This window comes from Panicum hallii, chromosome 5, assembly GCF_002211085.1.
Source record: "Panicum hallii strain FIL2 chromosome 5, PHallii_v3.1, whole genome shotgun sequence".
Lineage (NCBI taxonomy): Eukaryota > Viridiplantae > Streptophyta > Magnoliopsida > Poales > Poaceae > Panicum > Panicum hallii.
Window position 1 is genome coordinate 32,667,821 of NC_038046.1, and position 71,870 is coordinate 32,739,690.

At 48.5% G+C, this 71,870-nt stretch overlaps 3 protein-coding genes and 1 pseudogene across 3 annotated transcripts; 3 read left to right on the plus strand and 1 right to left on the minus strand.

The window, feature by feature from the left end:
• Positions 1-10,933: 10,933 nt before the first annotated feature.
• Positions 10,934-11,515, plus strand: LOC112892607. Its single transcript, XM_025959740.1, has one exon. It carries the CDS (start codon positions 10,934-10,936, stop codon positions 11,513-11,515), a length of 582 nt encoding a protein of 193 aa, XP_025815525.1.
• Positions 11,516-15,138: 3,623 nt separating this feature from the next.
• Positions 15,139-16,206, plus strand: LOC112892608 (fibrinogen-binding protein-like). The gene is made up of 3 exons (XM_025959742.1): positions 15,139-15,406; positions 15,525-15,745; positions 16,012-16,206. The coding sequence occupies exons 1-3, from the start codon at positions 15,139-15,141 to the stop codon at positions 16,204-16,206; spliced, it is 684 nt and encodes a 227-aa protein (XP_025815527.1).
• Positions 16,207-31,949: 15,743 nt separating this feature from the next.
• LOC112894782 lies at positions 31,950-32,997 on the minus strand (annotated as a pseudogene).
• Positions 32,998-34,240: 1,243 nt separating this feature from the next.
• LOC112895339 (probable LRR receptor-like serine/threonine-protein kinase RKF3) lies at positions 34,241-37,110 on the plus strand. Its single transcript, XM_025963294.1, has one exon. It carries the CDS (start codon positions 34,251-34,253, stop codon positions 36,159-36,161), a length of 1,911 nt encoding a protein of 636 aa, XP_025819079.1. The 5' UTR covers positions 34,241-34,250; the 3' UTR covers positions 36,162-37,110.
• The last annotated feature ends 34,760 nt before the right edge of the window (positions 37,111-71,870 follow it).

Genomic DNA, 71,870 nt, shown 5'->3' on the forward strand with positions numbered 1-71,870 from the left:
ATAGGGCCATAGCATAAGCAGAGTGGAGTCCTCAAGGGAAATACCTGAAAACAAGTTACAAGGCAAGGCTGAGTATACTAATACTCAGCAAGTCTTACCCGATTCATGATATACTTAGCCATGTAATTAGACTTATGAAGGCTTATAATGGTTCTGGGTTTAATTTCAGCTGAAAAGCAACAAAGAATAGATCCTTAATTTTTAATTTTAGCTTTCAGATTCTAGTTGATTATTCATTCTAAGTAAGCAACTATAGCTACTCAAACATGGTAGAACTTTCTCAACAAACATCATCTTTGATAACCATCAAGTTGCTCTTATTACTCTATGTGGCAAAGGGATTAAGCAGTCTCAATCTCCACGAGAAACGGACGATTCCTGAATCGAATTTCAGCCTTGCAAGGGTAAACCTAACTCACACGCTTTAAATATCCAGAGATTGTTCCGAAGCAACCATTTGCCTTTCATTCTGACTCGTGGATCACATCCACCACAAGCGACTGCATGACCATACGCACATCCAATGTGCAGGACGTACGTTTGTAGAGCGACTACACGACCGTACTCCTGGTTGCCCGGCAACACGTATTCCTACACGTCGAATCAAGTAACAGGAAAAACCAAATACGAGTGGTGGGAGGTATGTCAACTCCTCGGGCCGATTGGTTACTAGGATTACCGCTTACCATATTTCGCGGCATGTGGCTAGTACTTTCAAACGCTTAACCACCGCTACCACACACTGCGACCTTATCAAATTCATCAACACAGACGGGGTATCATCTCAACCATGATACTTCACATAAATCCCGTCCGTCATCCTTATAGTGATTGCAGGGATGTAAATATTGCAACTCCTATATCGCGCGAGTGACAGGAAATCATCCGACTTCTACCGGTCCTATTAGCAGAGCATCTATTCGATATGGACTCAGGTGCAATACATAGGTTCCTAGGATTCATGCATCTAGGGTTCCATTTCATCTCATAGACTTAATGCAAGATATAATATGTAAGTATAAGATTGCATAATGTAGTAATTTGAAATACTAAGTTATGCACTGGGGCTTGCCTTTACTAATGGGGTTATGCACCGGGGCTTGCCTTTACTGATGGTGTTAGTATTATTATCTTCCGAACTTTAGTTCGGGGCTTCAGATAATCCCTTGGTGACGTTCATTTGGTCTTCAGAAATATCCTCTGCAGACTTTTGGGAGATCTTGTAGGTATCGTTTGCGGAAGTACTCGTATCTACATGCAATGCAACATTGCATTCAAAGTGTGCACATAAAACTATCTTAACTCATGATAAAGTTGCAATCCAACACTCATTTAACATATTACTCATATAACAATAAAAAGATCAGAAACTAACTTGGGTAGAGCTTTAGTTGGACAACTGATTAAAAATTGACTTTTTGTTGAGGATTACAACAAAGCTGATTGAAAAAAGCAGGGTTTTAGCCGATAGAATTTGTAAAGGAGGGAGCTATCTACACAGTTTTAGGAAATCTGTTGATTTCTGTTTGGAAGAGAAATCGGCAGGAGCGGTCTCTGTACATGAGCAGAAGAGATTAGCCGATTTGAGTTCACCTGGGGTCAAATTAGCTGATATGGATAGGAACGTTAAAGGTACAGTACTTTAAGGATAAAAAAGGAAGGATCTTGCCGATTGGATTATCAGCATGTTTTTGGCCTATCCGATTGGATGGTGCATTGGCCTTGGCCTTAGCCGATTCATGTGCATCAGGTCTAGCCGATTGGATGTCTACTGGTGCTAGCCGATTGGCCAAAGCTGTATCAGCTGTGCCTAACAGAGACTCTTATTGTGTTAACTTGCCGATCTGTGGTGGTGCGTTTCGGCAGGTGCAGCCGATATGCCATCTACCTCGGATGTCTAGCTGATCACTGTGCGCATCGGCATAGCCAATTTGTGTGTTTAGCAAACTAGTCGATCTGTGAACATCGGTACGCTAGCCGATCAGGGTATGTAACTATTCAATATTGGAAGTAGCCGACTGTGCAACAACTACTCGACTCGTGTAGCATGTAACTATTTAATTGCGCATTGGTAAACTAGTCGAGAGTGTGAACATCGGCCAAGCTGATATGTGCGCATGTACTAGATTTGTGAATCGATACAAGTAGTCGATCAGTGCATTTGCAAACTAGTTGATTAGTGAACATCGGCTGAGCCGATTTGTGTACGTGTACTAGTCGATCGTTGAATCGGCCTACTAGCCGATTTAGTGCATCGGCACATTAGCCGATTTACACATCGGATAGAACTAGTCGAGTGATGTATCGGCATAGCTAGTTGACTAGTGCGAGTAACTAGCCGATGGTGCAGTGGTAGACTAGTCGAACTATGCATCCGTATGGTCTGTGTCTTGGCGTATTCAGCCGATTGGTGGGTCGGCTGTGTAGCTGGTTTTCACCTTTAATATTTTCCTATATTTACTGGGTCATATCAGCCGTGTAGCTGATTGTCCTACTCTGTAATAACTATACCTAACTAAGATGTGCTTAAGTGTTATTCTAGGTAACTAGGTGTGGTTGTATCGACTTGATTACGTCAGTACAATAACCAATTGACGTATAGCCGATGGGACTAATATCGGACTAGGCTAATGAGATCACAATCGCGGAACTAGACTAACGAGAATGTGGCCGATGGGCTTGTGCCGAGGAGGATATGTTTTACAGATGTGCAGCCGATTGTAGTGTGGTTGAGGGTATGTGGCCGATAGGTGTGTGTCCTATGGGTATATAGCTAAAGGGGTGTGTGGCCAACATCTCAGTTAATAAATCGGCTGATATAAGTGTGCTGACAGAGAAGGTTAACCAAACATCACAAAAGTCTGCCATAGGGGCAGCAAGCACATCAGGCATGGTGCACAATTTAACTTCAGTCAATCTATCGCAAGGACTTTGGCTACCAAGAGCTAATTAAGTTTAGCGTCACACAACCAGCAGGTTAAATATAAATCAAATGTTTCACTTTCAGATTAGACATCTCATATGTTTTAGAGTTGCACAACAAGTCTAATTAAGATTCGAATAAGTGGAACAAGAATCATATTGTAACAACAAGAACACATGACTAAATATAGCTTTAAGTGGTTCATAATTTATTCCCAGTCGTACATTATAACTCAAGTGTCACAAGGTCTCAGGTATGTTAGCTAAGTTGTACTGGGGTTACGAGCTAGTTTTAGCAAGCATACAAACAATACCACGCGTAAGCAATCAACTTTAAAGCACATGTTCAGAATCTGAGCAGCCGTACAGAGACACTTATTGTAACCATAACTCATGTTATAAGTATCCAACAAGGGTAACATGACTTACTCAGGAACAAGAATTAGCTACTGAAATTAACAGGTACGAAAGCACCTCTTAGTAACACTCAAAAAGAAAACTATATCTTGAAACCAAATAAATGCAAAAACTTGACATGCAGCAAGGATCTGGTAGCACAGATTAACTTGCATGATAACACACTGATAAGGAGTGTAAAAAACAATTTACCAGCATTTATTGCCAACCTAAAGTATTTATTTTAGCCTCAACAAGATAAACTGAACAAACATAGATTTACAAACATGCCCATAGTTTCTGGGCATGAAATTTTTATAGTGAACTAAACATGCAAAGAGTAAGCTACTGCATAAATTTTATAAATTGTTGACTTCAGAACTGCAGATATTAAATAAGCAAGCTAAAACAAGCATTACTCATAATTAAATCAAAACATCATAAAAGCATTAAACAAACAGCAGAGTAAATATTTTTCCTAAGTTCTTCATGCTAAAATAAAACTAACCCAACTGGTTTTACATTTTTACCATTTTTCTACTATTTACTATGCATTTTCAAAGCTTGCAACCACTTAAAATAACATTTAAACTAGAGCGAAAAATATTTAGAAATTGAAGATCAACCTGTAAGAAAAGTTGTAGATCTTAGAACAGAGGATCCAACAAAGTTTAGTTTGTATTTTTATGATTTTTCTATGATTTACTATGATATTTCAAAGTTTCAGCTAAAGATTTCAAAAAGGTCCAGCGCGATACTATTCATCTGAGTCATGGTCTGTACAGATAGGCCCCTGAAATTATTCCTATTGTTGTATGGGGTCCCTGGTCGCGATTTTTGGAATAGAGAAAGCTCAGGGAGCTCGATTCCGGTGATGGGGTACTTCCCGGAGGCGAGGGAGAGGTGGGGAAGCATGAGGGACACGAGGGCTACCTTTGGATGGGCTCGGTTGACGCCGGGGTGGCCGGAGGAGGGCCGACGACGGTGACAGTAAATCGCCAATGGTGGCAGTGGTGCTCCGGTGAGCTCCGGCAAGCGGGGTCGATGGGGAACAGGTGGAGGAGCTTCAAGGGGCTGGGGGCAAGCGATTTTGGGGGTCAGCTCGAGGGAAGAGAGGCCGGAGGGGCGAGCTCGGCGTGGGATGGTTGAGCAGCAACGATGGAGGGCAACGGTGGTTTCTGGTAGTGCGACCGTGAGCTAGAACCGGCCTTTTATAGGCCGTAGAGATAGAGGAGAGTGGAAAGGGCGCAATGCCGCGGCCCTGGGTGGCTGCGTTGACGCGGTGGGCGGCGAGCAGAAGTGCCGGCGAGACCGGGCGGTGTTGGCAGTGCCACAGGCAACGTGGCACTCGGCGAGGGGGCCAGCAAGAAGAGCTAGGGCAGTAGCTGGGCTAAGGAGCGACGCGTGGAGGAGCTAGGCCGCAGGGAGTGACAAGGGGGTGGCTGGATTCAATGGCGGCAGTGCAGCAGAGGCAGAACAGAGGAACGGGAGCGAGGGGAGAGGTACCTGTGGAAGAAGAACAGGGAAGGGGGTTCAGGGGCTTATTTGCAAATTACAGAAAATACAGGAACTTTTCTATAACCAACAATAACTTTTAATCTAGGGCTCAAAAGAAAAAGTGTTCAAAACGAAAGTTGTAAAACTTTTCAAGCTCTACAACTTTGTTTTAGGGTTTGAACTCAAAAACTCAAAGTATGAAGCTTTATTTTAAGACTTTGGACTAAATTTGAACTTTATAAAGTTTTTGTCCTTGTTAGTGTAAATTACATATAACCTTGGGCCTATTTGCAAGTTGCTATGTAAGTCATGATTACTTGCATTATTACCCTTTGGCCCCTAGTAATTTTGAAAGTTACTTTTGTAAATCACCTATTTTGCATAAAAGGACTTATGTTTTTTGTAAAATTGCACATCAGCCCTTTTTCTTCACAAAAACACCCAATTCAACACATCCATTTCCACACAACCATTGCAAATGAAATATTTGAGTAAATACATTTTTATATTATAAGGGTTAAAGTAAGAAAAATATGTTTTGCAAAACAACCCTTCACCTATTTTGAAATTACTTTCCATCTAATACATTTGCGAGAACAACCCAAATTTTCTTTTCCGTAATCATAAAAAAAATACCCTTTTGACTTGCATCCAAGTTTTTAAAAGCTTCATATAAGCACACACAAACTTTATACTATAAACACATACTTCATACAAACAAATAAAGTACCTAGTTTACAAGTTCTGGAACTGTCACAAAACACGTCCACCTCGCCCAACCATAAGGGAAAGGGGTCGGGCACATCCGTCGTAGGCCGTGGGGCCCTTGGAGACCCCACGAAGCGACGGGCCACGCCGGGGGACATACCTCTAGCGTAAGGGTAGGTAAGGACATGCAACGACTTCACCCCCAGAGAAGACAGGCAACTACGGCATGCCTCGGACGTCCGCGGGCTGGGGGTCAAGCTGTAAAACGCGCTGGGGGCTCGCGCCGCCCATCTCGGCAGGGCGCACGTCGCTCGTCCTACGGCCAGACGGTGCACATCGCACTAGGGCACGGTATGGGAGTGCCTCCATCGATATCTACAGGGCCATTAGGGCCCACACGAAGGGGAGAAGCAACACGGTCCCAGCGATCTCTCTCTCTATAACAACTCCCTTCCCTTTGACTTATAAAAGGGGAAGGAAGCCCCCCGCCAGGGAGGAAGAAGCATTTGGACTCACACTCGCACACGCACACCCTACCAGAGACTTGGGAGCCCTATCCCTCTCTCGCCCATTTGTAACCCCTATTGCAAACCTAGTGCAAGAGCATAAGTGGCTCAAACTGGATGTAGGAACATTCTGCCCGAACCAGTATAAACCCTCGTGTCTTTCTTGCTCACCATTCGGGCCAGATGCGCAAACAAGATTTACTAGTCAGCGGTTCAAAACACCGACAGTTGGTGCGCCAGGTAGGGGCCTTTGCACATCTCGATTACCTTTTCAGGTTGCGGATGGCCAACCATGCCGGAGGATGGGCCCTAGGCGCGCTCGTGCGTTTTGGGATCCTGGACTTCATCGTCACCATGGAGGAAGGACTAGAGCAGATCCACGTTCCAACCCGACCCATTCGCGCCTCCGTCCTCAACTCCATCATTGAGGACTTCGGAGGACTGCAGTTGCACGCCCCGAAGGATCGCAACCCCGGGGATAGCCCGCCTCTCGATTTCGACTACGAGGACTTGCACCTCACTCTCTCCTCGCTCGCCAACATCACGGCGCAGCTCTTCGGGGGAGAACCACTCTCCCTGGAGATCTCGGCCAGGGGCATCCCGACGAGGTTTCCTTTTGGCCTGCGCAATGGGGCGAGGGATGCGCATCGCCTCACCGCAGCGTTTTTTGGTTCGACCCCCATGGACGGCAAGTTCGTGGGGATGATGGACTACATCTCGGAATCCTTCCATGATCCCGGAGACGCGGACAAGAGGACGAGCAAGCGGCAGCGAGCTGAGGATATCACCCTCGTCATGGCGGGCGCCACGACAACAGCAAGGACAGAAGCCCGAGCCCCAACCCGCCGGTTCCCAAGGTCTTCTGCGCGCGCATCCGCAGTGCGCCGTTCCCACCGTAGTACCACCCCTCGAAAAACATCATGAGGTACGCTGGGGAAATGAACCTTGCCTTGTGGCTCGAGGACTACCGGCTCGCTTGCCTGGAGAGGAGGGGCGGTTGATGATGACTTCATCATCCGAAACTTGCCATTGTCCCTGACCGACTCGGCCCGGACATGGCTCGAGCACCTGCCAGCCGATCGGATCCACAGCTGGTTGGACTTGAGGGAAATCTTCGTGGGAAACTTCCAGGGCACTTACGGACGCCCCAGGAACCCATGAGACCTCAAGAATTGCCGGCAAAGGCCAGGGCAAACTCTCCGCGAGTACATCCAGCACTTCTCGAAGGAGTGCAACATGTTGCCCAATGTCTCCTACGCCGATATGACTAAGGCATTCTTGACCGAGACTACCTGCGAGTCCTTTGTTCACAAACTAGGGCGCAAGAGCCCGCGAACCACCAAGGAGCTCCTTGACATCGCAACGAACCATGACTTAGGTGAAGAGGCAGTTGGGGCAATCTTTGACCATGCCAAGGGCAAGGCAAAGCACGATGAGAACATCGGCGAGGGTGGTCCGAACCGCCTAGGGAAAAAGAAGAACAAGAGGAGCAACGGTGGCTCCCTCGTAGCCGCCGCCGACCGAAAGGGAGGTAGGGCGGCCACCAGGGAGACCCCCAATCATTTCGAGAAGTTGCTGGAGAAGCTATCCTCATGAAGAAGTACGTGACAGGAGGTACCAGGAAGGGGGAGCAGAAGAAGAGGCTTGAGCCGGCGGACATCGACGTCGAGGGGAAGGATATTCGAGGCCCCAGTTGCCTACGAGTCTAGGCGCCGCCAGAGGCCTCTCATGCCGGGAGGTCTATGCAACCGAACCGGTGACGCTTGAGTTTCTCGGATGGTCGGATTCGGCCATCACCTTCGACCGATCTGACCATCCAAGCAGCGTCCTGCAACCAGGGAGGTCTCCGCTCATGGTCGACCCAATCATCGGCCCAAAACACCTCACCAAGGTATTGATGGACGGGGGCAGCAGCCTCAACATCATGTACACAGAGACCCTAGATGCTATGGGCATCGACCGGTCGCGCATCTGGCCATCCGGGGTGCCGTTCGACGGCATCGTGCCTGGAAAGCAGGTGATACCGCTCGGTAGATCGACCTACCCATGATGTTCGGGGGTCAGACCAACGATAGGACGGAGACCCTCACCTTCGAGGTGGTCAGGTTTCACGGATCCTACCACGCCCTATTGGGGTGACCATGCTACGCGAAGTTCATGGCTGTCCCCATTATACCTATCTGAAGCTCAAGATGCCGGGCCCGCGTGGGGTCATCACCATCGGCTCTTCCTTCCAGCATGCTTACCAGTGCGAGGTAGAAAGCAGCGAGCTTGCCTCGGCGGTCATCGCCTCCGAGGAACTAGCAGCCATCAAAGAGGAAACCGAGGTGGGGGCGCCCGACTCCAATCGGGCTGCGGGATCCTTCGAGCTTGTGGAGGGCGTGAAGGCGGTTCTCATCTACCCTGAGAACTCTGCAGACAAGAAGGTGTGAGTCGGCACTGCGCTCTCCCCCAAATAGGAAAGCGTGCTCATCGACTTCCTCCGTGCCAATAAGGATATCTTCGGGTGGAAACCCTCGGATATGCCGGGCATATTGAGGGAATTCGCCGAGCATGCCCTAAAGATCATGCCAGACTCCAGACCGATCAAGCAATGTCTGCGCCACTTCGACAAGGAGAAGTGGAGGGCCATCGGCGAGGAGATCGCAAAACTTTTGGCGGCCGGATTCATCAAGTAAGTGTCTCACCCTGAGTGGTTGGCCAATCCTGTTCTTGTACGGAAAAAGAGTGGGAAATGGAGAATGTGTGTTGACTACACGAGTCTCAACAAGGCGTGCCCAAAGGATCCATTTCCTTTGCCTCACATAGACCAGGTAGTCGACTTGACCTCAGGGTGCAAAACCCTCTGCTTCCTCGACATGTACTCCGGGTACCACCAGATCAAGATGAAGGAGTCTGACCAGCTCGTGACATCCTTCATCACCCCCTTCAGATTGTATTGCTATGTCACCATGCCATTCGGTCTGAAGAACACAGGGGCCACCTACCAACGGTGCATGCTCTGATGTATCGGGGACCTCATCGGGTGAACCGTTGAGGCTTATGTGGACGACATCGTAGTCAAGTCCAAACAGGCCGACCTAGAGCAAACCTTCGCTAGACTCCGGGCGAACGGCGTTAGGCTCAACCCCGAGAAATGCGTTTTTGAGGTTCCGAGGGGCATGTTGCTAGGTTTCATCATTTTCGAGAGCGGCATCGAAGCCAACCCAGAAAAGATCGCAGCCATCACCAAAATGGGCCCAATCCACAACCTCAAGGGGGTTCAACGCATTATAGGATGCCTCACAGCCCTTAGCCGCTTCATCTCGCACCTTGGTGAACGAGGTCTCCCTCTCTATCGGATTATGAGGAAGACTGATCGCTTCGCATGGACCCCCAAGGCTCAGGAGGCACTTGACAAGCTCAAAGCGCTCCTATCGAAAGCCCTAATCTTGGTCCCACTGTCTGATGGAGAGCCGCTCTTGCTCTACATCACGGCAATGACTCAAGTGGTTAGCGCAATACTTGTCATGGAACAGGAAGAAGAGGGGCATGCCCTCAAGGTGCAACGTCCCGTGTACTTTGTAAGTGAAATCCTGGCCGATGCCAAGACTCGCTACCCCCAGATCCAGAAACTCATGTACGCTGGATTGATCACCAAATGGAAACTGCGCCACTACTTCGAGTCGCACCCCGGATGGTGGTCATGTCTTTCACCCTCAGCGAGGTCGTGCGTAACTCGGATGCCACCGGGAGGCTAGCAAAATGGGCCCTCGAGCTTATGGGACAGGGGATCTCATACGCCCCTCAGATAGCCATTAAGTCTCAGGTGCTCGCCAATTTCATCGCGGAATGGACTAAAACCCAGCTACCCCCAGCAGCCATCGATGAGGAGTACTGGACGATGCATTTTGATGGATCTCTAATGAAGTGAGGAGCTGGCCTAGGCCTGGTTTTTGCCTCCCCTCTTGGCGTGCGCATGAGGTACGTGATTCGCATTCATTTCCCTACCTCAAATAACATGGTTGAATACGAGGCGCTCATCAATGGCCTACGCATCACCATCGAGCTGGGCATCCGACAACCCGACGTTCGGGGTGACTCTCGGCTCGTAGTCGACCAAGTCATGAAGGAGTCGAGCTGCCTAAACCCCAAGATGGCCGCGTAGTGCCAGGAGGTCAGGCAATTGGAGTATAATTTTGATAGCCTTGAGCTCAGCCACATCCCGCGGCGACTCAACGAGGCAGCCGACACACCAGCAAAAATGGCATCGTGCTGCTAGTTCATCCCGCGTGGTGTTTTCACCATCGACCAGTACAAACCCTCGGTCCGCTATGAGGAGCCGGAGCGGTCCGAGGGCGAGCTACCCGCCTCGAGCTTAAGGGATGATCAGCCGCCGACTCCGCCCAACCTCGAGGTCATGGAGCTTGACGAGGAGCTAGCGGTGGAGCCCGACATTCCGGCCAACTGGAGATAGCCTTACCTCAATTACCTCCTCCGTGAGGTGTTCCCTACCGACCGAACAGAGGCTTGATGGCTCGCGTGCCGCGCTAAGTCCTTTAACATTATCGAAGGGGAGCTTAACAAGCGAAGCCACACTGGGATCCTTCAGCGCTGCATTCCAATTGAGCAAGGCCACCAGTTGCTCAAGGACATCCACGGCGGGGTCTGCGGGCACCACGCTGCTGTAAGAACCCTGGTTGGGAACGATTTCCGCCAGGGGTTCTACTGGCCAGCGATGGTCGCCGACACCGAGCGGATCGTGGTCGCCGGCTCAAGCACTCCAGACAATCCCCATCACATGGTCGTTCGTGGTATGGGGACTTGATCTGGTCAGTCCCCTCAGGAAAGCGCCCGGGGGCTACACGCACCTATTTGTCGCCACTGACCAGTTCACGAAGTGGATCGAGGCTCGATTGATCGCGATGATCAAGTCTGAGCAGGCTGTGGAATTTTTCCTTGACATCATCCACCGCTTTGGAGTACCGAACTCCATCATCACGGACAATGGAATGCAGTTTACGGGAAAGGAAATTCTCAAGTTCTGCGATGACTACCTTATCCGAGTCGATTGGGCTACCATGGGGCACCCCCGCACGAATGGGCATGTCGAACGCGTGAATGGCATGGTCTCACAGGGGCTCAAGCCTAGAATCTTCAACCGACTGAAGAAATTCGCCGGGCGGTGGGTTGCCGAGCTCCCTGCGGTCCTATGGTGCCTCAGGACATCCCCCAGTCGGGCAACCAGTTTCACCCCTTTCTTCATGGTCTACGGTTCCGAGGCGGTGCTCCCGACTAACCTAGACTACAGAGCACCTAGGGTCAGGGCGTACAATGAACAAGGAGCAGAGGTGTCCCTCGAGGATGCAATGGACCAGCTCGACGAGGCATGCGATGTCACGCTACTTCGATCGGCCAAGTACCAGCAGACACTACGACGGTACCACGGCCGCCGAGTGTGGGGTCGGGCATTCAACATTGGCGACTTGGTGCTACGGCTCGTCTAGAGCAACAAGGACCGTCACAAGCTCTCCCCTCCCTAGGAGGGGCCTTTCATCATTGCCGAGGTCCTCCGGCCAAGCACCTACAAGCTACAGACCCCTGACGGTGAAGTATTCGCCAACGCTTGGAACATCGAATAGCTACGTCACTTTTAACCTTAATATTCTCCAAGCTATGTAAATTTTCATGATATAGGATCGATTTGTGCTATGGAGAACTCTTTTTCACTCTGTCGCTTTTTAGCGACGCCTGACCCCAGCCACAGTAGGGGGTTGGGCCTCACTTAGGAGCTACCAAGGCCATACCTGCTCAAAATCCCTTACGCTCAACCCGTTCCTACCATTGAGGCAAAAAAGAAAATGGAGGTGGCGAAGCAGCGCGCTTTGAGTAAAGTTGGTCAGACTGCGGAAAACCCACATCCTAGCGGCTACGGTGCCTTTGCTCACTAGCGTGATCAGAGTCCTCCCATTCGCACCTCTTTTCCCATTTCCCCAATGTTAGGAACAGTCGAACATCTTTAAAACTTCCTCAACAAAGGCCCTCCCAGCCAAAATTCATAAGCTTAAAAAATTGTTTGCATAGCCTCAGGCATTAAGGCCCCGGTTCACAGCTAGAGTTAAACTAACTACCTAACTACTTAAGCACGGTATCTTCTTCCATGCTTGTAGCCAAGACCTGCACGAGGGGGGCAACCTCTTCCTCGATCTGGTCCAGCTCGGCGTCGTCGTAGCCAGGCGCGAAGCCTTGGCTCATTGCCTGCAGTTCGATGTTCTCATAATGACAACGCCCGATCACGAACGACCGTTGCACGCCGAGGTGCAGCGCCCGCTTTGCCATCCCGCGCGCCCGATCCGCGACATTGACCACCTGGAGTCCTTATGGAGCGTGGCATTTGTGTAACACCCTAATTTTTAAATTAGGAACCTAAAAAATTTTTGCTAGATTTTCTTCAGGATCCATAAGGTTTTATTTCAAATTCTTTTGATTGTAGAGCATTTACCGTGAATTAACAATAGTTTACTTAACCTAAAAAGATATATAAGGAAACATAGGTCTTGTGCATATCATGCCGCATTGCATTATTTTATTGCTTGTCTTCCATTTGTATTTAAATTTTAAATTTAAATTCAAATGCATTTGAATGCATTTGTTTTTCTCCCTCTCTTTCTCTTTTGGCCCGGCCCATTTCCTTCTCTTCCTCCCCTTCCTTTTTCTTTTCCCCGCGGCCCAGCTGGCCCACTCTCTCTTTTTTCCCTCTCTCCTCTTCTTCCCGCAAGGCCCAGCCCAGCCGGCCTTTATGTTTTTCCCCTCCCGCGCGGCCCAGCCGGCCCAACCCGGCGCTCTCCTCTCCCTTCCTCTCTCTCATTGCCAGGTGGGCCCCGCCCATCGGGGTCATCCCCGACCTCGAGCCAGACTCAGGCTCGATCCTGAGTCCGGCTGAGGCACCAGCGCGGCGCTTTGGGCCCGCACGTCGAGGCCCCCTCGGCCGCCCTACGCCCTCGGTCCCGTCAACTCCGCACTTCGGCTGCCCGACGCGCCGTCGCTCTGCCGCTTTCTGCCGTCGAGCAAGTGCCCCTGGAGCTCCGTGTTGCGGTAAGCATCATCGCCAGCCCTTTTCCCCACCTTCCTGCACGCGCAATTCCTCTCCGGCCCCCGTCAAGCCAATGCGAGCCCCTAGATGCATTCCCCGTAGTGCCCGCGTTCTTCCCGTGCAGCCCGCTCATGAAACCGAGCCCGGACGGCCGTTTCCGCCCAAGTCCGGCGAGTCCGCCACCGCCCGCCGCCGTGTGCCTTTGCCGCCGGCATCCAGTGCCACCACCTCGAGCTGCCAGCCGCTCCCCGGCCGTCCGATCCAGATCCGATGGTTTGGATTAGATCTAGACCGGGGTCAAATAACCCCGTACTAGTCACTCTAGGACCTTTTGCACTTTAGCCCCTGAGTTGTATTGAAATCAACCCGCGGTCCACGGCAGTTCAAAAGTATTCACAAGTAGATCCTTTTCTTCTGTTTAAGCCCCTGTCCTTTTCTAAAATAGAACCCGCCATCCTTAGCCCACTGTTTTTCAATCTAGACCCTAGATTTAAGGTTTAATTATATTTTAGCCCCCGATTTCTTTGTTCAGAGCCCTTCTAGTTTCAAATCTTTTACAAACAAGCCCCTGGAATCATATTTTAGCTATAACTTCTCCGTTTTAACTCCGTTTTTATGGATTCTCGTGCTCACGCGACCCTTGCGACATATACAGTAGCTTTATAACATTATTTTGCTCCATTTTATATCGTTTGGTGTACTATTTATTATTTATTATACTTGTTTGTTTGTATGTACTTATGTGTTGTGATAGACGGTGCGCAATTCGAGGGTCTGCAAGTGCAAGGTTTTGAAGACGTCCTTGAGCAACAACAGTACGTTGATGAAGGCAGGTGGTCCTTGATCATATTCTGGTCCTAATAACTCTCTAAATACACCCATTTACTTTGTATTCATGCATGTGTCTATAATATGATGGATCCCAAACTAATGATGTGCCTAGTTTCTTTTGAAATTCCTTGATTAAACCTGGGTTTTTTATATTTATGTTGTAGCTACGCTGGTTGCTCTTACTTAGAATTGAGTTGGATAACTTGAAAACTACGCTACACTTGTTTTACTTCATATTTTGAAATACTTTATTGGTAATAACTTCAAGATCATTGCATTAATTGGAACATGGAGAACCACCCAGGAAAATAGTGCAACCACAATACTACATGGCTCTGGTCTTGGCTAATTAATTAGAAACTTTAGCTTATGCCAATCTTACCGAAAGGGCAAGAGGGGTTGCATCGTCGAGGTATAGCTCGGTCCTCTTAAGGCTTTATGATATGTGGTTCTTGGCTAAGGCACTTCCTCATTAGGGAGGGTTATGACCGTTTTGACTTGAAACCTCAGCGGATTGTCATAAGTTAGGGAATCTTTGTAAAGGTCTCATAGTGAATCCCTACTACTCACCTCGGAAGTGTTTAAGGGCCTTGCAAAACCGGGCATTAAGGGAAACATGAGTTGTGGGTAAAGTGTACAACATCTACAGATTGAAAACTAATATATCAACCATGCTCACGGTTAAGAGCGGCTTGGACCCTCACATGATAATTAAACTTAAAGATGATCTAAATTGATGTTATTTATTTATGTCGTTGTTACTTATCTCTTTTACTTATTCAAGGTTGGTATATACTTACATTTAGTTAATGCTTGCTAAATAAAACTTGGTCAACTAAAAATGCTTATCACAGTCAAACTGTGTTAGCATTTCCTTGATTTTGGCTTTGCATGTCACATATGAGATGCATTCGGTTCTTTTCCAAAACCGGGTGTGATAGAAGTAGTATCAGAGCAGTGTTGACTGTAGGATGTTAGCCTACTCAGTAATGGTCGAATTTTAAGACTTATCTTGCTTAGTAACCTAGTTTCTGCTTGCTTGCTTTTGAAAATTGCTTATTCCTTGATTATATCCCCATTATCTCATCCTTCACTTCATGCTTGCCTCACAAGTGTGTTGATGTTTTCCAAACTCGTTGCTTTAAGGTCACCCATAGCATTTTTCTAAATATTCTCTATCTTGCACTGTCCTCGCTTTTGCTATAGATGGCTAGAACCAGTCAGACCGCCCGCAAGAGCACCCGTGGACTGCCTCATCCTATCCAACATCCTCAGGAGGTGCCCGATCAGGAGGAGCCCAAACAGCCAGAAGACTTCCCCAAGTTTGTGGAGGTCGATGACGATGAAGACGGCTACTACGGCTACTACGGAGGAGGCTGGGTGGACACTAACACTGAGGAGAAATCCATGGAGCTGCCTGAGGACCACCCAGATGCTGCAGGCGACAGCGATGAGGATGCTGCAGGAGGAGACGGTGCCGATTATCCTTATTTATGAATTTTGGCAGACTTCAAGTTTGTCCAATGCTTTTCCTCATCGTAGTTCTAGGTTTTCTTTACCAAGTTTCTTTGGTTTTGCAACCAACAAACGAGAGTCTGATGGGGATTTTGATGGGGACATTGACACTAAGGAGAAACCCATGGAGCTGCCTGAGGACCACCCAGACGCTGCAGGCGACAGCGATGAGGACCTCAAATGTTTGGAAAATGACGACAATCCAGGTGCCGCAAGAGGAGATGATGCAGAAGATGGTGATGATGACCCAGCTGCACCCGATGGTGGTGATGAGGACCTAGATGATGATCTAGAGCCAGTCGAATGGAGTACTACAAGCACTTTGATGATGTGCCCAGGAAAACTTTGGACGCGGACCAGTGAAGCTGCTAGAAGAGCTCTCTACTATCTCTACCATGCTTATCAGGATGAGCTCCAGGGCACCGAGTTTCAGCAGTTCCCACATCGCAGGAAGGGTGCCACCAGTGCGCAGATTCCTATTCCACCCCCTGGGGAAGGAAGTTTGCTCATGGACACCACGCAGGAGTTGGTCGCCACTCTCAGCACTGACTTGGATGCTGTCAGAGCAGAGATCCAGGAGGCAAGAGGAAGCTGAGAAAGATGCTCAGAGAGAAGGCGATTCTAGAAGCTCAGCTGAGGGGAGATCAGGAGTTACCCTCGGAGTACGACAGCGACGAGTCCATCGACTACCTGCCAGAGTCACCTCCCCGCAAGCGCGTCCACTACGGAGAGCCCGGCTACTACACCCGCTACCGTTAGAGATGCTAGATCTAGGAGACTAAGTTAGGAGTGTCCTTAAGAGTCTTTTTGTAATTGCTAGTTCGAACGGCCTTTATAGTTTGTTTAGTGTTGGTTAATGTGCTTGTGTGCTTGGTTTTGTGAGAACAATGTGAGTTGGATCTTTGTAATGATTGCGATGAATTGTGGAGTGATGCCCATAATTACATCAAGTTTTAATAAAGATAGTTTAGTAAAGTTTGGGGTCATCTATTTAAATTGCTGTCCTTATCTTATCCTTGATCCTATCCGTCTTCCATGATTGATTTCATAAGTCTCACTTTCCTAACCAATCAGATGGTGAACACCATGTCCGGATCAGGGGTTGATCAGCCTGCAGTACCACGTCATGAAACAAGCAACAATACCAACCCCGATCCTCAGCACAGTCAATAGCACCAAGCACCACCAGTAGGGATGGAGTAGTTCCTCGCTGCCCAGACTCAGCTACTAACCAACATGGCGAACACTATCGCCAAAATGTAGGCCCAGATGAACCAAGCTCCACCACCGCCACCACCGCCAGCTAGAGACAGGCATAGAGAGTTCATGAGCAACAAACCTCCTTCATTTTCTCACTCACCTGATCCTCTGCAAGCTGATGACTGGATCAAGATGGTGGAGAAGATGCTGAACATCGTCTAGCGTACTGACAGGGAGAAGGTCCTCTATGCTTCGGGCAGATTGGAAGAAACCGCTATAGCTTGGTGGGATGCTTACACCGCAGATCATGACACCCCCAACACCATCACCTGGCAGGAGTTCAGGAGCAAGTTCAGGGAGCAACACATACCCAAAGGTCTGATGAAGCTCAAGATGAAACAGGGAGCAATATATGTGAGTGAGTACCAGGACAAGTTCATCCAGCTGTCTCGCTATGCTCTCGCAGAGGTAGCAGATGACGAAGAGAAGCAGGATCACTTCAGGGATGGTCTGATTGGTCCTATCAAGTATCAGCTAATGGTGCACACTTTTGAAAACTTCCAGAAGATGGTGGACAATGCCATCATTGTGGAGCATGCTCGCAAGGAGATGGGTGAGCAGAAGAGAAAGTTTGAGTTGCCAGGGCAGTTCAACAACAACTCACACCCTTGTTTCGCGGCGCCGCAAGGAACACCTTTTCACACTGGAGGGCAGAATTTCAACTATGGGTAGAACTAATACCAGCGCCCCAACCAACAGAACCAGCAGCAACAAGCTCAGCGTGTTGGTCAGTCAGTACAGCGCCCCAGTTTTTTCGCAGAATCGCCAGAACACCCCTACTGGGACACCTATGAGGAACAACACCCCTATTCCCACTGATGGTAATACGTGCTTTAGATGTGGCGAGACGGGACACTATGCCAATGGTAGTCCCAAGAGAAACGCCTAGAATACTCGAAGCCAGTTCAACAACAGTGGACAGAGGTAGACACCATAGCAACAACAACCTAGGAACAATAACCAGACGCCACAGGGCAACAAGGGCCAGGAGAACCACATCCGCGGGCATGTGAATCACATGGCCGCGGAGACCGCTTAGGAGACTTAGGATGTTGTATTCGGTATGTTCCTAGTTAAAGCCCCTACATCAGTTTTATTTTATTCTAGAGCATCGCATTCCTTTATTTCTGCTCAGTTTATCGCAAAACATGGCATTCCCGTGCATTCTATGTCAAACCACATGCTAGTTAGTTTGTCGGGGGAATATGAAGGCATGTATCAGTGTCTTGGTGTTAGTTTCAAGATTGTGGGTAGAAAATTTTGTGCCAATTTCATAGTTCTGGATTCTAAGGGAATAGACATCAGAATGGGATGACTGAGCAAGGTTGACACAGTTATTCAGTGTGCCCAGAAGGTGAACGATTTGAGTTCCTTGCAACACTTCTGTCTGCAACAGACTGTGCAGTGAATCAGCTGAAGGCAAATTTGATTGAGGACATCAGAGTGGTGTGTGAGTACCCGGACGTCTTCCCTGATGATTTTCCAGGTATGCCACCTAAATGCGACATCGAATTCCTCATAGATCTTTTATCTGGTACTGCACCTATTGCTAAGAGACTATATAGAATGTCAGTTGGTGAATTAGAAGAACTTAAGAAATACCTAAAAGAATTGCTAGATAAGCGGTTCATTCATCCTTGTTCTTCACCTTGGGAAGCACCCGTGATATTCGTTGAAAAGAAGGATAGTACATAGAGGATGTGTGTTGATTATAGAGCTTTGAATGAGGTTACCATCAAGAATAGGTATCCATTGCCTCGTATAGAAGACCTGTTTGATCAGTTGAAGGGAACTAGAATATTCTCTAAGATTAATTTGAGGTCAGGGTATCATTAGCTGAGGATACGACCCTCAGATATTGCCAAGACAGCTTTCACTACCAGATACGGGCTTTATGAATACATCATAATGTCATTTGGGTTGACCAATGCTCCAGCCTACTTCATGTATCTGATGTATAAAGTGTTCATGGAGTATCTTGATAAATTTGTGGTGGTGTTCATTGATGATATTCTGGTGTACTCTAGGAATGAGGAGGAACACAAGGAACATTTGAGGCTTGTTCTGCAGAAACTTAGAGAAAATCAGTTGTATGCCAAGCTTCGCAAGTGTGAATTTTGGTTGAGTGAGGTCTCATTCCTTGGTCATGTTATCACAGACGGAGGTATTGCAGTGGATCCAGGGAAGGTCAGAGATGTGTTGAAGTGGGAACCGCCAACCATAGTGTTAGAGATCCGGAGTTTCTTATGACTCGTAGGATATTACAGGAGATTTATAGAAAGCTTCTCTAAGATAGTGAAACCCCTTACCTCACTACTAGAGAAAGAAAAAAAGTTTATATGGTCAGAGATATGTCAGAACAGCTTTGATAAGTTGAGAAAAAGGTTGACTACCGCAGCAATATTGGTTATGCCTAATATTCACAAGAGTTTCGACATCTACTATGATGCTTCTAAATAAGGTCTTGGTTGTGTATTGATGCAAGAGGGACACGTGATTGCATATGCGTCTCGTTAGTTGAGAAAACATGAGCAGAATTATCCCGCACACGATCTGAAATTAGCAGCAATGGTACATGCTCTAAAGATATGGAGGCACTATTTTTTGGGTCACAGATGTCAGATATACACCGACCACAAGAGTCTGAAGTATATTTTTACTCAGAATGACCTCAACCTAAGGTAGCTATGATGCTTAGAGCTCATAAAGGACTATGATTTGGAGATATACTATCATTCAGGGAAGGCAAATGTGGTTGCCGATGCCTTGAGTCGCAAGAGCTATGTGAATGGGACAATGGTTAGCCGAATGCCTCGGGAATTGTATAAAGAGTTTGAACAACTCAACCTTGGGTTCGTCGCCCATGCGGAAGGGATCACTATAGAAGTGGAGCCAACTCTCGAACAGGAGATACGAAAGGGTCAGCTTGAGGATGCTAATATTCAGAAGATAAAGGAGATGATAAAAGTAGGCAAGGCACTTGACTTCATTGAAGATGAACATGGAACTGTGTGGTTCCGAAAGCAGATATGTGTGCCCGATGTGGATCACCTTCATGAGAAAATTTTGTAGGAGCTCATGACTCGGCTTATTCCATCCATCCTGGCAATACCAAGATGTATCAGAATTTGAAGGACAAATAATTGTGGTATGGCATGAAGCACGATGTTGCAGCTCAGGTGGCACTATGTGATGTGTGTCAGAGAGTCAAGGCAAAACATCAGAGACCAACCGGTTTGTTATAGCCATTGAAGGTGCCAGAATGGAAATGGGAAGAAATTGGTATGGATTTCATCATGGTGTGGCCACGCACATGAGATAGTTATGATTCTATATGGGTCATAGTGGATCGTTTGACCAAAGTAGCTCACTTCATTCCAGTGAAGACTACCTACATAGAGGCACGATTAGTAGAGTTATATATCTCCCGAATTGTGTGTTTGCATGGGTCACCTAAGAAGATAGTGTCAGACAGAGATACTCAGTTCCCATATTGATTTTGGCAGAAGTTGCATGAATCAATGGACACAAAGTTGAATTTCAGCTCCGCTTACCATCCGCAAACTGATGGGCAGACAGAAAGGACAAATCAGGTGTTAGAGGATATGCTTAGGGCCTACGCCCTAAAACACAGAGGCAGCTGGGATAAGAGTTTACCGTTTGCAGAGTTCTCTTACAACAACAGTTATTAGGCCAGTTTGAAGATGGCACCGTTTGAGGCATTGTATGGCAGGAAGTGCAGAACTCCGTTGTATTGGAGTGAGACAGGTGAAAGCCAGTTGTTCGGGCTTGAGATCATCAGAGAGACCAAATGACAGGTACAGGTTATCTGTGAGAATCTGAAAGTGACTCAGCCGAGGCAGAAAAGTTACGCAGATAGTCGACGATGGGAGTTGACTCTTGAAGAAGGAGAATTTGTGTATCTGAAAGTGTCACCTATCAGGTCAAAGGGAAGTTGTCATCTTGTTACATTGGCCCGTTCAGGATCTTGGAACGGAAAGGTGAGGTAGCTTACCAGCTAGAGCTACCTGCCCGACTGTCAGATGTGCACAACGTGTTCCACACATCACAGTTGAAAAAGTGTTTGAGGGTACCAGAGGAACAGTTGCCACTGGAGGAGTTGAATGTACAGGATGATTTGACTTACACAGTGTATCCGGTCAAAATCCTGGACACATTGGAGAGAATCACCTGGAGTAAGAGGATTCGGATGTGTAAGGTTCAATGGAGTCACCAGGCAGAGGATGAGGCTACATGGGAACGAGAGGACGAGTTACAGCAGAATTTCCGCAGCTCTTTGCTATCCTAGCTGAATCTTGAGGACGAGATTCCTTTCAAGGGGGTAGGTTTGTAACACCCTAATTTTCAAATTAGGAACCTAAATAAATCTTGCTAGATTTTCTTTAGGATCCATAAGGTTTATTTCAAATTCTTTTGATTTTAGAGCATTTACCGTGAATTAACAATAATTTACTTAACCATAAAAAGATATATAAGGAAATATAGGTCTTGTGCATATCATGCCGCATTGCATTATTTTATTGCTTGTCTTCCATTTGTATTTAAATTTCAAATTCAAATTCAAATGCATTTGAATGCATTTCTTTTTCTCTCTCTCTTTCTCTTTTGGCCCGGCCCATTTCCTTCTCTTCCTCCCCTTCATTTTTCTTTTCCCTGCGGCCCAGCTGGCCAACTCTCTCTTTTTTTTCATCTCTCCCCTTCCTCCCGCAAGGCCCAGCCCAACCGGCCTTTATGTTTTCTTTCCCCTCCCGCGCGGCCCAGCCCGCCCAACCCAGCGCTCTCCTCTCCCTTCCACTCTCTCACTACCAGGCGGGCCCCGCCCGTCGGGGTCATCCCCGACCTCGAGCCAGGCTCGATCCTGAGTCCGGCTGAGGCACGCCGCCTCAGCCCGCGCGGTACCCCAGGCCCGCACGTCGAGGCCCCCTCGGCCGCCCTATAAAGCCACCGCCCCACCCCTAATTAATTAAAAACTTTAGCTTATGCCAATCTTACCGAAAGGGTAAGAGGGGTTGCATCATCGGGGAATAGCTCAGTCCTCTTGAGGCTTTATGATATGTGGTCCTTGGCTAAGTCACTTCTTCATTAGGGAGGGTTATGATCGCTTTGACTTGAAACCTCAGCGGATTGTCATAAATTAGGGAATCTTTATAAAGGCCTCGTAGTGAATCCTTGCCACTCACCTCGGAAGTGTTTAAGGGCCTTGCAAATCCAAGCATTAAGGGAAATACGAGTTGTGGGTAAAGTGTACAACCTCTGTAGAGTGAAAACTGATATATCAGCCGTGCTCACGGTTAAGAGCGGCTTGGACCCTCACATGATAATTAAACTTAAAGATGATCTAAATTGATGTTCTTTATTTATGTCATTGTTACTTATCTCTTTTACTTATTCAAGGGTTGGTATATACTTACATTTAGTTAATTCTTGCTAAATAAAACTTGATCAACTAAAAATGCTTATCGCAGTCAAACGTGTCAGCTTTTCCTTGATTTTGGCCTTGCATGTCATACAATTTACTCCACTTGCTGAGTACCAACCATAAGTGTACTCACGCTTGCTTTATTAAAATCAATGCTGCTCAGAACAAGATAATTGTTCGGAGTTCCTTGAAGATTTTGAGGAGTTCTAGGCGTATGTCTCCCAGTCATCTGCCTGTGAAGTTGAAGTCTGCTGCTAGTTATAAACGTTTATTTATCCACTTAAGATTAAGACTTTCGGTAATGTAATAAAGTACTATAATACTCTCTTTCATTATGATATTATTTCGGGTATACACTTGTATCATCTATCATATGTGTGGAACTTGATCCTAGCGTACATATGAGATGCATTCGGTTCCTTTCCAAAACCGGGTGTGACAATTTGCCTCGCTGAGCTCCTTCTCCAGGCGTCGGTGCGCCACCACTTAATCGCCAAGCTTTTCATCGAGCACTGCTCAAACACACGCTAGCAACGTCAAAAGGCCAGCCAGGAACTTGGAAAGGATGGTTAAGGCAAGCGAAATCTTACCATTCACTTGGTCCTGGAGCTTGCTCGTTTCGCCATTCAGGTGTGCGATCTCTGCCCGCCCAGCAGCAACTTCCATAGCTAGATCGCCCAGCAGCAACTTCCATAGCTAGATCGCCGGCCATTGCCTCGGCTTGAAGCTTTTGCTTCTTTTCCTTGGTGCACTCTTGCTGAAGAAGCACCATTTGCTGCTGGGGGCCTACCAAGGAAGAAAAAGAAGGCTAATTAAACATGCCACGACCCACAAACTGCCTATCCGAGGGGAACAGGAGAAGGATCTTACTTGCAAGATTCCCTTGAGCGGCCCGCACCTGCTCCTCCTGCTCCTCAGAAAGGCGCACTGCGGCATCGTGCTCTTGGCCGGCCAACTCAAGCTCGCCGCAAAGCTCGTCCACGGCACCAGCTAATTGACTCCGCTCCCCGTGCAGCCGCTCCAACACCTCAACATCTGCAGATGCCTTGGCCCGAGCAGCGGCCGCTTCCTGGTGGGCTGCAGCACGTTGCGCTACCAGCTCCATGCATCGCCACGCCTCCTCGGCAAGTCGATCCCGGGTGCAATCCATGAGGAACTGCGAAAAAGAAAAATGTCAGAAATGCTTGGAAAGGGGGCGAGGATCAAGGGCGCTGACATGTCATACCTAGCAGCTCGAGACAGCGATGTCGTGCAATGCGCCCAGCGCGGCGGACAGGGCTTCCGAGACGCCCTGCCACTCCACGTCCTCCACCTCATCGCCGAGGGCGAGGATCGCAGCAGTTCAGTGCCGCACCTCCTGGGTGCCTCCCTGCTCAGGCAAATCCCCTCCCATCTGCGCCAAGGACGGTGATGCCCTCCCGCTAATGTCGAGGTCGGCCGCTCCCATCAGCGCTAAGGGAGCGGACACCTCCTCCAACACCATGTCCACGGAGATGACTCCGGCTATCTCACCACCAACGGTCGAGGCCTCCTCCTGGGCAACCGCCGCGACCTCTCACGCCGATGGCTCCGCCCGCGCCATCTCCTCATCCGCCCATTCCACGGGGGCCACATCAGCCTCGCGGGGTGGCAACGCCATCTGCATCTCAACCCTAGGAAGAGAGTCGGGCGTGCTCGCCCCCGAACCCTCCGTGATGAGCAACGCCGGTGGATGCACTCCTCCCATGAGCACGTACTCCCGAGATAGATCCTCAGCCACCGGATGCGGCCCCGGGTTCACAAGCACCACATCTCTCTCGCCCCCCCCCCCCACGCTTGCCCCCGACGAAGCACCGGCCATGCTCGGAGGCGGCCATTGCAGCTCGAGGACCTTCGCAGCACTACCACCAGGGTACCTGCCCGGCCTCTGGCACTGCAGCAAAGGCCCGAGGGCGGTTAGTACACCATTAGTGGAGGATCGCCAACCACGAAAGAGCAGTGAGACCATCGACTTACCGGGGCACCACCATACGGGGGCGTTTCTAGATCAGGGCCCTCGACCCTAGCTCCGCCTCCTCAGTGCGCTGCCGCTTGGGATCCCCCACCTGCGTAGGAACCTCCGGCGGGGCATCATGACCCGACTCTGTCACCGCGCGCGCAACCTCCCCCTGGTGCGTCAAGACAGGCACGGAGCTGAAGGGCGCCTGCACGGATAGGGTGTCGCGCTCCATCTCCAGCGCCTCCGTGCGCGTGGCCTCCCCCTGCTACGTCAGGGCAAGCGTGGGGCTGAAGGGTCCCGGAGCTGATGCCGATGGCTGAAAGGATGTCCCCGCATTGTCATCGTGTGCCAGCTCATCCCAGGTGATGTTGTGCCACTCGTCCTCCTCCTCATCGGCATCATCGTCACCATCATCATCCACCATCGCCTCCTCGTCCAACCCTTGCTGGCGCTTCCCACGCTGCAAATTCACACGCTCCCGCACTTCCTTCTTGGCTTTCTCCATGTCTTTTTTCTACTTTCGTGCCTCGTCGCCCACCCGGTTCGCCGCTCGCGTGGCTTCATCCTCTGGCAGCAGTGCATGGGAATCACAGAAAGGGCTAAACCGACCCTACATGCGCCGTCCCATGAAATCGAAGGTAAGAGTCAACGAAGGGAGCAAGACATGACGTGGGGGTCAAGGAGATACTTACCAGGTCGACTAAGCCAGTGTTGGGCCGCATCAGCAGGTGATCCTCGACCAGGAAGGTCATGTTGGGCTCTTCCAGCGCCTCCCGGATGCGGTGTTGGATCTTCGAATTCCAGAGTATGCCTTGGGCGAGCGCCGTGCCCTCAAGCTGCACTCCTGCCGCCATCCCAAACAACGGGAGCGTATGCGCCATCAGCGACGCCATCCGCCTCGAGTGGTAGGCCCCGATGATGATGGCGCCGTGGAGGCCATGGGCCATCAGGTGCGTGATGGCGCTCGGGAGTGGGGCAAGCCTCTTCTTCTCCTTATCCACTTGCCCTGACGACAACTTCGGTGGAGCCTTCGCGATCGTACAGCTGGTGAACAGTGGGAGAGGGGCGGCATAGATGTTCTTGACATAGAACCACCGTGAGTGCCACCCCTTGTTGGACTTCGTGGTGGCGATGGCCATGTACTCCCGGGCTCGAGGCCAGCAGAGATGGATCCCGGCGCATCCCATCAGCGTCGTTGATCCATCCCTTTTTTTTTACCAGGGAGACGGCAAAGAAATACCTCCAGAGCTCAAAATGAGGCTCGATCCCCAACAATCCCTTGCACAGTGCAATGAAGGCCGTGATCTGCTAGATCCCATTAGGATTGAGGTGCTGCAGCTCTATCTTGTAGTGGTGGAGAAGCCCGCAGAAGAAGGGATGAAAGGGCATCCCGAATCCGCGCTTGTGGAAGCACGCGAAGGAAACGACATAGCCGTCCCGCTGTGCCAGCAGCTCCTCGCGGCCGGGTAAGAGTCACTCCTCCGCAGCACTTCATGGGCAAAGAAGCCCACGCTTGACGAGGCCATCCAGGCGCGACCGGCTCACCTCCGAGCGATACCATGACGCCATTGTAGGGTGGCGGATTGGGGTTGGGAGCTCTCGTAGGAAAAGGGGCACAGAGGAGGGGCCGGCTTGTTGAGATGGCGGTGAGGAGACAAAGAAGGCAAGAAGATGAAGGAGCATGGAGGCAGCGAAGGGGCCGAGAGCCCCAGTTATTGGCGAGAGGAGCAGAAGGCGAACCGACGCCTCAACCCCCACAACCGCCATAATGACCGCATCCGCCGCGTCATTTCGCCCCGTCCATCGGAGGGAGTGTGCACACTGCGCCCGGGCCCGACACCTCGGAGAACGCCCCGACGGCCCATTAAAGTCCTAGGGTTCAAAAGTTGGCCCACAAATGGGTTCACAACCGCCCCAGGGCACCACCAGAGTAAGGGACGAGGATGGATGGGCCCGATAGCGGCCAGCACCCGGGCGCACAAGCGTCACAGGCATCCTGACCCACGTTCGAGTCTTGACTAGGAAACGGTCCGTGGTTTTTTTCCGAAGAAAGGCAATGAGCCGTCGGGACCGATTAAACGGACCTGATAACTATACAGATTGGCCGTCAAGAATTTGGAGTCGGTCACTAGCTGACCCAAGCTGGATTCCCTCGAACGAGAGCCAGGGCCCCACTCGGATTAACCTGTTAACAGCTCACCGAGCACCGCGTGTTGACTGATGAGGAAAAACACGGCACGGCTCAGCCTTTCCATCCTAATGACAAGGACGCTTGAAGGGAGACGGACATAAGACAAAACGACCGCCCGACTGGTCTCCCGCTAACGCGCGGGGGCTCGGGGGTCTGACTCGCGAGGAGACCAAACTCGTGGTCGCATACAAGGTGGCGGCAAGAGCTGGAAGGAAAATCCTATCCTTCGGGTCCCTCCCGAGCAGGAAAAACTCAAGGACAGCGTTCGACCCTTCGTCAGCTTGGGGGCTCCCCCGGGGTGCAAAGCCAAACATAAGAACATCTTTCTTTTATTCCAATGTCAGGGAGAACGATTACATGGTGCACTCTGGGTGCATAACGAAAACCATGAAATCTAGATCTACCAAAATAACCTACTCTTCAAACGGAGAAGGTAACCGGACATGGCCCGTGCGAGAATAAAAACAACTTAAGCATTACCGCACAGGGTAACGCTGAAGGTTGCCCAAGGTTTGCCCCGACTTACATAGGGCCAAGATGGGCGGCTACATCGCAGTCCATCCCCTAATAGCGAGGCTGTCTCGGAAGCAGGAGCCATACGCGGCTGGCAGTCGGCGCGTACATCTCGTGCTGCCTAGACACGCCCCCCCCCAGCAACCGTTGGGCGACCCCAGCAATGGTTACGGGTGAGTCGCCACCTACCGAACGATTTCTTGAAGGGCGACGAGGCCACCTTCGCCCTCAGGAAAAATTAGCACCAGATCCATGGCAATGCCTCATAAAGGCGAAGTCGAGGATCTGGAAGCTCGAGTTCTCCTTCATCATGCTCCTCCACTTGCAGTCAATCCACTAACAGCAACCAACGGGAGGATGGGGTCCAGCTCGAACGAGCCGAACCCGGGCTTTTGGAGGCCTATCTCTACAACGCATTCTTGGAGGACTTGCCGCAAAGGCCTGGTGCCATAACCAGGAACCCAACACTGCTATTTATAGCCACGCCCGGGCAAGGTGGCAATGCAGGTTTTAACAGGCTGGAGACCAAGCAGCCGGCATTAAAAGGGTCCACCTACCCCAGCCCCGTTAGCAATTGAAGGCCCGATGGGACAGCACGAGATAAGACGGGGTAGGTGGATGCAGTCCAGGACGGGGGCAAGTGACAGGCGTCACGAGCCCCAAGGCAAGCAAGCTCGAGCGCGTGCTACGCAACTCGATGATCACCAAAGCTGCCACCGGCCACAATCGGCGGGTGGCCGGCGGGCGTCAGAGACGAGACCCGACGGGAGGGCGCCTGAGACAGGGTGTCACCGTGGGGCACCTCCCGGATATGCTGGTTGATCCTCCGTACGAATCTCCAATTCACCCAGAGGCTCGGGGGCTACACCCACTAGGTACGCTCATGCGCACCCACGTGGGACAGGAGGAGGGAGAAGCCCTGAGCAATCACATCAACTAGGGCACGAAGGCGAGCACGCTAGCAGAACCCTCTTCGCGAATCTCTGATTCACCTAGAGGCTCGGGGGCTACACCCAGTCGGTGCGCTGGCACGCAGTCACATGAACCTGACATAGACAAGTCACTTCCAAGTCACATCAACCTAAACGCCAAACCGGGAACGCGTTCGAACTGGCACGGGACTCATTGCTCGGGTAAAGCGAAACCTAGCATAGCTCTCCAAGCCGCGCAGGGGCTCGGGGGCTACTTTCGGGGGCAAGTGTCATGCACCCCCCGAAGAACGCTCCTTAGAGAGGCTGATCGCGGATTACCTCCCTCAGAGTATTCGGCTTGGGCCAGCTGGGCCGTCAAACGACCGCGGAACGGCCCACCAAAAGAAGGGGCATCGACAACCTCACATGAAGCACTGGAGGAGGACACGGCCGCGTTGTCCGACCCCTAGGGTAAGGGATCGGGCGCCTCCGCCTCGCCCAACCCCAACGATGATGGGTCGGCCGCGTCCACCTCACCCAACCTCAAGGGAAAGGGGTCGGGCACGTCCGCTGCAGGCTGTGGGGCCCCGGGGACCCTACGAAGCGACGGGCCACGCTGGGGGACATACCTCTAGCGTAAGGGTAGGTAAGGACGTGCGACGACTTGACCCCCATAGAAGATAGGCAACTACGGCACGCCCCGGACGTCCACCGGGCTGGGGGTCAAGCCGTAAAATGTGCTGGGGGCTCGCGCCGCCCATCTCGGCAGGGCACATGTCGCCTGTCCTACGGCCAGACGGCGCACGTCGCACCAGGGCACGGTATGGAAGCACCTCCATCGTCATCTACAGGGCCATTAGGGCCACACGAGGGGAGAAGCAACACGGTTCCGGCGATCTCTCTATGTAACGACTCCCTTCCCTTTGACTTATAAAAGGGGGAGGAAGACCCCCCCGCCGGGCCGGGAGGACGGAACATTTGGACTCACACTTGCACATGCACACCCCACCAGAGACTTGAGAGCCCTATCCCTCTCTCGTCCGTTTATAACCCCTACTGCAAACCTAGTGCAAGAGCACAAGTGGCTTAAACTGGACGTAGGAACATTCTGCCGGAACTAGTATAAACCGTCGTGTCTTTCTTCCTCACCATCCGGGCTAGACGCGCAATCATAAGATTTACTGGTCGGCGGTTCGAAACACTGACAATACTCTGCAGTTCGAAACACCGACAATACTCTTCCTAGAATTAGCAGCTATCTTCAGCTCAGGAAAAGAAATAGACAGATTTGCAGCATACCTGTTACGCTATCGCTTAATGGGCAGCTGCAATCCGAGCTGCTTTTCCGTTCACAAGGAATATATAGGTAATAAAAAAATAGCTTCTCTATGGAATATATTTGTATGCTAATTTTCTCCGGTGAGAAAGGAAGTGTACAAGTGGTCATGAGACAAAGAACCACGTGTTGGAAAATAAATAACGCAGGTACCAATATGGTCTACTGACCATATGAGAATTTGACCTCAAATACGAGATATTTCTTGGAAACGGATAGAACTCGAGCCATTTAGTCGAACTAGGTACGAGAAAACAGAAACATCTACTGACAGGGTTTATGAATGTCCTGATGGGAATATTTGGTTCTACATGTTATTGTCACAAGTTGCGGATACGAATATTTTTTATAAGAAAAGAAAAAATACCAGTGGGTCAAACAAAGGCACCTAGATATGTGCTCCAACTCACCAACCCCTCTTTTAATTTTTTTCGGGGTTCCCAATTTGATGTGACGAGAGTGGCATGTGAATCCGGGAGCAAGAGCGACGAGCAAATGGGCACGAGAGGAAAAGGCGACCACCTGATCAGGCAAAGCTAGGCGCAAAGCACAAACACATGCGGCCGGCAGGCAGGAAGAAATCCTTTGGATGGCCACATATTCTCGTTCAGAAAACAACTTGGATCCAACTGGGTTGTTGGGTTCATTGTGTGGCTTGCTTTCATGCTTTGTCCCGAATTAAAAGGGAACGTGTGATGAATTATGAAAGTCCGGAAAATACTAATACTGAAGCCCCCCCCCCCCCCCCCTCTCTCTCTCTGTGGGCTTGGAATTCTTAACGATGGCCAGATGGATTGAAAATTACTTGGCTGGATTTACTTGCTACAGGAGAAGTATAGTTTAATATAATGGTCTTTCCCAAATTTGCATGAAGACATCAGTCAAATTTTGACCTCAAAGCTGCCTTAGCTTCACACATGCAGCCAGTGCATTTTAAAAACCATCCAACCATAAAATAGAAAGTTACCATGCCTGGTCATTTGTTTATTCACTGCCTTTGATTTGCTTGACCGCGTCTGTTGAGTTCAGAGGAGAAAGACAGGGATCTCGTTCTAACGGCTGTCTTTCGCTACATGCTGCTGTTTAAAAAATTGTACCGTACTACTGCGCTATTACTTAAATGAACGAAACAACTGATGACAGTCATTGCACATAAATAAATACTAAACTTAGCCTATTTCACTATTTTTTCAAAATGTAATACACACGTATATATTATAAAGACGAACGCACACTTGCCCACTACGAATGTATAAACGCATATTCTAGCTCGTGAGCATCCCTAAAAGATTGGACATAATATTGACGAAGGCACAAAGTCACAGTCATTTCACGTCGATAGGTCGTTAATTTTTAAAATAAATGTAAAAGATACAAATGCTGAGTGTTTGGAGTCTATGACTCAAAATCAGACATATATGTTCCACCCAACGAACTTAGCTCTACTCAGTTCATAAACTTTTTTCAATATAGTCAAGGTACAAAATCGCGGGCTATCCGGAGATCTTGCCAAAATACTAAGAAAGCTATAGCAGCGCTAAGCCATTTAGCGTTTTCTTAAAAGAAGTGTAATTCACTACTTCAATCACGTTGTGGCTGTATAAGCCTAGTTTAAAACATAGCTAGTCTAACATATTACCAGCCCATATTTATTTCGAACTCTGACCCACAGCCCACTAACACACGCACGCACACATACATCGGCCTGGGGCTGCAGCAGCTCTCTCTCTCACGCTACACACTCTCTTCTCTCGATCCCCTTTCTTCTTCCACTAGCAGTCTCAAGACTCGCGACAAATTGCATCTAAACTCTTGCCATGATCTCATGATCTTGTCCCCCTGCGATTCCTCCTTGCTATGCTACACGGACCCCCTTCTCCTTCGATTCATTGCGATGAACACGCCCACCGCCACAAATCCTAAGGTTCGGCCAGCGGCTGTCGACTGTTGTGCGCTGCCTCGCTACTTTGCGCGCCGGTTCAAGCTCGTCGGCTCGCCGCACCACCGTGTGCGTCCTCCGACCTCGCCGCTCCGCCTCCCTGCCTCTCCCACAGCAAGCTGTTTTTTTCCTCTCCATTCACGCTGAGCGCAGCCTCCTTGCTTTTCCCTACGCTCTGGAGATAGGCAATCGCGGTGCTAAGAGCTACTGGCCGCTATGCATTTTAGCGGCGCTATTTGACGTGATATCGCCGGTAGCGCCAATATCAGCAATATCAGCCGTATCCTAGCGCCACAGCCTCCCAGACGCTATAGCTCCGCTAAAGCGGCGCTATAGCCCGCTTTTTCGTACCTCGAATATAATAGATATTTATCCTATTTGTATCAATTTATGTATGTGATGTTGAAAATAAGTTAGATGCTCAATGGTGCGACAATGACAATCTCTATCCTCCAAGATCCACGATGGCAGCACTTAGTGGATACGGTATTTTCTGCATATTTTTTTTAGAAAACTACAATCTGCCACATTTGTGTAGCACTTAGTTGATCTTCGTAGTTTCGGTTTCTTCTGCTCGAAATTATTTTGACATGGAATGATTGTGGCCTTTTTCATAGACTAAATTAGTTCTTTGGCCCTAATAAAAATTGAGTTTCTTGGCTTCTTTTCGATTGAACTTAGTTATTTGGTCCAGAAACCCAGAAACGAGTTTCGTTTTGGTTTTTAGCCTTTCTGTTAGTTTGGACAAACTAACGGTGTTAAAAGCAACGCGAAATGACTTTTTTATCCCTAGCGTCAAATGAAACGCTACAACAGCCACAGTTTATATGCGTTGATCCAAAAACTTGTTAGCAATATCCATCGACCCGTTCCACCCGCACACCGCAATCGAAATGCAAAGCCTAAACAAAGGAACAGAGGATACGCAACACACTAGTACATATGTAGTTGTGCAAAGACGGCAAGTCATACAGTATTGAGTATACAAACATGTCCACACAACAAAATACTATGCACTCGGAGAGAGAGAGAGAGGGGCCTGCACATGGTGGAACATGAACAGCACACATGAGAGCTTAGAGCATCTTGTAGTTGACGACAGCGAGGAGCACGTCCACGGTGACGGCGGGCTTGGAGAGGTCCCCGACGGTGGGGTTCACGGCGCCGAACCCGCGTGCGCACGCCACGGCGCCGGCGGCCATGGCCGCGCAGCACGTGAGGCCCGCGCGCAGTGCCGTGGCCCAGCATGAGCGGCGCCCATGCCGGTACGCACGCCAGCCGTGCTGTGTAGGGGAGCAGTATGGCGGCCGGGCGCGCGTGCAGTCCGCCCTCCGCCCACGCCATCCAAACCGCCAGCGCCAGTACCGCCTCCGACGCCACCGACCTGACCCGCACGATCGCCACCATCGACGCTGGCGCCGCCTTGCCAGGGCCTGAGGAGGAGGTGTTGAAGAAGGACAACGCGATGAGCACAACGGAGAGGGACCCTGCGGCGGCGAGTGACCGAAGGCTGCGCTTCCCCGCGCTCGGCTTCCTCGTGCCGCTCAGCATGGCCTGCCCTAAGCCTCCCTTGCTCACGCGGCCGGTGGCCAGCCCCGCGCCGCCCTGCTCGTGGCCATGGCTGGCGGCCCGCGGCTCCCTAGCGCGGCCGCCGACCTGCCCTGCACCTCCCTAGCTAGCGCAGCCGGTGGCCAGCCCCGCGCTGCCCTCCTCGGCCAGCCCCACGGCACCCTGCCTGGTGCGGCCGACGACTAGGGCCAAGCGGTCGGCGGCCTGCCCAGCAGCACCATGGATGGTGCTAGCCGCCAGCCGGGCCGCCCTACTCTGCCGCGGATGAGGTGTGGATCTGCTGGTCCAGGTGGATCCGTCGGCGGGACCTCATCGGAGCTGGCCATCTCCATTGCGCTGGTGGCTTGGGTTTGTCAGCTGGAGGAGAGCCACGTGTGCCCCTGGGCGAGGGGCGCACGGCTTCTGGATGGGAAGGGGAAGGTCTTTGTCGAGCAGAGGAGGAGAACCGCGCTCGAGGTACGGGAAGAGAATCGCGCTCGCTCGAATGGGTAAGGCTACTTCGTCTTTTTACGCGTGCCCTATGTGCTGGCTCACGACAGCTCTAGATAGAATAGACGGAAGGAGCCAGAACCAAAACGAAACTTGTTTCTGGGCCAAATAAGCAAGGGTAAATAAACTAAGCTCAACTTTTATCAGGGTCAAGGAACTAATTTACTCCTTTTCATAAGGTCCTACCACATAGTTTGAAATGGCTACGCTATATGTGTGTAGCTCACCTAATTAACATTTTATTTTGTCTCCTCATTTCCCATTATAGTTTGACCACGATGAGTTCGATGAACGCTCTGTTCCAAATTCTATCACCTGTGGTTTAATGAGAACAGATTTTGAAGATGTACTAGTTGTTATGAAGTTACAGGAACTCCGATGGACAGGGGTAGTTGTTTCGGAACAAACGCAACCTCCAACAGTTAAAGATGTCATCAATTGTTCTATGTGGGACATGGCCACTTCAACAGTTGTTTTTTCCTTATCCTTTTTCACGTATGGCACACGATAACGTATGCTCCCTCCATATACACGACTACGACAGCTAAGTTGACACAGTTGGAGGAGGCCCAAACAAAAATATGTAAGCAGGAGTCACAAGAATATACATCAAAAGGAGAGCGCGTCTCACAATTTGTTCATTTCCGCGTGACGCACATTGCCCAGCCAACGTGACGCGAGCAGAATGATAATGTGGTGGCGAAAAATTTAAGGGCATGACTCCACGGAAGTACTGAACTAGGCCCAAATCAGAATTCACAATATTCTCCCATAAATCATTAATTTCAGCTGCTCTTATCCATAGATAAATGCGTGCTTGCAATGCTTCAATTTTGTTTGAGCAGCAATGGAGCATGCTTCGAGATTACTAGGTTGACCTTTCGAAATTGTAACACATTTCGACTCGTGATATTTGAACTTTTTTTTGGTTGAGATAAACAAACGGTCTTCCCCTCCAAAGCATCCTTTGACCAGTCGCGTGGCCACACAGCTCATCCAGCACACCATGGCCCCACCTTTTCTCCCTTCTCCTCCCCTGGCCGCCGCCCGGCGGCAGCAGCAGCAGCAGCAGCTCTTCCTCTTCCTCACTCCACCCACCCCACCCTCACCCACTCTTCCCCCCTCTCTCCTTTCCCTCCCCCACCCCCACCCCCCCCCCCCCCCCACACCGCCTCCCATGTCCCGCCTCCATCTCCTCCCGCTCCTCCTCTTCGCCCTCCTCCTCCTCCGCCCCATCCCGCTCCGCTCCCAGCCGGCCGCCCCCTCCGCGCCGCCGCAATGCGCGCTCAACTTCACCGCGCTGCGCCCCTTTCTCGCGCCGCCGCCGCCCGCCGACGACGCCTCCCGCTGCGGGGTCGCCATGCAGGCCGTCACCTTCCTCCTCTCGCTCCACCTCGCCGCCACCTCCTCCTTCGTGCTCCCCGCCGGCGCCTCCTCCTGCCTGGCCCCGCTCCGCGCCGCGCTCACCTACCCGCTCCCTGCCTCGGCCTGCGGCCTCTCGGGCCTCGACGCCGTCCTCGCCGCCCCCGGCTGCGGGAACGTCTCCACGCTCGCGGACTTCGACGCGCTCGTCCCGCCCTCCGCACGCCAGGACATCGACGCCAGCTGCGACCGCGACCTCTCCGCCGTCCCCGACTGCACCGCCTGCACCACCGCGCTCAGCAAGGCCGCCGCGGCGTACCTCCTGCCTGGATCCCCCAACACCGGGAACAACAGCGTCACCGGGTGCGTCCAGTACCCGCCCATCTACGCCGGCGCCAAGGCGAGCCCCCACGGGCCCGCCGACCCGGCCACGGCCTATTGCCTATTCCTACTCAAGGCCAACCCTCCTCAATCCCGGAGCTCTGTTGCCGCCCCCCGGGTGTACGGCGCCGCGTTTGGCTCCCTCGCGGCGGTGCTCCTGCTCGCCGCTGCCGCGGGATCCTGCTTCGTTGTGAGGCAGAGGCGGGCGCGAGCGGCCGCCGCTGCCCTGGCGGCGGACAGCAGGAGCAAGCGCTCGCAGGCCATGGAGTCCATCAGTGCCAGCACCACGCTCGTCAAGTTCTCCTACGATGAGATCAAGGCCGCCACAGACGGCTTCTCCAGGGAGAGCATCATTGGCCGCGGAGGCTTCGGGAACGTCTACAAGGGAGTGCTGCATGATGGTGCCGAAGTGGCGGTCAAGAGATTCAAGAACTGCTCTGCGGCCGGGGATGCCGCTTTTGCCCATGAGGTGGAGGTCGTGGCCAGCGTGCGTCACGTCAACCTGGTCGCGCTCCGCGGGTACTGCATCGCCACCACGCAGAGGGAGGGCCACCAGCGGATGATCGTCTGCGACCTCATGCATAATGGCAGCCTCCATGACCATCTGTTCGGTGCCGGAGAGTGCCAGATGGCGTGGCCAGTGAGGCAGAGGATTGCGGTCGGAATGGCAAGGGGCCTGGCTTACCTGCACCGAGGTGCACAGCCAGCCATTATTCACAGGGATATCAAAGCAAGCAATATCTTACTTGATGATGAATTTGAGGCCAAGGTGGCTGATTTTGGACTGGCCAAGTTTGCGCCGGAGGGGATGACACATGTGAGCACAAGGGTTGCCGGAACACTGGGTTATGTCGCCCCAGAGTATGCACTATATGGCCAATTGACTGAGAAGAGTGATGTCTATAGCTTTGGAGTTGTGCTTCTTGAGCTTCTAAGTGGGAAGAGAGCGTTCATTTCTCTCGGCGAGGGCCAGAGCTTTGTTCTCACTGATTGGGCTTGGTCTTTGGTGCGGCGGGGGAAGACAGTGGAGGTGATCCAAGAAGGAATGATTGAGCCTGGTCCAACTGAGGTTATGGAGAAGTATGTCCTTGTTGGTGCACTCTGCACACATCCCCAGCTGCACGCAAGACCGACAATGGAGCAGGCGCTGAAGATACTTGAGGCTGATTCTGCACCAAGTCCGTTAATTATTCCGGAGAGGTCAATCCCTGTTGTTGCAAACCTGGCTGAGATTGAGAGGTCAGCCAGCAGCAGTGGCTCAGGTCAGCTGTTCAGCCCCTCTGGTTTCCGGTCTTTTATTCATACTAACGAGGACGCTGCTCTGGCATCTCCAAATGAAACATGATCTTAGCCCATTAGTGAAAGGTTATTGCTAGAATTCACTATGTACCATATTTGTTTTTGTTTCATTGGATTACACACTACAGGCAACCATTGTACATAGCAATTTGTAGTTTTACTCCCACAGGAAAAGTAAGGTTCTTGTGACAGTTGAATTCATTGAAACATTTTTGTGATGTTTTTACTCCTAGACATTTAGCTTTCAACCTGCAGTAGCTATGTATCGGGATTCTGGATATGGAGGATAAGAAATTTTAAACTTAAAACACCGCCTAATTAGAGGAGCGAGTGGATTTAATAAGGGCACCAATGTCATTTTACAGAAAAAAAATACAATTGCACTCTTCAAGGGATGTAGGGAGTATGTATCTAGCACCAAGATCAATGAATTAACCAAACAGAAGTAGAAATATCATCATGGAGTGTTTATGTTAAGCATAACAATTAGCTGTGATATATTTACCAACATAGTAATCAAAATATTGTTGGGGTAATCATTGACTGGCGAGCTCATTAATGCTTGAGGGATGATTCTCTCTAGTCGAACTGAGTCACATATATCATATCTAGATCATTTATATCTTTCTTACGGGTGATTCTCGATCCTGAGGTTCAGTTAGATGTTTATCCGTATTATTATATATAACTTGCGCTGTCTATACACTAAGTTTGTTACAGTTGTGCCTTCTGAATGCTACTGAAGTTTTGTAGATCCTAAAGGAAGAGCTGCTGTCTAGATAGATAGCGTAGCTCAGCAAACACCTAGCGGAACTTTTTAGGCAAGGATAATCTTCCTGTGAACACATGTAACCTAGAATCCTCCCTCTGTGTGTATAGGGAGGTGGGGGTGTGGAGTGGTGTCTGTATGGCTATTTTGCCTTTTTTCCCTATCTTAATGCTTTTTTCCCTATCTTAATGCAATGATACGCAGCTCTCCTGCGTATTCGAGAAAACAATGCCTTATCCAAAGTGTTAAACTTTTTCTTTTGTGGGAGAATCAAAGTTCGAAACTGTTAACCATCTCACTTCCTATGAGACAAAGTCTTGATATGTGAGTTATAAATATTAATTTATATTGTCGCATGTGGCATCACTGACCATGAAATTAATATGTGTCGCTATGCGAGTCGGATCCATCGGTCCAACACTCCAACCTCAGGTGCACGAGAGCAGCTTGGTGTTGTAGTATGATTACCAGCTAATGTACTACTTCTTTCATATCCCTTTAGAGCAATAGAAGTTCTTCAGGTTGTTTAGGGAGCCAATGTAACAAGAAATGCCCATATAGTGGTAGCTTTGCTTGGTTTCTATGATGGAAACGATGGTTTATGGCAGCAAAGCAAGTATTTGAAAGCCTGAAAACATTACCGTAACTTCCTACTCCTCTGTCCTGAAATATAAGGCATTTTGGTTTGTTCTAAATCAAAATAGTCTAAGTTTGATCAAATTTATAGAGAAGAATATTATCATCTAACACGTCAAATTATGAAAATATATTTCATAATGGATCTAATTATTTTCATTTAACATTCATAATATTATTACTCTTTTCTATAAACTTGGTCAAACTTAGAACAGTTTGACTTTAGACAAACCAAAATGCCTTGTATTTCAGGATGGAGGGAGTAAGTCATGCTAACTTCAATAACTTAGCGGTAGCAACATTTATTGATAAATGGAATGTATTAACCAGCATGGTTAAATGAACAGGATAACTGCAATGCAAGGCAAGCATATCTTAACATAAGGTATATATAAACCAAACCTTCTTGAGTAGCAAGACACATAACTGTGTTTAGGTCCACAAACATGACATAAAAACTAGATGCATTAGCATCTTATACTGAAGTTCGATGAAACTTTGATTATTTTTCCATGGACATTCCCTCTATGAAATGCCTATTTTGAAAGCTTCAGTGGGGCTTGTTGATCCCTTCTAGTGCTCCTGTTGGTGCTTCCTAATCTTGTTCAGTTTAGCATTGTCATGATTCAAAGATGGTGGAAATACTGAAGGGTCTCCAGATGAGAACATCAAGCCGCTATGACCATGGCCTAGTGGCCTACATGGATGGTGTTTCTTCTTTGGGGACATCTGCTCCTGAGTCTGGCTGCGACCCAGTTGCACTACTAGCTGTTGGAGTCTGGAATGCTGATGAGGAAGACCCCAGCTCTTCTTTAGGATTTGCTTTGTTCCTCCGCATTGCAGCAATGGCTTCTAGGCGTTCAAGCTGCAGGAAGAATGATCAATAACAAATGAGCTAAAACTTAAGAAGTGTTTGTTGGCTCAACTCTGATGTAAAGAATACTGAGGTGAATAACATGAACAGATTGAACTGCAATTTGTTAGTATAGGATACACATTGGCAGCCATGGCAGGTGATCTATGTAATGGTTGAGATATGAGACTTTAATGCATCACAAAAGTGTTTTTCCGCCATGTTCAACTTAATACCCATCACTAGGGATATATATGACAGTGCCTAGTGCAAAGATATGTGCCTTCGCTGGTAGTTTTTAATTTTTGTGCAATTATTGACCACTATCTTTAAAGAGTAACCAAAGCGCCCTTCTCATTTTTATATGAAAAAACTGATTTTAAATCTCTTATCTCAGAATTTGGAAATTTGAAACTAAGAATTTTTGTGAACGAGCATATGGAGAAACATGTAATGTAAATTTCATGCACTTGAAATTTCTTGCCACTTGGATTCTCTAAAATTTTACTTACCATGTTGGAATACCAATTTTAAGAAGTGGCATGATGACTGGTTATGTTAACAGTGGCATCCAGCATATGGTTTCAGATCAAGGCAAATTGTTTAGTAACGATGCCATATTTACCATAGTTTTAAAATAAAATTGATGTGGCCCTAATACCGTGTCAGGATCACAATTCCCCCGCTCCCCAGGTGAAAGATGTTTTCAGGATTGCTGACCTCCATTCCTTAGCTCAAAGCTAACTCAAACAAAGAAAAAACTATCAAACAGCCATGTGCATATGGTTTCAGATCAAGGCAAATTGTTCAGTAACGATGCCATATTTGCCATAGTTTTAAAATAAAATTGATGTGGCCCTAATACCGTGTCAGGATCACAATTGCCCCGCTCCCCAGGTGAAAGATGTTTTCAGGATTGCTGACCTCCATTCCTTAGCTCAAAGCTAACTCAAACAAAGAAAAAACTATCAAACAGCCATGTGCATATGGTTTTAGATCAAGGCAAATTGTTCAGTAACGATGCCATATTTACCATAGTTTTAAAATAAAATTGATATGGCCCTAATACCGTGTCAGGATCACAATTCCCCCGCTGCCCAGGTGAATGATGTTTTCAGGATTGCTGACCTCCATTCCTTAGCTCAAAGCTAACTCAAACAAAGAAAAAACTATCAAACAGCCATGTGTGGTCTAATCTAATTGTAGCCATTACTCCCTTGGGTTTCAGAAGGATGTCATTTCCTCTTTAAAAAGGTGTCATTTCCTCCAAAAAAAAAAGAAGATGTCATTTTGGACATTGGCATGTTCTGCTAAAGATAAGTTTGACCACTAGTTTCCATTGTAATTATGTGTAACCAATAGTAATTTTAGTGCTTATCAGTTCCTATATGCAGATACAAGATACAAAACATGCCAAAGAAAAGCGACTCTGATATAGGACTCCGAGAATACTTTTACAAACCTCAGCTTTAAGGCGAGCGTTCTCGGCCTTTAATATGCAAATGCCACATACTTTCCTTCTCTGCATTAGACCCATTTCGCGGTTCTCTTCCCTCAGCTTTTCATTCTTAAGCCTCAGCCTTGCATTCTCTTCCCTGGTCATCTGCTTCTGTGATGTACATAATGGTTTTACCAACTTATTCCTTGCATTATATAAAACTTGTGAGAACCAGATACTTTGGTTATACAAAGTATTCTGAATATACTTGTTATTAGTGCAATTGTTAGAGCATAGGTTATATATTTGAACTGTATGTCACTTCCAAAGAAAATGTGCTAGAGAAATTTTGTGAACATCTCCAATTGCTTATCATCTATATTGTCATGAGAAGAGTAATCCTATTTGCCACTAGTGTACCCTGAGTAACAAATTTATTGGAGTTAACACCTTTCTACGTATTGATATAATTTATAGCCCCGTTGGGTTCCCAGGCACTTTTCTTTAAACAAAACTTGAAATAGGCCCATTTGATGTAAATAAGACACTAGGTGCATTTACACCTTATGGTTTGTGTGCCAAATCCACAAAAAGCTATATGCAAATGTGTAGTCAAGTCATCGCGTGTGTTCAGATGGTACACTGATTTAATATACTTAGGCCAAACTCAAGTTAACTCTTAAAAAAATAGTTTTATTTCAAAATTTTGTGTTTTCAATAGCAGTATTTGTTTCTAAGGTTGCTAGATGTAACAACTAGGTGTTTAAAATCCAAACAAGAAAAATCTAAACATAGCATCATGCATAATAATCTAGAATCATTGAAATAATGCATCTAATTATGTGTGTGCATATGCATGCGTATGAATGTGTATGTGCATGTGTATGTATGTGTGTATGTAAGGTTTTTTTCTTGTGTGTTTATAACATTTTCATGCTCCACATTTCATGATAAATATACCATAAAACACACTCATATGTTAGTACCTTACAAAATATACTGCAAACACCATTGGCAAAATTAAAAATTTAACTCAAGAAATGACTAGTAATTGAAATCCTAGTAGTCCTAAATTTAAAATAACTTCCGTAGATCAAATGAACTTTGGGCTAAAACAAAAGTTGTAGATTTTCAAATTCCCTACAACTTTTATGTTTAGAATTTTTCAAGTTTCTATTTAAATTTGAGAAAATTTAATTTGAATCACAACCTTTCTCTCTCTCTTCTCTCCCCTCCCCTATTCTGTCCCGTCGAGGGACTGCGGCCGCCTGCCACCTAGCCAACGATGCCTGCCCCGGCAAGCTGCGCCAAGGCGCGACCACCAACAGGCCCCGACCAGCCACTGACCAAGCCTACTGCCGGGGATTTGCCCCGCCCCGTATCTCGCCCCAACTAGCTCGCACACGCCACGCGGCCGTCGATTCCCGACAGCCGAGCCACGATGCGCCGACGACGCCTCGCCCTTGCCGCGACCTTGTCCCGGCTGCGCCTTCCTCCGTTGTGTCCCGCCTAGCTCCTCCTCCTCTCCCTGTGCACCTATAAAAGGGCTGCACCGAGCCCATGCTCACGCGCACCCGAGCACCACCACCACACCGCCATTAGCGCCGCCACTCGACCTCGCCGTCGAGCCCCACTTTCCGCTCTCCTTCGCTGAAACCGAGGCTCAAAACTGGTCGCCCTCGACCTGCTGGTTCTCCCCAACTTCCCCACGCTGCCCTTCCTCACCAGACCGCCACCGCCCACCGCCCGCATCTCACCGAAGCTCCTGCTCACAGCTAGTAGCACAACTCCAGCCACCCCAGCCCCAACCGAGCATACCCATAGGTTCCCCTCGACCCCCTCATGCTCCCCACCCCTTTCCCCTCGCTGCCGACTAGTTCCCCCGCTGGATTTTGGCCAGGAACAGCCTAGCCCCGCCCAGGGACTATATTGCAATCGCCAAGTTCTTTTTAGGGTTCTTTCTGCTAGATCCACGGACCTATCTGCGAGAACCCGAGTACTTTTGTTTTCACACCCTAAAATATTCAATTTTAGGATGTGAATATCTTTTACAATGTGTTTATCCATCTTTAGGGTTTTTCGAGAATTTTCCAGATTTTTCTGGAAATTATTCTCTTTTTCCTTAGAGCTAAATCCATTTATTGGAAAACTCTAAAATCTTTTTCTTGGGCTCCGAGTATTTCATTTGGACTCATCGTGTCCTAGGTTTTTTCCCAAAATTTTTGGAATTCTTCAGGATATTTTTTCATGGTTTAAAAGATTTATCTAGACTTTTCTAGATTGATTTTAAGCTTGAAAATATATTATGGAAAATGAAATTCATTTCTTTCCTCTCGTGGTGGATTCAACTCATTTTCCATCTAGTCACCTTAGATCCTAGAACCGTGCTGTTGAGCTCGACCACCGCTTTGATCTCGTCGTCTTTCGAGTTCCGCCATCAAAAAGTAGAATTCCTTCCCGAAGTTCAAATTCTCGTCGTAGTTGGATCATTCCGTTATATCACCATTCTCCCTTTTTACTCTGTCATATCTAACACCCTATAATGTCCACTCGAGTTTTCCATTCTATAATCTTTCTCCCTGATCAAATCTCGCTCGAAACGAAATCGTGCCTCGACTTCGGTATTTTCCGGTAATACTCCATGCTCTCAAACGGACCATCTGTTATCGCCATTATTTAGCTGGGCCAGAAGGTTGGCCGTGAGCAAGATGGGCTCAAAGGATAGTTGTAATGGGATTGCGAATCGGCCCCTGCGCGGGCATTTTAAGGCCATGATTGGCCATGTATCTAGATAAGTGTGTGCGTTTAAATTAGTTTAGATAGAGATAGTCAGGATTCATATCGTAGTCAGTTAGGATTGGTTAGGAGAGGCAAGTCTCCGAACTATAAATATGTACCTTGGACTACGAATAAAGGGACGAACAATAACCATTCGCAGACAACTCTCGGCGGATCGCCACCCCTGTTCTAGGGTTTCTCTTGGGTAAGTGCTGTGCAGCCCCGATCACGCTTCGCGTGATCGGGGCAGCATTGTTCCTGCTTGTTTATCTTCGTGTTTCTCGTACTGAAGCGTTGTTGATGTTGAGTAACACTAGTTATCTTAATGTTTATAGGGATGCATCAGCTTTTCATACTGTATTCATGCGTTGCTTGTTTCCTGTAAATGTTTAGCTGTCCTTATACCCGATCTCAGGTGTAAGGGTAGCACATTGCTCTATTTTCGATTAGTAGATCCAATCTATTATGATTAGTCTTTATTCATCAAAGATTTAGCTTAATATCCTCATGATTAGGCCCTTCAAACGAGTTAAATGATCCGGCAGTATGTTTGATGCTTTGTGTCAACCTAAAGAGGGATTGTTTCGGGAATCGGCTCTCTATTGATTTTTAGGCCTCTGGTTAGGTTGCTATTCCGTTATCTTTCATATTTATTAGGCTTAGCTACGCATAGGATGTTCCGGTTATGCGGTGAAAGCTTTAACCGTCGTAGATTGAATTAGCTTATCGATTACAGAGCAAGTTCTCATTATTTTCAGATATGTGCGCTTTGTTTAAATACTTATATCCGATCTGATACTGGAAGACAATCGGCTCTTTACAGCTGATATCGGGGATCACCCGATGAGCCGATCATGGCTCGGACTAATGTTTGAACGTGTCTGTGCATGCAGGAGACTAACTGAAATCACTTCTACACCTTCCTGATCAGGTATAAAGTCAGGTGGCACGTCTAGCAACCTAGACGTCAGGTTGTGTGCCGGATCCTGGGCCGGTGACCGAGGGACCGGGGCCCACCAGCAGTCCCTGGAGCCTCCCAGCTCCTCGTGTTGCCTGTCGCTGCTCGCCGGTGGGTTTTGATTGACAACACATTCTGGCACGCCTGGTGGGACCATCTTCATCGACTACATCAACTTCCGCCATCGGGATGTCGAGGGAGGATCCAATCACGTACGAGAAGCTGCTTGCTGAGCACAAGCAGAAGTACGATGAGATCAAGGCTCTCTTCGAAGCCGATCTTATCAGCTCTTTTGAGAAAACCCGCCACCACAGTGTTAGGTGGAAGGGGTTCTCACCTGAAGGCGCTCTTGATGATGTGGACCTATCCACCCCTTCAGAGGATCGTACCACAGCTCTGCGCCAGGAGGTGAACTACATGGTGACCCACTCACTGCATCGGCACTCCGAGAGCCTGGTGAACGCTTTTGAGCGTGTCGCGCTGCTTGTGGTCCAGGAAATAATGAAGCATTAGTACTCTCCAACCGGACCTACCCTAGGGAGTCACAAAGGAGAATTGCCGTTCCAGGCCAAGCCATCGCTGCCTTATGCATTCGCGGCTCCAGAATCACACGGTTCGCCGGCTTACGTCGTCTACAATGTGGGAGGTGACCCTGTGGATCACCGGTTCTTCAGCGAGCCACCCAAGAAGATCCCACATGGGTACATGTGTGCTTATATACCGGATAGCAACAATCTGGTACATTCAGTGCAGAGAGCAGCTGGAGGAGTTTCCGGAGTAGATGCCGATAAACAAGCGTGGCTAGCTGCTTATGCCACCGGGCCGAGTCATGACAGCACACTCTCAGCCCTAGGAGCGCAGACGGTAGACCAAATCAGCGCCATCTTAAGGGATCAATTTGGTATTTTACCAAAGAGGTGGGCGATCGGCTATACGTATCCTAGTGAATATGATTTAATTCCTCTATCGCCTAAGTATCGGCTCCCTAAGTTCACTAAGTTCAGTGGAGCGGAAGGATCTAGCTCCATCGAGCATGTGAGCCAATACTTGGCACAGTTAGGGACGATCTCAGTGTCGGATCCCTTGTGAGTAAGGTTCTTCTCGCAGTCTCTTACAGGGCCAGCCTTTGGATGGTACACATCATTAGGCCTTGACTCAATCCACACCTAGAAGCAGCTGGAGGAGCAGTTTCACATCCAATACCACTCGAAAGCTGCAGAGGCTGGGATTGCCGCTTTGGCATAAGTCCGGCAGAAGGAAGGGAAAACCGTGGCAGAGTATATCCAGCACTTCAGAGAGGTCAAGAACCAATGCTACTCGACCCGTATTTCAGAAAAGAAGGCAGTCGAGCTGGCATCCTTGGGACTAGTGAAGCCAATCAAGGATCTAGTCTTCCAATTGGAGTTCAATTCTTTGGCGCAATTGGTGCAGAAATTGACATCATATGAGCAGCACCACCCGGAATTGTACCAGGACCCGTTTAAGCATCAGGTAACATTGATCGACGCAGAAGTCGCTGAAGATTCTGGGGATGACCAAGAAGTAGCAGTTGCAGAGTGGACTCGGGGGGCGAATCCCGTGTCCTATAAGTGGGTGAAGCAGCAGGAACCTACAAAAGGTTTTGACTTTGATGTGAGCAAAGTTGAGCAGATATTTGATCTGTTATCAAAGGAAAAGAAGTTGAAGTTACCTGAAGGCTTTAAGTTTCCTACAGTACAAGAGTTGCAAGGGAGGTCATACTGCAAGTGGCATCATTCTTTCACTCACAACACTAGCGGCTGCAAAGAACTCCGTCGGCAGATCCAATCGGCTATTGAACAAGGCCAATTGATCTTAGGTCAAAATGCCATGAAGGTCGACACCCAGCCTTTCCCAAGTGTGAATATGGTTGAGCGTTATGACCGATCTGCGAGACGACAATTGGATTTCACATTTGGCATCAATATGGCAGGGCCTATGCCGCGTCGCTATACAATGAATGAAGAGGCCGATCCCTGCGCTCGGCCCCAAATAGGGGAAAAGAGATACATCACGGTAAGGCATGTCAGGAATCAGCAGTAGGCTTCTTCTGATGTCCTCAAAAAGTATGAATACCAGTACCAGCAATGTCTTCAGTGTGAATCAGAGGATGAAGTGTATGAGCGCCGTACTGGGAAAAGTTTGAAGAAGCGGGGAGATACGTGTGATCATTGGCATTGCCCGTTCTTCAAGTATTGCTGGGACTCCGGTATGAGCTGATTGCCTACTGTCGTGGATTGCCCGGACTGCAAATCTCGGAAGTGTGATGCAGAAGGGGTCTCAGTGTTTCAATGTTTGGGACCTGTGCCGCCCCAGCATGAGCAAATTCAGCCATCACGCAAAAGGGAGGACTTTGAAGAGGAGGAGGATAAATATCACCGGCCGCGCTGGTACCCTGATGGACTTAACCATTCCCAGAAACGCAGAGTACAGTGGCTGCATAGTTTGGAGGAAGCCGAGGCCAGATATCTTGAGATGCTAAGAAAGGCGCGCACGGATTTGGCGGATAAGGTTCATATTGAAAGAAAGCAGGTCAATCTTCTAGAATACTCTTGACCATGCAAGAAAGAAGATATTTTGAAGATATTACCATGGATATAAATATTTATGGAAATTTCTAGAGTCACTTGTCTTATATGGCAAGTGAAAAAAATATCTAGGAATATTCTAGAATATCTTTTGTTGTATGGTAAAGTAGAAAATATCTAGGAAGGTTCTAGAGTAGGGGACACATGTCATCACCATATGTGTCGCCATGGTCTATATATATGAGAACCCCCTCTCTGTCCCCTAAAAAACTAAGAGGCAACAACACATACAAGCCACAAGCATAAGAGAGAGTTGGGGTTGTAGTGCTAGGTGAGTGTGTGAATGAGTGCTAGGATAGCCACTTAAGAAGTGTTCACACTCTCGTGTAATATTGTTGTTCGTGTAATAAAGTGTTGTTCAAAAGAGTTGGTCTCCCAATCTGCTTCTATAGTTTCTAACTACTTAGTGCGTGGATTGTGATCTATCGAAGGTTGGCTTTGCCCTCGGGATCACAACGGTCCAAGCTTCATCTGAAGGTTGGCTCTGCCACCCGGAAGCAAGCTTCATTTATAGGTTGGCTCTGCCACCCGGGAGCTAGAAGGTCGGCCCTGCAGCCAAAAAGAACCAAAAGGCACTAAGTAATTAGAAATTGTAAAGTTGTCCACTACAGAGTGAGTGAGTGTTCCTAGGTATAGGTCCACCTTCAAGTGGGTGATTAGGGCCACCTCCGTTTCCAACAATTTGTATCAGAGCCAGGTTCGTCCGGGACCGTCATCTTGAGGAGGCATCGGTGAGCACAAGTGCTTGTGGTAGCCACTGTCAAGCAGGCACTAAGGGGAGACTCTGTCAGTGCATAGTCTGGGACTGTGAAGCTTGTTGGTCAGGGACCAGAGGAGCTGACGCTGGGCATCAATCACTATGGCAGATCTTGGTGCAAGCAGTGGAATCAGGAAGCTCAACAGCCACAACTATGGTTATTGGAAGACCTGCATCGAGTCCTACTTGCAAGGTCAAGATTTGTGGGAGGTTGTTGCAGGTAGTGAGGTTGTGCCTCCAGCAAAGGAGAAGGATCAAGGGGAGCCTTTACGAAAATGGAAAATTAAAGCTGGCAAAGCCATGTTCGTGTTGAAGACTATAATCGAGGAGGACCTACTAGAGCATATCAGAGATGCAGATACTCCGAAGACAGCTTGGGAGACTTTGGAAAAGTTGTTTTCCAAGAAGAATGAAGCACGCCTACAACTCCTGGAGAATGAGTTAGCAGGTATCTCTCAAGGAATCTTGACTATCAGTCAATATTTTACCAAGGTGAAGTCTATTTGTCGAGAGATATCTTAGCTTGAGCCCGAGGAGAAGATTGGTGAAGCTCGTATGAAGAGGATAATAATTCATGGGCTTAGACCTGAGTATAATGGATTTATTGCTGCCGTCAGAGGGTGGCCGAATCAACCATCTTTGGTTGAGCTAGAAAATCTTTTGGTTAACCAAGAAGAGTTGGCCAAGCAGATGGGGAGTATTACCGAGAAGGAAGAAGAGGATGCTCTCTTTACAAGTAAGAAGAAGGGCTCGTTTAGGAGACAAGAAAGATTCAAGCCAAAGTGGACAGATGGTGACAAGTATCATGCAAAGGAAAGAAGTCCTTCTTCAGGGGGAGCAAGAGGAAGAGAAGATAAAAAATATCAACCAAAAAAGTAAAATGGAGGGTGCTTGATTTGTGGGAAGGCTGGCCATTTTGTTAGAGATTGTCGTCTTCCAAAAAGATGTTTTGAAGGAAATATAGCCACTACTGTAAAGGAAGAGAAAAAGGAGGAAGCACCTAACAGTGAAGAAGAATGGGATATTGAAGCCGGTTTTTCTCAAGAAGTAGAAGATAATAAGTTGGAGGAGGACATGGAGGCACCTGCTTTTGCAACGACAATTGATCCAAAAATTGACTATAAGGAAGATTGGATCATTGATTCTGGGTGCTCCAATCACATGACTAATGACGACAAGAAGTTAGAGGATATGACAGACTACAAAGGAGGAATAGAAGTATTAATAGCCGATAATTCAAGATTGGCTATTTCTCATGTTGGAAAGACAACCATTCCAAGGTATGGTCCTCATCAACTCCAACTCAACAAGGTATATCATGTCCCCGGGTTGAAGAAAAATCTTCTATCAGTCTCTCAGTTGACAGAAGAAGGAAAATATGTTCTCTTTGGACCGGAAGGTGTGTCTATATACAGAAAAGTAAAAGTGATTGGCACACCAATTTTGGAAGGAAAGAGGAGACAATCAGTCTATGTCCTCTCTGCTGAGTCCGCTTACGTGGATAAGACTCGAAGGAGTGAGACCGGGGATCTTTGGCATGCCCGCCTTGAACATGTCAATTATAGGAAATTAAAGGAGATGATGCAAAAGCAAGTTTTGAAGGGGCTTCCTCAAATGGATATCCGAATTGATACAGTTTGTGCAGGTTGTCAGTTTGGCAAGGCTCATCAATTACCATACAAAGAGTCTGAGCACCGATCGATGACATCGTTGGAACTCATACATTCGGATGTTTTCGGTCCGGTGAAGCAAATATCTCTTGGAGGTATGAGGTACATGGTGACTTTTATTGATGACTTCTCAAGGTATGTTTGGGTTTACTTTATGAAGGAGAAGTCGGAAACCTTTTTTGAAGTTTAAGGAGTTTAAGGAGAAGGTAGAAGGTGAGCTCGATATGAAAATTAAGTGTCTTTGGACTGATAATGGGAAAGAATATTTATCAAATGAGTTCACCAACTATCTCAAGAAGAATAAGATAAGGAGGTAATTAACATGCCCTCATACCCCACAACAAAATGGAGTTACAGAGCGAAAGAATTGGCATCTTGTAGAAATATGTCGAAGTATGCTCCATGCAAAGATTGTTCCTGGAAGGTTCTAGGCTGAGTGTTTGAGGACAGCAGCCTATGTGATTAATAGGCTCCCACAATCAAAGTTGGGATTCAAGTCTCCTCATGAGATGCTATGGAAGGTGAAGCCAACGGTAAGCCATCTCAAGGTCTTTGGATGTGTATGCTACGTATTTGTGCCAGACCATCTAAGGAGCAAGTTTGAAAAGAAGGCAATTCGATGCATCTTTGTGGGCTATGATGATGCACGCAAAGGTTGGAGGTGCTGTGATCCAACCACGGGGAAATGCCACTTTTCTAGGAATGTGGTGTTTGATGAAGCTTCGGCATGGTGGTCTCCTGAGAAGGTTGCGTTGCCGGAATCTCATGACTTGGTGGAGGTACCGGAAGAGATTCAAGAGGAGTCTCATGATGGCATTGAGAAGGTTCTAGAAGAAGTACAAAGAGAGGAGCAGATCCCCACTCCGGATCATTCTCCAAGCAAGGGGAAGAGCCAATGGAAAATGGGTGTACATTGGCAGCTCAAAAGAAGGTTCAAGAGCCTATCCAAAAATTACGGAGGACAACAAGGAAAACAAGGCCACCTCCAAGGTATGGGTTTGTTGCTCTCACTGATGAATTACCTATTGAGCCATCTTCATATGAAGAAGCAGAAAAAAGTCAAGAGTGGCAAAATGCTATGAAGGAGGAAATTGAAGCACTAAAAGGAAATCAAACATAGGAATTAGCGCCAAAACCAAAGGATGTGAGACCAATATCCTGCAAATGGGTATATAAGATAAATACTTGCTCTTATGGCTCAATTGAGAGGTATAAAGCTCGACTTGTTGCTCGGGGATTCTCTCAATAGTATGGACCGGATTATGAAGAAACATTTAGTACGGTTGCCAAGATTACAACTATCCGAGTATTACTTGCACTGGCAGCAACTAAATCGTGGAGATTATGGCAGTTGGATGTCAAGAATGCATTCCTACATGGAGAACTTGACAAAGATATATATATGGAGCAACCAAGAGGCTTTGAGAGTAAGATACATCCAGAATATGTTTGCAAATTGAAGAAGGCACTCTATGGTCTTAAACAAGCCCTAAGAGCATGGTATGGAAAGATCGGTGAGTTACTTATTCAAAATGATTTTAAGGTTGCTCCATCGGATTCTAGTTTGTTTGTGAACTTTAAAGAAGGAAGAATAGCAATAGTTCTTGTTTATGTTGATGACTTAATTATCACGGGAGACAATGTTGAGGAGATACAAAGGATTAGAAAGAATCTCTCCATCCGATTTCAAATGAAGGAGCTTGGAGATTTAAAGCATTTCCTTGGATTGGAGGTGGAGCATACAAAAGAGGGAATATTCTTAGGTCAACAAAAATATACCAAATATATTCTTGAAAGGTATGGCATGCTTGACTGCAAACCTATCTCTACTCCTATGGATCCTAATGTGAAGTTCAAAGTGGATGATGATAAGAACTTGGAGGATGTGACCATGTATCAAAAAATGGTTGGAAGTCTCATATATCTTACACTAACCCATCGCGATATTGCTTACTCCGTTGGTGTGGTTAGTCGATATATGAGCAATTCAAAGAAATCTCATCTTGATGCAGTCAAGGGTATTTTAAGGTATGTCAAGGGTACCATCAATTTTGGTATTCTATATAAGAAGATAAAAGACTGTCAGTTGGTTGGCTATTGTGACGCTGACTATGCCGGAGACTATGATACACGAAGATCAACAACCGGGTATTCCTTCAGTCTTGGATCCGGGATTATATCTTGGTGTAGCAAGAGACAACCTATTGTGGCATTATCAAGCACTGAAGCAGAATACCGATCAGCAACAATGGTAGCACAAGAGAGCACTTGGCTTAAACAATTGATGAAGGATCTACATCAGCCAACAGAGTACCAAGTAAGGATTTTTTGCGATAACTTATCTTCTATCCGATTGGCTGAAAATCCAGTTTTTCATGCAAGGACCAAACATATAGAAGTCCATTACCATTATATAAGAGAAAAGGTCCTTGAGGATGAAATTGAGATGGTGCCTATCAAGACCGAAGAGCAAAATGCCGATATCTTCACCAAAAGCCTTCATAGGGAAAAGTTTGAGAGATTTCGGGAGGCGCTTGGCATGGTCGACCAAGCAACTATTGTGAGAAGATTGTGTCGGTGTTTTACCGGCTATCCACCGAGGGGTATGCCCAAGGTGGTAAGTTTAGGTGAGGAGACGCCGAGATCAGGAACTCGCAGGTGTAAGGAACACAAAACTTAGACAGGTTCAGGCCGCGAGGAACGTAATACCCTACGTCCTGTGTGGTGGTTTGTATTGCTTGGGTGTAGAATGAGATGTTTTGAGGGGGTCCCTGCCCCCCCTTATATATCCAGAAGGTTAGGGTTACATGGATCTAATCAATACGAGCTAAGAAATCGTACCCGGGTATAACTCGGGTAGTTTCCTTCTGTATCGACTAGCTTTATCTCCTACTCAAACGAGTACAAAACAACTTAAATAAGAGATAAGACGGGCTTTATCTCTTAACCTTGTTTAAACTACGTTATGTACACAGCCATGTGGCCCCGGGTCTGACAAGCCCCGAGCTCTTCGTAGCTGAGTACTGCAGGCTTCTCGAGTACTTTCGAAGTAGTCTTCGGCTAGTTGCAAAGCTCCATCTTGAAGTTCTTCTTCGAGTACTTACTTGGCTGCATCGAAGCTATGAGATGCTCATGCCCCGAATTATTCCTTTGGTATGGTGTGAGATTGAAAAATCACACTCCATATAGAGTAGCCCCCGAGCCTTAGGTTGAATCGAAGAATCAGGCTGAGGGTCGCATTAGTCTTGAATCTTCCTTACTTACTTTTTCAAATAAATTCGAAAAAATAAGTAGTCGATGCCACGTAACTCGCAGCTCCCGAGCCTTGAATCCAAATCTATCAGGTTTGGAAATAAGGATCCAAAAGTTGTGGCATGCAGTGTAAAAATGTCCACATGGTAAATAACTGGTGTGATGGTACAAATGATGGAAGTTTGATCTGGAATTTGAAAAACCCCTTTTTCAAGGAAAGTTAACCCTGAAAAAATGATTAATCGAATATTTTATCTAAACAATCCACCAAATGACCTCACAACTTCCGAATATTCCCTGAAATGAGTCTTCAACTTCAAAGTAGTAAAACTGTATCTAGCTGCTGGTTATTTAACCCCGCGGTAATGCCGAGTAAAAACTGTGCTTCCAATCTGCAATCCGTCAAGAAATTCCAAAATCCCCAAAATAGAGCCGCACTCCGCCTTCTCCCTCTCGGAGAACCCCGATCCACCCAAATCTCCCCACCCCTTTCCCGGCAGCCCCCGAGCAACTCGTGGCGAGCGAATCTGGAAATGGCACCCAAGAGATCTGAGAAGGATGGGAAGAAGAAAGAAGCGCTGCCGCCGTCTGGGGAGTGGACACACAGTAAGTGCTCCCTTAACAACCTCAATAAGCTTGTTTCCGAGGGGTTGCTCCAAGACAAGAATCTTGTCAACTGGCGCCCCTCTTTTCGCGATCCTTTCCCCATGGAAAATATAGACGAAATCATCACATTTTACCATTTTGCCAAACGGGGGCTCGCCCTCCCCTCTTGCTCTTTTTTCCGTGGCCTGATTTATTTCTACGGGCTTGAGCTCCATCATCTCAACCCGAATTCCATTTGCCATATCGCAATCTTCATCCATTTCTGTGAAGCCTTCCTCGGAACGAACCCCATTGGGATCTTTTCCGCTTCCTTTTCCAAATCAAACCACAACCCACCTCCAAAAATCCATCTGTTGTAGAGAGGGCGCCAGCATCCAACTTAGACAACAAGCCGGCGATAAGTACCTTTCGTACAAATTCCCCTCCAACATTCCCGGGTGGAAAAATTTTTGGTTCTACATCGAAAATCATGCCCCCCAACTTCCAGAAAAGTCAAATAAACCACCCGTTGTAAGGCCAGAGTGGAATATCGAACTTCCCAGGGGGGACATGGATCAAGTCGCTGAGCTGCTAGACACCATCGCAGCTCATAAGGAAATGGGAGTAACCGGCGCATCCGTAATGTTTTCCTTCTTCAAGCGCCGAGTCCAGCCAATCCAACAACGCCATACACTTGGATTTGAGTACATGGGCGCTGAAGATCCATCTCGCATGTGCGCAGAGGAGCTGATGGACGAAGCTGCACTCATCCGGGTCAGGCGAGTGCTGCTAGACGTGGATGCGGTTCCCTATGTCCCACAGCTATTTTTTGCACAAAATCCTCCAAAACTGGTAAGTATTCAACTACTTTTTGTTGAAGGCAAGTTCAGCTGTTCTGCCACTGCTAACTGAGAACCTCCTGCAGGGTCACACAGAAGTGTACCGGAGCTACCCTCCGCAACCCGACACCCCTCGACCGGACCACCTTCTCCCCAGCGCCGCGGCCGAAGCGAAGAGGGCTCGAGGAGCCGAGGCTCTGCCCGGCAGCGAGTCCACTTAAGGCGGGAGACCCCTGGTTGAAAGGGAAGCCGAGAGGGAGGTGAGAAGGGGCAACTCCCCTGGGCCACCGTGGAGTTGACCTGTCACACCTGATTTATGAGACCATAAATCGAGCAATCATATATGCGCCAGGATCAAATCACGCATATATACAACAGAATCATCAAGATATCACAACACGTATCTCGAAATAAAAGCGTATAAATTATAAATGAATATCTTTATTACAACTGAATCAAGAATCAGTTCAACGAATGCGGAAGCGTAAAATAAATACATGCAGGATAGGGCGCCACAGGGACGTCGGCTGGGAGACAACGCCTAGAAATCGTCGAGTCCGCTGATGTAGTCCTCCACGTCGCCTGGTACTGAGCAGTAGTCGAAGATATCCCAGAGAGAACAGAAGAGTAGAGAAGGCAAGTGTGAGTACACAACTTGTACTCAACAAGTATAACACAAATTATGAGGCTCTAAGGTTAGCTGACTCACTGCATTAGCTTTTAACCTTGGCAGAATTTTATTAAAGCTATTTACTACAAGTGGATGAATTACCATAACCCAAGTTACATAATAATTAATCAAAATTAATCAAGAGACTACTGAAAACCAAGCCAAACCACCAAGGTACAACCCACTAATCAGATGGAGAATCTGGGCCGCTCATGACCGTGAGCACGGCTAGTATACCAGTTTTACACTCTCGAGAGGTTGCACAACTTTACCCACAAGTCGTGAGCTACGCTAGTTGCTCATCGCACTTCCTTAGGTGAGATGACTAGCAAGCGCACTACGAGACCGTTACAGAGGATCACGTTAGTAAGGTGTAACCGCTAAGGTTTCTGGATCAGCGACGATGGGGCCCACCTCCGGGGGTACAAGACACACAGCACAGACCAAGCCGGAGAAGCAGGGACCATTGAAGCTTACCACCCCTCTTGCCCCGCAGGTAAGTTACTCCCAAACCAAAATGACCTAATTAGTAAGTCAAGACCGTCCCATTCCAGTCTTATGGTTGCGCGGTTGTCCCAGGTTGTCGCTCTATGAACCGGTCCTTATGGAGAGTGGCCAACCAAGCACTAAGCACCATGCTGGCCCCCTAAACCAAGTTTCTATAAAAACATCTTTTAACGAGACGTGAGCCGCTCAAGCACACAGCACAAAGGGCCACTCTCAGAATTAAGTTGCATATAACCATTAATCAAATTAATTAAAAAGGACTGAGATGTGTGAGAGCGCAACACCTAGCACAACTAACCAAAATGCAACCCCAAGGTATTTATATAAAGGATAAAAGTGGCTAGGAAATCCTTATAGGCATACAGTATTAAAATGCAGTATGAAATTGTATTTAAAAGTGATAGGATGTTCATGTTATACTTGCCTTCCTCAAAGTTCTCCTACTGCTGCTCAAACTGCTCTGCAGAAAGGGGCTCCTGGTACTCGTCCAAAGGCTCAGCGTCAAAACATACACATGAACATGGTCCAGCACATACACATTCATGCAAACAAGACAAAAGATAAGAAACAGTACAACATTACATAAAAATAGCACACAAAACTATGATAGAATGGTTCTACGCATTATAACGATCGCGTGAGCGTGAAAACCACCTAAAACGGAGCTAAGACGCGAAAACTAGAGCTAAAACAAGGTCCAGGGGCTTTTCTGCGAGAAAAACAGAACTTCCAGGGGGTTCTAGGCAAAAACCAGGGACCTAAATGTAATTAAAGGCTAGAAGTAGGGTCTAACATGCAAAACTACTGGGGCTGGACTGCAGGTTCTATTTCTAAAGAATCCAGAGGCCTAAACAATAAAAATAGGGCCTCACTGTAAATACTTTTGAATGGCATAGGACTGCGGGTTGATTCCAGGAAAATCCGGAGACTCTTTAGCAAAACTGGCAGGCCAAACCGGTATGTTCTAATTAAGAGCGTTGGATCACGATCGGGCGGCTCTGATCCACGGCTCGGGCCAACGAGTGCCCGGAGCGGCGGGGCGGTCACCGGAGTTCAGTGTCCACGGCGGCGCCTCGCCGGCGTGTGGCGTTCCCGCCTCGGGATTGACCTAGGGTGCACGACGGCTAGCGCAAAAGGAAGAGGGGACCAAGCTGTTGCTCACCTAGGCTCGGATGGACCAACTAAGTGGTGCAGGACAGCCGGAGGCGACGACGAGCGGCGGCGCACGGACAACGTCGAGGAAAAAGGCTCGCAGAGGGGCGGCTCAACGCTTCTGGCTCCACGGTCCTTCTCGGGGAGGTCCTGCGAAGCTGGCGGAGGGGTCAGCACGGCCTGAGATGTGCTAGTGGCCAGCAATTGCTCGGAGGCAGGCTCACCGGCTGCGACGGGTCGGGGCCAAATCCGGCGAGCACAAGGGCGGAGGACGCGAACAGGGGCTCGGGGGTCGACCCTGTACTTGGGGCGGAGCTCCTGCAGTGGTCCCGGGCGGAGGGGATGCAGTGGATCGACCGGCCCACGGCGGAGCCGAAGCTCGGTGCGGCGGAGCGGATTGCGCATACCGGCCCCGTGCGAAATTGGCTTGGGTGGGGGGGACTTCCAGAGAAGGGGGAGGCTCGGTCGTTGGCCGGGGTGCAGGCTCGGGTGCGGCGCAGAGAGGCGGCCCCAGGGTGCAGCGGGCCGGGACCATGGTCAGCGATGGGCGGCCGGGCCGGCGGGGAAAGAAACAAGTGAGGGGGAAGGAGAAGGGGAAGAAGAAGCTGACGTGCGGGCCCCGGGTGTCGGAGAGAAAAGGGGGAGCGGGGAAGGGTGAGCGCTCGTGGGCCGGGCTGGCTGCGCGCGAGAGGGAGGAAAGGAAGAGAGGGGAGCGCGCTCGGGCTGGGCCGCGGAGAGAAAGGAGAGAGAGGGGGGGGGAAGATGGGCCGCGGAAAGAAAGGGCCGGCCCAAGGAGGGAAGGAAGCTGGTTGGGCTGCCTTCTCTAATCCTTTTCCCTTTTCCTTTGCTAAACTAATTCAATCAATTTGAATCCAAATGAAATTTGAATTCAACCTCAACTATTCCTCCAAACAAAAGAAATGCACCAGCATGAATGCACAATCATGTTGTTCTTAAAATAAATTTTAATTACTTGTGATATAAAATTAATTTAAAAACAAGATAAATCAAGAAAAACCTTAGAAAGTTTATTTAAGCCCAAAATAAATTCATTTAAATTTTAGGAAATTTACATTAGGGTGTTACATGACCAAAACTCTGCCTTCGGTCCCGCAGGGTCGTCGGTAGCGCGCAAACGGAAAGCACAAGAAGTCGAGTCCTCCAGTATGAATATGCTGCCTTGTTGAATCGTCAAATATTGGTATTGTTGCACGCTGACATTATCCGTTTGCAATCCACACGCTTCTCCACCCGAGCCCGAGCGCCAAGAGATGGAAACGGATCCAGCAGCTTCTGTGACACGATCGGTTTCCATTGCCGTGGCGGACACCGCGCCACCAGCTGATGTTACCCCACCGCCAGCAACGAGTACCATAGTTGGGGCACCACGGGTTATGAGAGTGAAGAAAGCTGTCATGAAGAGGTCTTCGCTGTAAGTGTACATCTTTTTGCATAATGAACATTCTGTCCCTTTCAATTGGTGTAATGATATAACTGATTCTACTTCATTAGGTCTGCAAGCGCCATGAGGCACAAGCCGAAACCAACCACAGCTACCCCAGCCCCCGAGCCATCAGCTCTAGAGGAGCCCACGCCCAAGGAGCCGACCCCTGAGGCAGACACGACGCTGCCCGACCTGCCACCCCCCGAGCCCCAACAAGCCGAAACCGGAGCCGGTGGTGAGGAACAAGTCGAGGCCCTGGATGCCGCTCCTGCAGATGGCACAGCTAAGTGTCTGACCGCCCACGGCTAGCTGCTTAGACCCCAAGCATTATGTACTGAATGCATCTTGACTTGCAGGTGCCCAGCAGCCACCTTTTGAAGAAGCCGCAGGGACCTCAAGGAGTCCTGGAGATCTGCTGATGACCGGGGCTGGGTACTAGAGCATCATCACCATAGATCTGGTGGATGATCCAATGCTGACGGATAAAAACATAAAGATCTTCAAGAAGGCCTACAAGGAGTTGTACGATTTTGCCATGGTAAGACGTGATTACTCTTCTGCTTATATATGTTGTCGAGTTGCTTGTCTTAATCTCCCCCTTTTATGCAAAACGTGATCACGCACTCACAAAAGAAGTCCGAGAAGTTGAAAACAGTCGTGATGGTCACCAGGAGCTTGCTGCCAAGGAAAAATGCATATCCGAGGAGCGGATGAAGAACTGCTATCTTCAGAGAGAACTTGACATGCTGAAGCAAGAGCGGACTCCAGAGACGTGGCTCCTGAAGAATGATCTGCGCAATCTCGAGAAAGCCAACTCCGAGCTCCAAGAACAACTCAAAGAGCAGAAGAGGGCGCACCAAGGTAAGCCCCTTTCTTCTTTCGAGTACCTTCCCTTAACAGTTTTCCTCGGATTTTGAAAATATCTTCACCGCAGAGCTTAGGAAAATCTTAACATATAAAGAAGAGCTGCTTACGAACGTGAAGAATATGCTGTATCACCATACAGATGACGTCGAGAGGCTGTAGAAGATAGTCGCCGATACTGAACAACAGTTCGCCGACTGCCTTCAGCAGATCAAGACGATGGGCGAGGAGAAGGAGCGGCGGCAAAAGGAGTTGGAGGACCTCAGGGGAGCCACCAAGACGCTTATGGACAAGGTGGATCCACCAGAAAAAGGCGAAGCAGGGGAGCGGCCCTTGCTGGAGCGACTTCTCGGAGCATCGCAGAAGGTCGTCAATTTCCTCACAGAAGCCCCGGTCGCGTGTGTCAGCCATGCCCTCGCCTTTGTAAAATCCTTTTGGCCGGAGGCTCAACTAGAGATGTTTGCGCAGGGAGTGGCTACGGAGTGCACTGAAGATCAATTCAACGAGTACCTCCAAGAAGCCCAACCTGCAGCGGAACAGATAGTGAAAAATGTACTGCAGGATTAGAATGTAAAAACAAGTACTTGTTGCCTTGTATATATATTTTTATTTGATGTCTCTACTTGTATGTGCCTTAGCTGAATTGTCATCCAGATTTAAAGGCGAAGTAGTAGATACTACCCCGAGTGCAGCGACCCTAGGAGTAGCCGAAGTAGCTCCAAGTAGGAACTCATCCAACAAAGTTAGACATAGCCCGATCGAACGGGTCTAACCAGTTAGGAAAGAACGCGAGCATCATCGCGAGACTGCCGTGCTTATGACAAGGGAGATGAAACTACCCCGAGCGCAACAACTCTGGGCGTAGTTGAAATCGCTCCTCATATGAGCGCGTCCAACAAGTTAGGTTTGAACCAATCGAACGGATCAAACTTGTTGGGAATGAACGCGAGCATCGTCGCGAGACTGCCGTGCTTATGGCAAAAATCAAAACTACCCTGAGTGCAATGACTCTGGATGTAGTCAAAATAGTTCCTCATGCGAGCCCATCCAACAAGTTAGGTATAAATCAATCGAACGGATCGAATTTGTTGGGAAAAATACGATCATCGTCGCAAACAACCATCAAAGGTCACAGCGGAAGTCGATTTATATAAAGCATGAACGTAGCCGAAGCCTCCGTCAAAACATCTAACACAAAGTCGATAAAACATGAATGTGGCCGTAGCCTCCATCACAACTCATGGCAAGAAGTCGATTTATAAAACATGAACGTGGCCGGAGCCTCCATCTGTTAACAGAAGAATTTTCATTCCGAATTTTGGGACACGTAGCATCCAAATTGATTTGGAAGAAAAAGGCCGCCTGGGCAACCGGAGAACGGTTATCCCCGCACGCTTCCTCATGGGTAGAACTTGCGCAGGTTCTGAATGTTCCAAGAATTTGGGACATCTTGGCCCTCGGGGTATTGTAGTCGATACGACCCTGGTCTTATAACCTGCTTGACGACGAACGGACCTTCCCACCTTGAGTTGAGCTTGTGTAAGCCGGACTCGTCTTGGATGCGGCGTAGGACCAGATCACCTATATTAAACGACCGTTCCCTCACATGGCGATCGTGATATCGCCGGATCCCCTGGAGATATCAGGCTGACTGAACAAGAGCGGTGCAGTGAGCCTCTTTGACAGAATCGAGCTCTAACTGCCTTGCCTCATTCGCCTTGCCTTCATTCTACATTTCAACCCTTGGGGATTTCCACATGATGTTGGCTGGCAAGATAGCTTCAGAACCATATACAAGGAAGAATGGTGTTTGTCCTGTGGCTTTGGACGGCTGAGTCCGGAGCCCCCAGATGACATGTGGCAATTCGTGTATCCACTTGCCTCCTTTCTTGCTGTTTTCATCATAGAGTCTTTTCTTGAGGCCATCAATTATCATGCTGTTCGCCCTCTCGACTTGACCATTGGCCCTTAGGTGTGCAACAGAGACATATTTAATCTCGATGCACGCATTTTCACAGAACTCTCAGAACTGGTTGGCTGTGAAGTTTGATCCCAAGTCCGTGATGATGGTATTCGGGAAGCCGAAGCGATGCAGGATATCGGAGATGAAATCAACAACTCGATCTGGTGTGAGCTTGGCTATCGGCTTGTACTCGATCCACTTGGTAAACTTGTCGATAGCCACCAACACATGGGTGAAGCCGCCTAGCGCCGTTGTGAAGGGCCCAATCATATCAAGGCTCCAGCAAGCAAAAGGCTACGATGGCGGTATGGTGATGAGACTGTGAGCTGGAACATGAGACTGCTTGCCGAAGAATTGGCTGTTTTGGCATCTCCGCATAAGATCCTCAGCATCGGACACTGCGGTGGGCCACCAGAAACCAGCTCTGTATGCTTTCACCACCAGCATTCTTGAAGCGGCATGGTTACCTCCCAAAGGATCTGGAGGACATACTGTCAGACCCGGGGCCACCGGGCTGGGCATGTTATGTAGTCTAAGAGATTAAGCCCGTCTTATCTCTTATTCATTTTATTTATTTCTTGTTTATCCCGTTTAAATAGGAGATAGGGCTAACCAACACGGAGAGGATCTACTCGAGATCAATTCTGGTGTGATCCCTCGGTGGGGATTGGTTAGCATCTTTGTAACTCTGGCCTCTCGGATATATAAGGGAGGTCAGAGACCCCCCTAAAAACAGAAGATCATTGGGTCATTCTACACCAAAGAGAATACAAACCACCATACAGGACGTAGGGTGTTACGCCCCGAGCGGCCCGAACTTGTCTAAAGTCTTGTGTTCTTTGCACCTTCGAGTTCCTGATCTCGGCGTTCCCTCACCCAAAACTTACCACCTTGGGTATATCCCTCGGTGGGCAGCCGGTTAAACACCGACAGCTGGCACGCCAGGTAGGGGAGCGCGTCGAAGATCCGCCGGCGAGCTCGATGGCAACTTTCAGTTTCATCAGGTCAGTACCCTCTCAGGGTACGACGTTTGTTTTTGGCTCGTGGGTTTGCGTCGCAGAGGGTGCGGGCAACTTTCGGCGATTCCTCGTCGACATGACACCAAAAACCGTCGCTGCGGATCCTCGCAGCGGCCTCGACAAGTTCGTCGATGAGCTCGACAACTTGCCGCTCCATGCTTCCGCGGCACAGGTCGAGATGGAATCTGTTCCAAGCTCGACTTCTTCTGATGCCGCGACAACTTCTCCTGGTTTGGACTCGTTCCAATTCAGGGGTTCGTTGAGTCGTACTCAACCCAGCTTGCGCGAATTGGCCACTGATCTTCAGGAGGCCAATGCGCTCAGATCCCTCTTCATGTTAGAGAAGGATCGGGATCTGCTGCTCCGGGACGGAAAATCCGAAGCCACCGCGTGTCGGGGGGCTTCGGGTTGTTTTGGCCCCGGTGATTTGGTGATCGCTTCCTCGCCAAAGGGACACATCGTGCATTGGAAGGGCATGAAGCTCTCCAATCTACTCGAGGCAGAGAGTCGGCTCGTGGCTCACCTCGAGCCATTGCCTTTCCAGGAGGGCAGGCCGTTGGCCACCGTGGCGGAGGAGTCGACGGAGCTAGTCAACGAAAGTTCTCATGAGCTTTCCTTCCGCCAGGTGCTGATGGCCGAAGAAGGCGAGGATGGTGGGAATCTCCTCATCGACAACTTGGATGTGATATCCGACGATGAGATCACGGCCAACGCCGGTAACGAGAACGACGCCGATCGTGAGGCGCGGAGGGCCAGGAACAGGGCCCGAACGATCCGGCGAAGGAGAGCTAACGAGCGAAGGCGATCTATGCATCGCGAGCTCGACCCCGAGTTTGCTGCCGTAAGCGAGCGGGGCTTCAGGACCTCGGTGGCCAACATTGCCAGGGTCACGGCCATTCTCGAGCGCAGCCACGACCCGGAGGTACGTCAAGCACTCCTCTTTGCGCAGAGGGCTTGGATCCAGTTGGATCAGCATAATCCGGCGTCCATCATCCGGGAAGAGCGCGTGGACGAGAGCCGGAGCCAGGCTCGCAGTCGAACGACTGGTGGTCGTCCTCCAAATCAGATCAGCTGGATCCAGGCCCACGCGCTCCTCCCTAATGGTAGACGCCGGATTTTGCTGATCCAGCTGGATCCAGGCCCTCTGTGTGTAACGAAGTGCTTGGTGCACGTTCGGATCGTTACTGCGCTCGAGTATGGCTGTGACCCTGGCGATGTTGGCGACCGGAGTCCTGAAGCCCCGCTCGCTTACGGCAGCGAATTCGGCGTCAAGTTCGCGATGCATGGACTGCATGCGCTCATTGACCCTCCTTCGGCGAGCTGCACAAGCTCTGTTCCGGGTCCTCCGTGCCTCACGATCAGTGTCATTTTCATCGCCAGTGTTGGCTGTGGCTTCGTCCTCGGAGACCGCATCAATTTCAATGATGGGCAAGTCACCATCGTCTTCGCCTTCTTCCGCCATCAGCACCTGGCGTGAGATGAGCTCCTCAAAGCTCTCGTCAACTAGTTCAGTTGACCCTCCACCACGGTGGCTAACGGCCTGCCCTCCTGAAAAGGCAAAGGCTCGAGGTGGGCCACAAGTCGATCCTCAGCCTCGAGTAGATCAGAGGGTTTCATGCCCTTCCAATGCACGAAACGCCCCTCCAGGGTGGAGGTGATCATCAGATCGATGGCACCAAAACAACCCAAAGCCCCCCGACGTGCGGTGGCTTCAGGCCCTCCAAGTTGGAGCAGACAGTCCAAGTCCTTCTCTAATACGGAGAGGGACTCGGACATGTCGGCCTCCTGGAGATTAGTGGCCAAATTGCATAGACCGAGTCATGATCGGCAACACGAATCCTTAGATTGGAACGAGTCCAACCCAAGGAAAGTTGATGCAGTGCCGGGTGAAGTCACACCGGAAGCAGACTCCACCTCGATCCTTCCAGCGGATGCATAGATTGACAAGTCGTCAAGATCATCAACGAACTTGTCAAGGTTGCTGCGAGGACCCGCCGCAGGAGTTTTCGGCTTCATGTCGATGAGGAATCGACGGAAACTGCCTGCACCATCTGTGATGCAGACCCACGAGCCAAAAACAAATGTCGTGCCCTAAGAGGGAACTGACCTGGTGAACTGGAAAGATGCCATCGAGTTTGCCGGTGGATCTTCGATGCGCTCCCCTACCTGGCGCGCCAGCTGTCGATGTTTTACCGGCTGCCCACTGAGGGGTATGCCCAAGGTGGTAAGTTTAGGTGAGGAGACACCGAGATCACGAACTCGAAGGTGCAAGGAACACAAAACTTAGACAGGTTCAGGCCGTGAGGCGCATAATATCCTACGTCCTGTGTGGTGGTTTGTATTTTCTTGGGTGTAGATTGAGATGTTTTGAGGGGGTCCCTGCCCCCCTTATATATCCGGGAGGTCAGGGTTATAAGGATCTAATCAATACGAGCTAAGGAATCATACCCGGGTATAATACACGTAGTTTCCTTCTGTATCGACTAGCTTTATCTCCTACTCAAACGAGTAGAAAACAACTTAAATAAGAGATAAGATGGGCTTTATATCTTAACCCTGTTTAAACTACGTTATGTACACAGCCCCGTGGCCCCGGGTCTAACAGATTGCTTTGAGGGAGAGTATTGAAAGAAAGCAAGTCAATCTTCTAGAATACTCTTGACCATGCAAGAAAGAAGATATTTTGAAGGTGAAGATATTACCATGGATATAAATATTTATAGAAAGTTCTAGAGTCACTTGTCTTATATGGCAAGTGAAAAAATATCTAGGAATATTCTAGAATATCTTTTGTTGTATGGTAAAGTAGAAAATATCTAGGAAGGTTCTAGAGTAGGGGACACATGTCATCACCATATGTGTCGCCATGGTCTATATATATGAGAACCCTCTCTCCGTCCCCTAAAAAACCAAGAGGCAACAACACATACAAGCCACAAGCATAAGAGAGAGTTGGGATTGTAGTGCTAGGTGAGTGTGTGAATGAGTGCTAGGATAGCCACTTAAGAAGTGTTCACACTCTCGTGTAATATTGTTGTTCGTGTAATAAAGTGTTGTTCAAAAGAGTTGGTCTCCCAATCTGCTTCTATAGTTTCTAACTACTTAGTGCGTGGATTGTGATCTATCGAAGGTTGGCTTTGCCCCCAGGATCACAACGGTCCACGCTTCATCTGAAGGTTGGCTCTGCCACCCGGAAGCAAGCTTCATCTGTAGGTTGGCTCTGCCACCCGGGAGCTAGAAGGTCGGCCCTGTAGCCAAAAAGGACCAAAAGGAACTAAGTAATTAGAAATTATAAAGCTGTCCACTACAGAGTGAGTGGGTGTTCCTAGGTATAGGTCCACCTTCAAGTGGGTGATTAGGGCCACCTCCGTTTCCAACAATTGGTATCAGAGCCAGGTTCGTCCGGGACCGTCATCTTGAGGAGGCATCGGTGAGCACAAGGGAATCGCGCCCTCCTAGGAATCACGCCCTCCTAGGAAAGAGTGGCGTCCTAAGCCAACAAGAGCCTATGCAAAGACATCGGCTGACACCCATATGGTGTTCGTACTCCCCGCGGAGTTCCACGCCCAAGGCTGTGAAGATTTAATGGTAGCCTAGCTTGACTTGGGGTTGCGGCCAGTCATATTCGAGAAGCCCCGAGCGAAGAATTACAAGCATTTGAAGGCTTTATACCTCAAGGGTTACATAAACGGCCAGCCTGTCAACAAGATGTTGGTCGACACCGGTGCAGCAGTCAACATAATGCCATATTTATTGCTGCGTCGGTTGGGGCGGTCCACTGGAGATCTAATCAAGACCAACGTCATGCTGAGCAATTTCAACGGCTAAACATCAGAGGCACAAGGCGTTCTTAGTGTGGATCTGACCATGGGAAGCAAGACTGTCCCCACCTCTTTCTTCATCATCAACAGCAAGAGTACATACACCGTCCTACTTGAGAGGGATTGGATTCATGCCAACTGCTGCATCCCTTCCACGATGCACCAATGTCTGATTTAGTGGGATGAAGACAAAGTAGAGGTGGTTCATGCGGATGACTCGATCGAGATTTCACATGCCGCCATGAGCATTTGGGACGCAGAAGATCAAGAGCTGATCTCAGGAATCAGTTTAGAAGGCTGTGATCGTGTGGAAGGTACAAAAAATGGGCTGAGGCTGGTCTTATCCACTGGCCTTACAGAGTAGACGAAACATCAAGGACGGGCTATTCTGCTGCACTTGGCAAGGCCGATCCATGCGATCAGCCCCAAAAAATAAAATGTAAACTTTTGATGACAAGTGTTTTGCATGATTGTAGCAGTTACAAGGAGACCCGCTCTAGCAGCCGGCCATACATCAATTGTAAAGTTTCAAGGATTAATGAAGATTATAAAGCGACCAATCTTAATGATCGGCCAAAACTCTTTTCGTTATATTCTTTGTCCATTTGCAGCATTGACTTGACAGATGATGAAAAGCTAGGATACGGGTTTACATCGGCTGACGAGCTCGAAGAGGTTGACATTGGTCCTGGGGATAAGCCACGACCAACATTTATCAGCAAAAAGTTAAGCCTATGTCTACGAGAGCCGATGATAGCTTTGCTGAAGGAGTACGCAGATTGCTTCGCCTGGGATTACACGGAGATGCCTAGGTTGGATAGGAGCATAGTCGAGCATTGGCTCCCTCTCAAGAAGGGGTTTTGGCCATTTCAGCAGCGAGTGCGGCAAATGAAGGCTGAAGTTCTAGAAGAAGTGAAGAAAGAGGTGGAGAAAATGCTAGAAGCAGGATTCATCAGGCCGTACAGGTATGCCAAGTGGATTTCAAGTGTCGTACTTGTGCAAAAGAAAGATGGCCGATGGCGAGTCTGCATGGACTTCAGAGATCTCAATAGGGCTACACCTAAAGATGAATACCCGATGCCTGTCATGGAGACATTGTTCAACACGGCTGCTGGTCACAAGATTTTGAGTTTCATGGATAGGAATGCTGGTTATAACCATATTTTAATGGCTCTGGAGGATATACACAAGACCGTGTTCAGAGTACCCGGGGCAATCGGATTGTTCGAGTATGTGGTCATGACCTTCGGATTGAAGAATGCCAGCGCCACGTATCAACGTGCCATGAATTACATCTTTCATGATCTAATCAGCAAGTTAGTGGAGATATACATCGACGATGTCGTGGATAAATCTGCATCAGTTGAAGGACACTTTGGAGACGTACGGCGAGTTCTAGAACAAACCAGAAGGTTCGGGCTTAAGATGAATCCAAAGAAGTGCGCTTTCGGCATATCAGCCAGTCAGTTCCTGGGTTTCTTGGCTCATGAAAGAGGAATTGAGATCGGCCTAAACAGTCAAGAAGCTATAAAAACTATGGTGCCACCTACTACAAAGAAGGAGCTCCAGCAGCTCATTGGCAAAATCAACTTTGTCAGAAGGTTTATTTCCAATCTCTCCGGGCGGATTGAGCCTTTTATGGAGTTGGTAAAGACTAAAGCCAATGATGAGTTTCGCTGGGGGGCAGAGCAACAACGCGCATTTGAAGAGATCAAGGAATATTTATCAAAACCACCCGTGTTAGTTCCACCCCCAACAGGATAAGCTATTCTACATCTATTTATCAGTAGGGGACACCTCCATCGCTTCAGTGGTGATACAAGTGCATGACGGCAAGGAGAGGGTTGTGTTCTACCTCAGCAGAAGGATGCTAGATGCGGAGACCAGATACCCTGACATTGAAAAGTTATGCCTTTGTTTGTTCTTTACCTGCACAAAGCTTCATCATATCTTGCTATCAGCTGAAATGATTGTCATCTGCAAATCGGATGTTATCAAGCACATGCTATCGGCTCCTGTGTTGAAAGGCCGACTCGGAAAGTGGATGTTTGCATTGTCAGAGTTCGATATCCGATACCAACCCACAAAGGCAGTCAAAGGGCAAGTGCTGGCGGATCTTATTGCAGAAAGGATCAATACTGACATAGCAGCACTCTCCATGCGTGCATGGGCCGTGTACTTCGACGGATCGGCTTGTGGAGATGGATGTGGCATAGGTATCCTGCTTGTGTCGCCTGGGGGGGTAACATATTCTTTTTCAATCAGATTACCTACCGCTTGCACCAACAATCTAGCAGAATATGAAGCCAAGCGTAAAGGTATGGAGTTGCATCTTGAGGCCGGAGCTGAAGCAGTGGAAATTTTCGGGGATTCAAAGTTGGTGATTTCTCAGCTCACAGAGGAGTACAGGTGTGAGAGCAAGTTGCTCTTCCCATTATGGGTACAATGTTAGGAGCTGATGGCCCAATTTAGGTACATCAATTTCCATTGGATACCTAGGATACAAAATTCAGAGGCCAATGATCTTGCAGAGATGGCTTCAGGATACAAGGCTGTGGTAGACAGAGCCGATCTTCAGCTACACCTCCTGGAACAAGCAGACTGGAGAGCCGATATCTTCAATTACTTGAAGGATTCGGCTCGGGGGGCACCTAAGAGGATACGCTATAAGGCCATGAAGTACGTCCTGATAGGGGACGACATGTTCTATAGGACTTTAGAAGGATTGTTGCTCAAATGCTTGGGGCCGATTGAATCCAATTGGCTCTTACATGAGGTCCACGAAGGCACTTGTGGGACTCACCAATTGGCTCAAAAGATGAAATAGTTGATTAGGCGATCGGGGTATTACTGGCCCACCATGCTTAAAGATTGTTTCAAATATTATAAAGGATGTTAGGCATGTTAGAGGTTTGGGAAGATACAGATAGTACCAACGTCAGTAATGAACCCTATCGTCAAACCATGGCCATTCAGAGGCTGGGGTATGGACATGATTGGCAAAATTAATCCTCCATTCAGCAAAGACTACCAGTTTATTTTGGCCATCACAGACTATTTTACCAAGTGGGTGGAGACCGTCCCTATGAAGTGAGTAGCATCTAAGGATGTCATTAATTTTGTTAACGAACATGTCATTCACAGGTTCAGGATTCCTCAAACCATCACAACAGATGGAGGGTCGGTCTTCATATCAGAGGAGTTCAAAAAATTTGCTACTGACATGGGTATCAAGCTGATCAGGTCATCTCCATACTATGCTCAAGCGAATGCTCAAGCTGAAGCATCCAATCAGAGCCTTATCAAGTTGATCAAGAGAAAGATCGATGAGCATCCTAGGCGTTGGCATGAAGTCTTATCAGAGGCATTGTGGGCATAATGTATTTCGTGCCACGGAGCAACAAAAACTTCACCTTATCATCTGGTGTATGGATAGGAGGCTGTATTACCATGGGAGATTACGGCCGGTTCGAGACGCATAAAGTTCCAAAATGACCTAACAGCTGAAGAATATGCTGCTCTGATGAACGACAATGTTGAGGACCTTACGGAGCTTAGACTTTGGTCACTTGAGAAGATCAAAGAATTCCAAGTCGGAGATCTAGTTTGGGAAGCGGGGTTACCATTGGGGACTAAGGATGCAGCGTATAGCAAACGGTCTCCAAACTAGCATGGGCCTTATAGAGTTGATCAAGTCCTACCTGGGAACGTGTATATGCTTGAGAAGTTAGATGGCGTCAAGTTTCCGGTGGCAGTCAATGGTCAACATCTCAAGAATACTTCCCAAGTATGTGGGATGAGGGCAATAAAGCTTATGCTACGCATCAAGCTGTGAGCCGGTACATTCAGATGGCTCGTACAAGTGAAAGCCGATGTTACGCATCAGGCTGGACACAAGAAAAGGGGGCCGACACATTCAGTCGGCCCATATATAAAAAAACACACATATTTTGTACCCAACGCACTGAGTTAGTCAAATAGCCGATGTAGAATTTGAGTACATGCAGGTTTTGAATGACAACGGGTTACAAGAGGTGACTACAAAGTAGTCTACTGAAGGAACTCATTGATGGCTGCGATAGCCTCAAGGCGGACACGATCAGCTTCAGCAATCACTGCTTCATCGTCCTTGTCCTCACCTGACACTATCTGCCAACTCAAAACGCTCAGCTCTACGAGTTCTGTCTTCAGCTGGATAGTCAGGTCCTCTGCTTCTTGATCCATAGAAGATGGTCCGGCCTCCTTCCGAATCTTCCTAACATTCATCTTTTTCGCCTTCCTCTAGGCTCGGGGAGCAGCAACGTCGAAGACTCATTTTTTCTTGGAAGCCAATTTTGTAGAATCAGGCTGGATCCGCATTATGACCTTTGACGGGGGAGGTGCGTTCTTCCCAAAGAGGGCTATGGGAGCAATTGGTAAGAACTTGAAAGTGGAGCCATCATCATTCTTGGGCTCTAGACCATCCTCCTGCTGCAGAGAAAATAAATGAAATTAGAGACGGGGTTAAGCGGAGTCATGAAGAAGTACTGAACTGATGGTAATACCTCTTCCTCAGGGGCTTCATACTCAGCGTCAATCTGCTGCAGCATTGGCCCCAAGGCTTTCCGAAAAATATGAGTCTTCCACATTGACCACCAGTTCTCGAAGCCGATGGCTGAAGAAGTGAATGATAAGTCGACAGGGATTGGGATGTGAAGATCAGCAAACAGGCTATAACATCTCTGGCTGGTGAGAATATCGGGCAGATCGGCCCTACTTATTGTTAGATAGTGGACGAAGAAGTGGGGAGGAACTTGCCCAAGACCAAATTGCAGGCTGCTACGACCAGCTGGTAAAACTCATAACCTGGCTTGATGATTCTGTTGGAGGTGATCATGCCAACTGGAAGGAAGCAAGGGCGAATTATGATAGAGTATAAATGCCGAGTGCTATCATCATCGGCAAAGTCAGCCAATCTGAAGGTGATTGGGTTCTCAAAGATTTTAGAATTTGTATAAGGGAGGAAGATTGGGTTGTCAGGCCTCAGTAGAATATCCTAAACCAACTTGAGGCGTCTGTGGGATTCAACTTGCTATCAGGAAGACTTTACAAAGCTTGGCCGAAGCTGGTACACCTGATTCGTCTCCCACTCTGATCTGGAAAAGAGTTATTGGCCAGAATAGGGAAGTTTGGTATGTGGTCCTGAAAATATAGGTGAGCCCATAACTGGATGAACCACCAGGGACCACCGGTTCTAAGTTTCTTTTGGGTAAGCAGGCTCGAAGACATCAGGTGGAGATATCTATAGACCTCCCCAAGGAACAATTTACCAACGTTAATAGTATTACCTCTAGCCAGTTCATATGCTAGGGAGAGGTAGTTTTTGGTTGAGGCAAGGGAAGGACCGCAAAATAAGAAGTGTTCCAACCAAAGATTCAGAAAGGCCGTATGTTCTTTCTCAGTTACAGGGCCTTTGTTTTTGATGTGCTGGTTTAGGTAGGCACCCCAGTTTGTACATTCTATTTTGGAGGATAATTTAAAGGGGACCTCAGGCAGTTTGAAGGCAGAAGAGCTGGGCGATGCAATATCCAAACCAGTAAGCATTATAACATCCATAAGGGTGGGAGTCATCAGCCCATGGCCAAATAAAAAGCAGTTCAAGACATCAGACCAAAAATAGTCGATGGTCTTTAGAAGGTTTTCATTCTTCTCAAGAGGGGACAATGACAGAGAAAGAGCATCGGCTATTCCTATGGTTTCCCATGTGGATTGGTAGGCTTTTGCTACTCTATTGTACCAGGACACTCAGCCCTCGGGAGGATTTGGCTAGGCATGCAGGCTGTCGGCCCAGAAATCTAAATCTATGTCTTGGCTTACAAATGGGATCCTGTTAGCCTCACAAGAAATCAAATCTACTGGACTCTCGTAAGAACGAGGCCCAAGAAAAAAGGAATTGGGGGAACAATGATGCGGCAAAAGAATATTTGAAACCTGAAGAAATCAATAAGAGCCAAATAACCGGAAGGGATCATTTAATGCTTCAGGGCTTCGAATAATTACTTCATTAATTTAGCAAAAGGTCGGAGCTTTACCTTCAGACCAAGGACGCCCGCATCAGTATTCGAGGGTTCCGCCATAAGAAATTCCAATGGTGATCGAAGACTTGGAAACTGGATCTAGGGTTTGCTTTGCGAGTTACGGGTTTGCACTCTGAGATTTTGGTTTGGGTTTTGCGATTGGATTTATGAGCAAGGGTTTTGGAGCGTGACTTGGAATCAGGGAATCTGTGGAGATCCGTTTCGGGCAGGTTCCAGATTTAAGAAGATGGTATTACATTAGGGATCAACTCAGATCCGGATTGACACTTTGAGGGAAAGGACTGATGCATTGCCATCGGCTCCCGGTAAATTGGCTTTGACAGTTGCTGACTAAAACAAAAGGATTGGATTCATAAGGGAAAATTATTACAACAGGGGAGCCGATTGCTCCTAAAGTCGATCTATCAGCTTGATCCTACGATCTACCACCAGTAGGTGCCTAAGACTTTGTAGTTCTTGATCGGAGGGGCCGAGCTGGCGTCGCTTTCGTTCTTGCTGCTGTCATCGTCGCTGCCGCCATTGTCTCCACCGCTGCCGCTGCTGTCTTCGGTCTCTTCATCGTCATCATCATCATCGTCCTTCGATGACCTGCCAAGCAGGAAGCCTCCTGCCACCGAGTCCTCCTCGGTTGATGGGGTATCGACTTCTTCCTTTGAGGAGAAGAAGTCTCCCTCCCAGGACATATCGTCCTCATCGTCTTCATCCAGCTCCCCGCCGAGGAGGAGCTGGAGATCTTCACCGTCGGTCAGGGATTCATCATCCTCTGACCAAGCCTGAAAATCCCACTCCTCTGCATCGCTATGCAGAGGAGCGCAGGCCTCGTAGGCGGCGATGGGATCATACTCCAGAGTCGCCTCTCGAGTGGACTCAGATGAGAAAGCCATTACGGAAGAAAGAGAGGTGTATTGGTGCGGTTGCTAATGGCTGAAGGAAGGGGATGAGTGAAAAGAAATCTACCAGGGGTAGGCTTATAAAGGCAGGGGCGGAATATGAATCAGCGCCTTGATGGTTTCCAAGGAGTTAGATGCAGGGTAGTCACATCCCGTGGAAGAGGAAGCAGCATGCGTGTACGGATTTTGGAAGTCGAAGAGGTGAGG

Excerpts from the sequence above, each read along its gene's own strand:
- LOC112892607 (XM_025959740.1), top strand. The coding sequence starts at position 10,934 with ATGATCAAGTCTGAGCAGGCTGTGGAATTTTTCCTTGACATCATCCAC.
- LOC112892608 (XM_025959742.1), top strand. The coding sequence starts at position 15,139 with ATGGCTAGAACCAGTCAGACCGCCCGCAAGAGCACCCGTGGACTGCCT. Across the intron at positions 15,407-15,524 it reads GGATGCTGCAGGAGGAGACG|AGTCTGATGGGGATTTTGAT; the intron begins GTGCCGATTATC and ends CCAACAAACGAG. Across the intron at positions 15,746-16,011 it reads TAGATGATGATCTAGAGCCA|AGCAGAGATCCAGGAGGCAA; the intron begins GTCGAATGGAGT and ends GGATGCTGTCAG.
- LOC112895339 (XM_025963294.1), top strand. The coding sequence starts at position 34,251 with ATGTCCCGCCTCCATCTCCTCCCGCTCCTCCTCTTCGCCCTCCTCCTC.